Source organism: Bubalus kerabau, chromosome 1 (genome assembly GCF_029407905.1).
Source record: "Bubalus kerabau isolate K-KA32 ecotype Philippines breed swamp buffalo chromosome 1, PCC_UOA_SB_1v2, whole genome shotgun sequence".
Taxonomy (NCBI): domain Eukaryota; kingdom Metazoa; phylum Chordata; class Mammalia; order Artiodactyla; family Bovidae; genus Bubalus; species Bubalus kerabau.
The window spans coordinates 21,278,431-21,350,519 of NC_073624.1; the positions used below are offsets into that span (position 1 = coordinate 21,278,431).

General features: G+C 39.8%; 1 protein-coding gene and 1 pseudogene across 1 annotated transcript; both read right to left on the reverse strand.

Moving 5' to 3' along the window:
- Positions 1 to 37,005: 37,005 nt before the first annotated feature.
- On the reverse strand, positions 37,006 to 49,766 carry LOC129644670 (killer cell lectin-like receptor subfamily B member 1). The gene is made up of 5 exons (XM_055570185.1): positions 49,682 to 49,766; positions 44,669 to 44,743; positions 42,453 to 42,607; positions 41,529 to 41,644; positions 37,006 to 37,157 (listed from the first exon to the last, which is right to left on the reverse strand). Exons 1-5 carry the CDS (start codon positions 49,764 to 49,766, stop codon positions 37,007 to 37,009), a joined length of 582 nt encoding a protein of 193 aa, XP_055426160.1. The 3' UTR covers position 37,006.
- A 21,073-nt stretch (positions 49,767 to 70,839) lies between these two features.
- Positions 70,840 to 72,089, reverse strand: part of LOC129641372 (endogenous retrovirus group K member 25 Env polyprotein-like) — a 1,817-nt pseudogene continuing 567 nt past the window's right edge.

Consider the following 72,089-nt stretch of genomic DNA (forward strand, 5'->3'; position numbering starts at 1 on the left):
ATGATAATCTATATATGTCAATGCTATTTTCTCACTTTGTCCCACCCTCTCCTTCCCCTCTGTGTCCACCAGATCGTTGTCTACATCTGTTTCTCCTCTTCTCTGTAAGTAGGCTCATTGGTACTATTTTTTTTAGATTTCATATATATGTACTAATATACAAAATTTATTTTTCTCTTTCTGACTTCATTCTGTATAACAGGCTCTTGGTTCATTCACCCCACTACAACTGAACTAAATTTATTTCTTTAAAATGAAGTTTAATAGAGGCAAAAGAGCTGATCCCACAGGAGAAAGAGAACATGGGCAAATATCAGAAAGGTCCTAGACATCCAGGCATATATTTCAGGGTCCTCTTTCCATCATGAAGGACGTGCTTTGTCTTTAGAGCATGAACCACCAAGATGTGTGTGGAAATCTCAGTCTCTGGGAAATCAAGGCACAAGTTTGCTAAAAGACTTTTCTTTCCCCACTGGTCACACAGCCAAATCCTACCTGTGTAACCAGGGAAGCCTGGTATAGACCATCAGTCTATACATTTTTAGCAAAAAAAAATATAGTCAAACTGACATAGGCCACATACATGTGTTTCTGGCACATTAAACCTCACCTTATAAGTCACTAGCTCATCCATCTCTTTCCTGCCCATGTTTTCAGGGGCCCCTGGATAAAATCATTGTTGTTTAGTCACTAAGTTGTGTTCAACTTTTTTGCAACATGCATGGACCATAGACCACCAGGCTCTTCTGTCCATGGGATTTCCCAGAAAGGAATACTGGAGTGGGTTGCCTTGTCCTTCTCCAGGGGATTTTCCTGACCCAGGAATTGAACCTGTGTCTCCTATATTGGCAGGCAGTTTCTTACCACTGGACCACCAGGGAAGCCCAGAGGTAATAATAGAGTTACCATAAAATAGCTGTAAGTTAGCACTCTCCAATATTCAGTAACCTATACAATATTCATGGAGAAGGAAATGGCAAGCCACTCCAGTTCTTTCCTGGAGGATCCCAAGGACGGGGGAGCCTGGTGGGCTTCCGTCTATGGGGTCACACAGAGTCGGACATGACTGAAGCGACTTAGTAGTAGTAGTAGTATACAATATTCAATAACCCAGTGAACCAAATTTCCCAGGGAACCAAAATTCTGGTTTATGACTGCATTCAATCCAGAGTAAGACCCACTTTGTCAAACTCTCCCCCAAGTCTCCAAGCACAAGGCCAGATCCTGTGACTGCAACAGACCCTTCCTAATCCCTTTCTACTGATATTCTCTGCTGTGTGGGATAAAGCTGACTTATAGCTGAACAGGACTAGACAAGACCAGGTAAGATGCAGCCTTATCTTTGGCAATTCTTGGTTATCTGACTTTGAATCTTGGTTTAAAAAAGGCAATAGAATTTCTAGTGTGCTAAAAAGGAAGGGCAACAGAATTTATAACTTGCTATTCAAATATGAAACTCTTACGGTGACCCTTAGACCAGTTCATTGATGGACAGATTCCGACTGGCACAACCAGTTAGACAGCCTGACCTGACATGTGTGACTGTGGGAATAAGAACCCAGAGGGGAACTTCTGCCTTGACCTTTCCCAGAGCTATGATTTCTTGCATGGATCCTGGTACAGCAAGTCCCCTACATACGATCTTTCAGGTTGCAAGCTTTCAAAAATTCCAATGTCTGTTCACATGTCCAATCCCATAAGTTAGTTCATGAGTCTGGCTTATGCTGTCATGAGTGTACATCCTCTACAAGTGGTTGTGCTTTTATGTACTTTTTGTACTGGACTGTACAGACTACAGTAGTACAGCATCTTTATTCCTTGCCTGTTCACTTGATGCTGGCCCCTGTATGCCAGTCATTGTGCTGTACTACTGTACTTTCCAAGGTACTGTACTGTAAGACTTAAAATGTTTTCTTTCTTTGTTTTTGTTATATATTCTTTGAGTGAAAAGTATTATAAACCTATTATGGTATAGTGCTATATAGCTGATTGTGGTAGATGGATACCCAGGCTAATTTTGTTGGACTTACAAATGTGCTTTTAGAATGGAACTCATTTGTATGAAGTGAACTTACTGTAGTTCAGTTCAGAGGTAGGACACAGACCATGTGTGAAGAAGAACCCTGGGTGATTGCCCCTGGAAGTCTCCAGCAACCCAGATGCTTGCCTGCATTCTCTCCCTCGTGCTCCACTGTTATCTGTGATCTTTAGATAAAAGCCTTCCATGAGGATGCTCTTTGGAGTCTTGCGATTGCTTGCAAATATCCAAGCTGGCAAAAACTTTGCACATGTGGATTCCTATGGTGTGTAGCATCCCTTGTAAACCCAGATTTAGGGGCTTCCTCAGTGACTCACTGGTAAAGAACCTGGCTGCAATGCAGGAAACTTGCAAGAGAGATGAGTTCCATTCCTGGGTTAGGAAGATCCCCTGGAGAAGGAAATAGCAACCCACTCCAGGATTCTTGCCTGGGAAATTCCATGGACAGAGGAGCCAAAGTCCTTATAATGATCTACAAGTATTACCTAGTTACTTGTCACCTTGCTGTGTCATTTACTCAGCTCCAGTCATTTTCACCTTCTTGCTATTTCTGGAACATACCAGCCATACTTTTGTCTTTTCATTGACTCTTCCTTCTCGAGAGAACCCTTTTTCACTGGGGGTTATAAATTGCCTAACTCTCTTATCTTTTTGATATTCTGTTGGCTAAATCTTTAATCCACATCTAACCATTGCTTACTATGTCTGATTTTGACCATTTTATTATAATACAGCAGTTCACACCTCGATTCTTCACATCCTTTACCTTTTCTTACTTCTTTTTCTCTCCTTAGTACTTATTACTTTTTACACGTTTACTTATTTTTATTGTTTATTATTATTCTGAGTGTTTGAGAATGTAAACTCTATAAAACCCAGGATCTTCCTGTATTTGCTTTACTAATGTATCCTAAGAGATAAAAATATTAGTGGAAATTGTAGGTCAATAGCTATTCAATGAATAATTGCTTATGAATTTTAATGGAACAAAAGTATAGAGAAAGAACATGTAAAGAAATGTTGTTTTAAAATATATGTGAGACATATGGAAACAAAATTATGGTGGGAAGCTTTGCCCTGGCACACGTTATACCTGTGAGGTTCACTAGATTAAAGATTCATTAGGCTATAACAGACTATACAAATAGTAGGGAAGATTTATGAGCTTTGTAAATTATGCACCTCATAGAACACATAATTTCTTTTTCAAAATAAAGAGTTAAATATTTTGTCATTATTTTAGAAATTACTAGAACATTTTAAACCAAAAACTCAGTAGTTGGAAGAAAGAAAAATCACTACTTTAAATATTTCTTGAACTTAGAAGAATTTCAAACAATAACTACAGAGTTCAATTCAGTTCAGTTGCTCAATTGTGTCTGACTGTTTGCGACCCCATGGACTGCAGCACGCTAGGCCTCTCTGTCCATCATCAACTCCCACAGTTTACTCAAACTCATGTCCGTTGAGTTGGTGATGCCATCCAATTATCTCATTCTCTGTCGTCCCCTTCTCCTCCTGCCTTAAATCTTTCCCAGCATCAGGGTCTTTTCTAAAGAGTGAGTTCTTATCATCAAGTGGCAGAGTACTGGAGTTTCAGCTTCAGCATCAGTCCTTCCAATGAATCTTCAGGACTGATTTCTTTTAGGATGGACATGTTGGATCTCCTTGCTGTCCAAGGGACTCTCAAGAGTCATCTCCAACACCACAGTTCAAAAGCATCAATTCTTCAGCACTCAGCTTTCTTTATAGTCCAACTCTCACATCCACACATGACTACTGGAAAAACCATAACCTTGACTAGACGGACCTTTGTTGGCGAAGTAATATCTCTGCTTTTTAATATGCTATGTAGGTTGGTCATAACTTTTCTTCCAAATAGTAAGCGTCTTTTAATTTCAAGGTTGCAGTCACCATCTGCAGTGATTTTGGAGGCCCCCAAAATAAAGTCTGTCACTATTTCCATTGTTTCCCCATCTATTTGCCATGAAGTGATGAACCGGATGCCATGATCTTAGTTTTCTGCATGTTGAGCTTTAAGCCAACTTTTTCACTCTCCTCTTTCACTTTCATCAAGAGGCTCTTTAGTCTTGGCTTTCTGCTTAAGGGTGGTTTCATCTGCATATCTGAGGCTATTGATATTTCTCCCTGCAATCTTGGTTCCAGCTTGTGCTTCATTCAGCCCAGTGTTTCTCATGATGTACTCTGTATATGAGTTATATAAGCAGGGTGACAATATACAGCCTTGACATACTCCTTTTTCCTATTTGGAAACCAGTCTGTTGTTCCATGTCCAATTCTAACTGTTGCTTCCTGACCTGCATACAGATTTCTCAAGAGGCAGGTCAGTGGTCTGGTATTCCCATCTCTTGAAGAATTCTCCACAGTTTGTTGTGGTCCACACAGTCAAAGGCTTTGGCATAGTCAATAAAGCAGAAATAGATGTTTTTCTGGAACTCTCTTGCTTCTTCATTGATCCAGCGGATATTGGCAATTTGATCTCTGGTTCCTCTGTCTTTTCTAAAACTAGCTTGAACATCTTGTTCACAGTTCATGTACTGTTGAAGCCTGACTTGGAGAATTTGAGCATTACTTTACTAGCATATGCTGCTAAGCTGCTAAGTCACATCAGTCATGTCCAACTCTGTGCGACCCCATAGACGGCAGCCCACCAGGCTCCACCATCCTTGGGATTCTCCAGGCAAGAACACTGCAGTGGGTTGCCATTTCCTTCTCCAATGCATGAAAGTGAAAGTGAAGTCGCTCAGTCGTGTCCGACTCTTTGCGACCCCATGGACTGCAGCCTACCAGGCTCCTCTGTCCATGGGATTTTCCAGGCGAGTACTGGAGTAGGGTGCCATTGCCTTCTCCATACTAGCATATGAGATGAGTGCAATTGTGCAGTAGTTTGAGCATTATTTGGCATTTTGGCATTGCATTTCTTTGGGGTTGGAATGAAAACTGACCTTGGCCAGTCCCGTGGCCACTGCTGAGTTGGCCAAATTTGCTGGTATATTGAGTGCAGCACTTTCACAGTATCATCCTTTAGGATTTGAAATAGCTCAACTGGAATTCCATCACCTCCATTAGCTTTGTTTGTAGTGATGCTTTATAAGGCCCACTTGACTTCACATTCCAGGATGTCTGGCTCTACGTGAGTGTGAGTGATCACACCATCATGATTATCTGGGTTGTGAAGATCTTTTTTGTACAGTTCTTTGGTGTATTCTTGCCACCTCTTCTTAATATCTTCTGCTTCTGTTAGGTTCATACCATTTCTGTCCTTTATTGTGCCCATCTTTCCATGAAATGTTCCCTTGGTATCTCTAATTTTCTTAAAGAGATCTCTAGTCTTTCCCTTTCTATTTTTTTCCTCTATTTCTTTGCACTGATCACTGAGGAAGGCTTTCTTATCTCTCCTTGCTATTCTTTGGAACTCTGCATTAAAATGGGTATATCTTTCCTTTTCTCCTTTGCATTTTGCTTCTCTTCTTTTCACAGCTATTTGTAAGGCCTCCTCAGACAGCCATTTTGCTTTTTGACATTTATTTTCTGGGGGATGGTCTTTTTCCCTGTCTCCTGTACAATGGCCATAGTTCATCAGGCACTCTATCAGATCTAGGCCCTTATATCTATTTCTCACTTCCACTGTATAATCATAAGGGATTTGATTTAGGTTATGCCTGAGTGGTCTAGTGCTTTTCCCTACTTTCTTCAATTTATTGTCTGAATTTGACAATAAGGAATTCATGATCTGAGCCACAGTCAGCTCCTGGTCTTGTTTTGCTGAGAGTATAGAGCTTCTCCATCTTTGGCTGCAATGAATATAATCAATCTGATTTCAGTGTTGACCATCTGGTGATGTCCATATGTAGAGTCTTCTCTTGTATTGTTGGAAGAGGGTGTCTACTATGACCAGTGTGTTCTCTTGACAAAAATCTATTATCCTTTTCCTTGCTTCACTCTGTACTCCAAGGCCAAATTTGCCTGTTACTCCAGGTGTTTCTTGACTTCCTACTTTTGCATTCCAGTCCCCTATAATGAAAAGGACATCTTTTTTGGTGTTAATTCTAGAAAGTCTCGTATGTCTTCATAGAACCGTTCAACTTCAGCTTCTTCAGCATTACTGGTTGGGGCAGAGGCTTGAATTACCATTATGTTGAATGGTTTGCCTTGGAAAAGAACAGAGATTATTCTGTCTTTTTTGAGATTGTATCCAAGTACTGCATTTTGGACTCTTTTGTTGACTATGATGGCTACTCCATTTCTTCTAAGGACTTCTTGCCCACAGTAGTAGATATAATCGTCATCTGAGTTAAATTCACCCATTCCATTCCATTTTAGTTAGCTGATTCCTAAAATGTCAGTGTTCACTCTCGCCATCTCCTGTTTGACCACTTCAAATCTGCCTTGATTCATGGACCTAACATTCCAGGTTCCAATCAATATTGCTCTTCACAGCATCAGACTTTACTTCCATCACCAGTCACATCCTCAACTGGGTGTTGTTTTTGCTTTGGCTCCGTCTCTTCATACTGTCTGGATGTATTTCCCCACTGATCTCCAGTAGCATATTGGGCACCTAACGACCAGGGAAGTTCATCTTTCAGCGTCTTATCTTTTTGCCTTTTCATACTATTCATGGGATTCTCAAGGCAAGAATTCTGAAGTGGTTTGCCATTCCCTTCTCCAGTGGACAACATTTTGTCAGGGCTCTCCACCATGACCCGTCCATCTTGGGTGGCTTTACATGGCATGACTCATAGTTTCATTGAGTTAGACAAGGTTGCAGTTCATGTGATCAGATTGTTTAGTTTTCTGTGACTGTGGTTTTTCAGTCTGTCTGCCCTCTATTGGAGAAAGATAAGAGGCTTATGGATGCTTCGTGATGGGATAGACTGACTGAGGGAGAAACTGGCTCTTGTTCTGTTGGGCAGGGCCATGCTCAGTAAATCTTTAATCCAATTTTCAGTTAATGGGTGGAGCTGTGTTTCCTCCCTGCTATTTACCTGGGGCCAAGAGTTGGACACGACTGAGAGACTTCACTTCCACTTTTAACTTTTATGCACTGGAGAAGGAAATGGCAGCCTACTCCAGTGTTCTTGCCTGGAGAATCCCAGGGACGGGGGAGCCTGGTGGGCTGCCAGCTATGGGGTCGAACAGAGTCGGACACGACTGAAGTGACTTAGCAGCAGCAACAAAGACAGCTCAGATGGTAAGGCAATGATCTGCCTACAATGCAGGAGACCCAGGTTCGATCCCTGGGTTGGGAAGATCCCCTGGAGAAGGAAATGGCAACCTACTCCAATATTCTTGCCTGGAAAATCCCATGGACCAAGGAGCCTGGTAGGCTACAGTCCATGGGGTCCCAAAGAGTCAGACATGACTGAGCGATTTCACTTTCACTTACAAACTGTAGTGGAGGTAATGAAGATAATGGTGACCTCCCTCAAAATATCCCATACATATACTGCTACACTCAGTGGTCCCAACCCTGCAGCAGCCCCCTGCCAACCCATGCCTCTGCAGGGACTCCTGGACACACACAGGCAATTCTGGGACAGTCTTCTGTGGGGTCACTGATCCTTTCTCCTGGGTCCTGGTGCACAAAGTTCTGTTGTGCCCTTGAAAAGTCCTTTTCCCAGTCCTATGTAAGTTCTGGTAGCTCTATGGTGGGATTAATGGCAGCCTCCTCCAAGAGGGCTTATACCATACTCATGTCTGCTACACCCAGAGCCCTTGTCCCTGCAGCAGACCACTGCCGACCTATACCTCCACAGGAGATGCTCAAACACAGTTCTGTCTCAGTCTCTGTGGGGTCCCTGGGTCCTGGTGTGCACAAGGTTTGTTTGAGCCCTCTGAGCGTCACTGGTGGGAATGGGATCTGATTCTAAACGTGAATTCACCCCTCCTACCATCTCTCTGGGGCTTCTCCTTTGCCCTTGGACATGGGGTATCTCCTCACAGCCACTCCAGCGCCTACCATCTTATTGGGGTTTCTCTGATCTATATGAGATCACCATGGCTTATTTACTATTCATTACAAATTTGTACCTTTGAATACCGTCAGTCTTATCCCTCAGCCCCATTCCCTGGTAACCACCATTTTAGTCTCTTTTTGAAAGTTTAGTTTTTTAGATTCCTCATGTAAGATCATACGGTACTCGTCATTCTCTTCTGATATCTCACTCAGCAAAACGTGGTCAAGTTCCATCCATATTGTTGCAAATGTTAGGACCTCAACTTGTCTTGTGGCAGAACCACATTGATCATGTTACTTCTTACAGTTCTCACAAGGCTCAACCAAGGGGTTCACCATTAGGGTTACTAGGACATTTGCAACCTGATGATGACTGGGTCTGGAATCGTTGCAAAGCCTTCCCCACCTACATGTTTAGCTGATGAGGATGGCTTTCACCTGAATCTTCAGCTTGGACTGTTGTCCAGGATGCCTCTATATGTTCTTGGAACCAAAAGTGGGATTCAGGGGTTTGATCCTCAAAATCAGTAAAGAGGCAAGTTTTGTTGAAAGGGAAGTTTGTTTTATTTTGGAGGCTAGCTTCCGTGGGTGGGGTGAGGTGGGGAAGAAGGGCAGACTCCTGTTCAAAAGCTGACTCTCTGCTACGGACCGTCATAGGACAAGGGCTATTATAGATGGAGGGAAGGTGCTACATGTAAGAACAACACATTCAGCTTTGACGGTCATCTTGAAATTGGTCATAGATTGTCTGATCAGCATCATCTTGACTGTTTTAAGGACAGTTAATCTCCAGTTCTAGGGCTGGTTTTTTCCCATTTCCTTGAGGCCAATTTCCAGAATAGTGGCAGCTTATGTCATGACTACTGTCTGGTCCTCATGTAGTTAACTTCTCCACTTGCGGTTTCAGGATATGTAACACAGTTCACAGCATATGGCTCAGAATAAAATCTATAGCCTTGGAGGAGAAACTAAGGGTCCTTGACTTTGCTTAATGGCTAAATTGTTATTTGATCCCTGTTGACTATTTAACTTCGTGTCTGCATTTTCTTACTTCTATGATTAAACTTATTCTTTGGCTAAAGTTTTTCCATAGACAAAAGGAAGGCTGAGGATCTGATAGGGTGGTGGGGAGGATCATTGGGTTCTGCTCCATTTCAGTCTCACTTATTCTAAGCTTAGAGGTTGACTTCCAACAGCAAGCTTCCCTAGAACTTCTCAGTGTAGGTGGAAGTGACACTGATTTTCATGATCTAGCAAGAGATGCTACTTTGGTTGAAAACAAATTCAAGGGCAGTGGGCACACCTCTATTCTCAAAGGCAAGGTCAAAGAAACTGGAGGTTACATTTTTAAATTGATGCTAAAATTTGAGGGAACAATCAAATCACTGTCGGTAATGGACTCATCTCACATGCTAGTAAAGTAAAGCTCAAAATTCTCCAAGTCAGGCTTCAACAGTAAGTAAACCGAGAACTTCCAGATGTTCAAGCTGGATTTAGAAAAGGTAGAGGAACCATAGATCAAATTGCCAACATCTGTTGCATCATAGAAAAAGCAAAAGAATTCCAGAAAAACATCTACTTCTGCTTCATTGACTATGCTAAAACTTTTCATTGTGTGGATCACAGCAAACTGGGGAAAATTTCCATCTTTACAAGAGATGGGAATACCAGACCACCTTACATGCCTCCTGAGAAGTCTGTATGCAGGTCAAGAAGCAACAGTTAGAACTGAATGTGAAACAACAGACTGGTTTCGAATCGGGAAAGGAGTACATCAAGGCCGTATATTGTCATCTTGCTTATTTAACTTATATGCAGAGTACATCATGCCAAATGCTAGACTGGATGAAGCACAAGTTGAAATCAAGATTGCAACAAGAAATATCAATAACCTCAGATATGCAGATGACACCACCCTTATGGCAGAAAGTGAAGAAGAATTAAAGAGCCTCTTGATAAAAGTTAAAGAGGAGAGTGAAAAAGCTGGCTTAAAACTCAACATTCAAAAAACGAAGATCATGGCAAATAGATGGGGAAACAATGGAAATACTGAGAGACTTTATTCTGGGGGGCTCCAAAATAACTGCAGATGGTGACTGCAGCCATGAAATTAGAAGATGCATGCTCCTTGGAAAAAAGGGAGCACGACAAACCTAGACAGCGTATTAAAAGGCAGAGACATACTTTATCAACAAGGTCCATGTATTCAAAGCTATGGATTTTCCAATAGTCATGTATGGGTGTGAAAGTTGAACTATAAAGAAAGCTGAGAACCAAAGAAGTGATGCTTTTGCACTGTGGTGAAGTTTGGAGAAGACTCCTGAGAGTCCCTTGGACTGCAAGGAGATCCAACCAGTCAATCGTAAAGGAAATCAGTCCTGAATGTTCATTGGAAGGATTGATGCTGAAGATAAAGTTCCAATACTTTGGCCACCTGATGCAAAGAATCGACTCATTGGAAAAGACCCTGATGCTGGGAAAGCTTGAAGGCAGGAGGAGAAGTGGATGACAGAGGATGAGATGTCTGGACAGCATCACTGACTCAATGGACATGAGTTTGAGCAAGCCCTGGGAGTTTATGATGGACAAGGAAGCCTGGCATGCTGCAGTCCATGGGGTCGCAAAGAGTCTGAAAGGAATTAGTGACTGAACTGAACTGATCCATAATGCACGACATTCTAGAATAAAATGGACCTAGACTCTTTATAAATGAATGCAGTGATAAAACAAGAAAGAGTAGATGGACAATTCTTTAGTAAAAGACACCAAAGTTATGTTGAAAACAAGTAATGGATTCACTTGCACTAAGCCCCATGTCACTAAACCAAGATTTAATTACACTTTAGTCTCTCTTGAAATTGGAATCTTAAACAAGTTAATCAGAAATTGTCTGATCAGCACTAGTTAGGTCATCTGCCTGAGAGCTGCCTGTCATCCATTAAAGGTAAGTAGCTTTGCAATAACCAATCTGCTTTTATGCCTACAACAATTTCCTTATTTCCGCTCCCTTCTGCCTAATAAAAATTGTTCATTTGTAAAGCACATAGGAATTCCTTTCTATTTGCTAGATTGGAAACTGCCTGATTTGAATCAATTTTGGCTCAAATGAACTCTTAAAGTTTTAAAAATATTCCTCATTTTCTCTTTAAACAATGACAGTAACCCAATGAAAAGTGTAAACTTTCATTAGCTCCTGCATTGAGAAGGCAAGGGATTCTAAACATTTTGGGAAGACTTGGATGTCAAATATATCTTCAGTTCAGTCCTCAGTCATGTCCAACTCTTTGCGACCCCATGTATTGCAGCACGCCAGGCCTCCCTGTCTATCACCAACTCCCGGAGTTCACTCAAACTCATGTCCATCAAGTCAGTGATGCCATCCAGCCATCTCATCCTCTGTCATCCCCTTCTCCTCCTGCTCCCACTCTCTCCCAGGATCAGAGTCTTTTCCAATGAGTCAACTCTTTGCATGAGGTGGCCAAAGTATTGGAGTTTCAGCTTTACCCTCATTCCTTCCAAAGAAATCCCAGGGCTGATCTCCTTCAGAATGGACTGGTTGGATCTCCTTGCAGGCCAAGGGACTCTCAAGAGTCTTCTCCAACACCACAGTTCAAAAGCATCAATTCTTCGGCGCTCAGCTTTCTTCATAGTCCAACTCTCACATCCATACATGACTACTGGAAAAACCATGGCCTTGACTAGATGGACCTTTGTTGGCAAAGTAATGTCTCTGCTTTTCAATATGCTATCTAGGTTCGTCATAACTTTCCTTCCAAGGAGTAAGTGTCTTTTAATTTCATGGCTGCAGTCACCATCTCCAAGCCAGGCTTCAGCAATATGTGAACTGTGAACTTCCAGTTGTTCAAGCTGGTTTTAGGAAAGGCAGAGGAATCGCAGTGATTTTGGAGCCCAGAAAAATGAAGTCTGACACTGTTTCCACTGTTTCCCCATCTATTTCCCATGAAGTGATGGGACCAGATGCCATGATCTTCGTTTTCTGAATGTTGAGTTTTAAGCCAACTTTTTCACTCTCCTCTTTCACCTTCCTCAAGAGGCTTTTTAGTTCCTCTTCACTTTCTGCCATAAGGGTGGTGTCTTCTGCATATCTGAGGTTATTGATATTTCTCCCAGCAATCTTGATTCCAGCTTGTGCTTCTTCAAGCCCAGCATTTCTCATGATGTACTCTGCATATAAGTTAAATAAGCAGGGTGACAATATACAGCCTTGATGTACTCCTTTTCCTATTTGGAACAAGTCTGTTGTTCCAGACTGTTGTTCTATGTCCAGTTCTAACTGTTGCTTCCTGACCTGCATATAGGTTTCTCAAGAGGCAGGTCAGGTGGTCTGGTATTCCCATCTTTTTCAGAATTTTCCACAGTTTATTGTGATCCACACAGTCAAAGGCTTTGGCATAGTCAATAAAGAAGAAATAGATGTTTTTCTGGAACTCTCTTGGTTTTTCGATGATCCAGTGGATGTTGGCAATTTGATCTCTGGTTCCTCTGCCTTTTCTTTCTTTCTTTTTTAAATTTAAATTTATTTATTTTAATTGGTGGATAATTACTTTACAATATTGTATTGGTTTTGCCGTACATCAACATGAATCTGCCACGGGTGCACACGTGTTCCCCATCCTGAACTCCCCTCCCACCTCCCTCTCCCTAACATCCCTCTGGGTCATCCCAGTGCACCAGCCCCAAGCATCCTGTGTCCTGCATAGAACCAGGACTGGCAATTAGTTTCTTATATGATATTACACATGTTTCAATGCCATTTTGCCAAATCATCCCACCCTCTTCCTCTCCCACAGAGTCCAAAAGTCTGTTCTATACATCTGTATCTCTTTTGCTGTCTTGCATACAGAGTTATTGTTACCATCTTTCTAAATTCCATATATATGCGTTAGTAAACCACTAGACCCGGAGCAGGCAATGGCACCCCACTCCAGTACTCTTGCCTGGAAAATCCCATGGATGGAGGAGCCTGGAAGCCTGCAGTCCATGGGGTCGCTGAGGGTAGGACATGACTGAGCAACTTCACTTTCACTTTTCACTTTCATGCATTGGAGAAGGAAATGGCAATCCACTCCAGTGTTCTTGCCTGGAGAATCCCAGGGACGGGGCATCCTGGTGGGCTGCTGTCTATGGGGTCGCACAGAGTCGGACATGACTGAAGTGACTCAGTAGCAGCAGAAAACCACTAGACCATTCAGGTATGACCTAAATCAAATCCCTTATGATTATACAGTGGAAGTGAGAAATAGATTTAAGGGACTAGATCTGATAGCTAGAGTGCCTGATGAACTATGGACTGAGGTTAGTGACATTGTACAGGAGACAGGGATCGAGATCATCCCCATGGAAAAGAAATGCAAAAAAGCAAAATGGCTGTCTGAGGAGGCCTTACAAATAGCTGTGAAAAGAGGAGACGTGAAAAGCAAAGGAGAAAAGGAAAGATGTAAGCATCTGAATGCAGAGTTCCAAAGAATACCAAGGAGAGATAACAAAGCCTTCCTCAGTGATCAATGCAAAGAAATAAAGGAAAACAACAGAATGGGAAAGACTAGAGATCTCTTCAAGAAAATTAGGGATACCAAGGGAACATTTCATGCAAAGATGGGCTCGATAAAGGACAGAAATTGTATGGACCTAACAGAAGCAGAAGATATTAAGAAGAGGTGACAAGAATACACAGAAGAACTGTACAAAAAAGATCTTCATGACCCAGATAATCACGATGGTGTGATCACTGACATAGAGCCAGACATCCTGGAATGTTAAGTCCAGTGGGCCTTAGAAAGCATCACTAAAAACAAAGCTAGTGGAGGTGATGGAATTCCAGTTGAGCTATTTCAAATCGTGAAAGAAGATGCTGTGCAAGTGCTGCACTCAATATGCCAGGAAATTTGGAAAACTCAGCAGTGGCCACAGGACTGGAAAAGGTCAGTTTTCATTCCAGTCCCAAAGAAAGGCAATGCCACAGAATGCTCAAACTACCACACAATTGTACTCATCTCACACGCTAGTAAAGTAATACTCAAAATTCTCCAAGCCAGGCTTCAGCAATATGTGAACTGTGAACTTCCAGTTGTTCAAGCTGGTTTTAGGAAAGGCAGAGGAATCACAGACCAAATTGCCAACATCAGCTGGATCATCGAAAAAGCAAGAGAGTTCCAGAAAAACATTTATTTCTGCTTTGTTGACTATGCCAAAGCCTTTGACTGTGTGGATCACAAGAAACTGTGGAAAATTCTGAAAGAGATGGGAATACCAGACCACCTGACCTGCCTCTTGAGAAACCTATATGCAGGTCAGGAAGCAACAGTTAGAACTGGACGTGGAACAACAGACTTGTTCCAAATAGGAAAAGGAGTACATCAAGGCTGTATATTGTCACCCTGCTTATTTAACTTATATGCAGAGTACATCATGAGAAATGCTGGGCTGGAAGAAGCACAAGCTGGAATCAAGATTGCTGGGAGAAATATCAATAACCTCAGATATGCAGATGACACCACCCTTATGGCAGAAAGTGAAGAACTAAAAAGCCTCTTGAGGAAGGTGAAAGAGGAGAGTGAAAAAGTTGGCTTAAAACTCAACATTCAGAAAACGAAGATCATGGCATCTGGTCCCATCACTTCATGGGAAATAGATGGAGAAACAGTGGAAACAGTGTCAGACTTTATTTTTTTGGGCTCCAAAATCACTGCGGATGGTGACAGCAGCCATGAAATTTAAAGGCGCTTACTCCTTGGAAGTGGGAGAAGGCAATGGCACGCCACTCCAGTACTCTTGCCTGGAAAATCCCACGGACGGAGGAGCCTGGTAGGCTCTAGTTCATGGGGTCACTTAGAGTCGGACACGACTGAGCGACTTCACTTTCACTTTCACTCCTTAGAAGGAAAGTTATGACGAACCTAGATAGCATATTGAAAAGCAGAGACATTACTTTGCCAACAAAGGTCCATCTAGTCAAGGCTATGGTTTTTCCAGTGGTCATGTATGGATGTGAGAGTTGGACTGTGAAGAAAGCTGAGCACTGAAGAATTGATGCTTTAGAACTGTGGTGTTGGAGAAGACTCTTGAGAGTCCCTTGGACTGCAAGGAGATCCAACCAATCCATTCTGAAGGAATTCTGATCAGCCCTGGGATTTCTTTGGAAGGAATGATGCTAAAGCTGAAACTCCAGTACTTTGCCCACCTCATGCGAAGAATTGACTTATTGGAAAAGACTCTGATGTGGGAGGGATTGGGGGCAGGAGGAGAGGGGGACAACAGAGGATGAGATGGCTGGATGGCATCACTAACTCGATGGACTTGAGTCTGAGTGATCTCCGGGAGTTGGTGATAGACAGGGAGGCCTGGCGTGCTGCGATTCATGGGGTCGCAAAGAGTCAGACACAACTGAGTGACTGAACTGAACTGAACTGAACTGATACTGTATTGGTGTTTTTCTTTCTGGCTTACTTCACTCTGTATAATAGGCTCCAGTTTCTTCCACCTCATTAGAACTGATTCAAATGTACTCTTTTTAATGGTTGAGTGCCGGGAGCTGGCATATTGCATATTGAGTGCATATTGCATATTGAGTGCAGCACTTTCCACAGCATCATCTTTCAGGATCTGGAATAGCTCAACTGGAATTCTATCACTGCCGGGAGCCAGCGTGAGGAGCTCCACCCATGACAAAGGTCATGAGGAAGGAGGCTGGAATACTCCATTGTATATTACCACTGCTTTCTTATCCATTCGTCTACTGATGGGCATCTAGGTTGCTTCCATGTCCTGGCTATTATAAACAGTGCTGCAATGTATATTGGGGTGCACGTGTTTCTTTCAATTCTGGTTTCCTCATTGTGTATGCCCAGCAGTGGGATTGCTGCATCATAAGGCAGTTCTATTTCCAGTTTTTTAAACGAATCTCTACACTATTCTCCATAGTGGCTATACTAGTTTGCATTCCCACCAATAGTGTAAGAGGGCTCCCTTTTCTACACACCCTCTCCAGCATTTATTGCTTGTAGACTTTTGATTAGCAGCCATCCTGACTGGCGTGAAATGGTACCTCATAGTGGTTTTGATTTGCATTTCTCTGATAATGAGTGATGTTGAGCATCTTTTCATGTGTTTGTTAACCATCTGTATGTCTTCTTTGGAAAAATGTCTATTTAGTTCTATGGCCCATTTTTTGATTGGGTCGTTTATTTTTCTAGAATTAAGCTGCAAGAGTTGCTTATATATTTTTGAGATTAGTTGTTTGTCAGTTGTTTCATTTGCTATTATTTTCTCCCGTTCTGAAGGCTGTCTTTTCACCTTGCTTATAGTTTCCTTTGTTGTGCAGAAGTTTTTAGTTTAATTAGGTCCCATTTGTTTATTTTTGCTTTTATTTCCAGTATTCTTGGAGTTGGGTCATAGAGGATCCTGCTGCGATTTATGTTGGGAGTGTTTTGCCTATGTTCTCCTCTAGGAGTTTTATAGTTTCTGGTCTTACATTTAGATCTTTAATCCACTTTGAGTTTATTTTTGTGTATGGTGTTAGAAAGTGTCCTAGTTTCATTCTTTTACAGGTGGTTGACCAGTTTTCTCAGCACCACTTGTTAAAGAGATTGTCTTTAATCCATTGTATATTCTTGCCTCTTTTGTCACAGATAAGGTGTCCATAGGTGCATGGATTTGTCTCTGGGCTTTCTTTTTTGTTCCATTGATCTGTATTTCTGTCTTTGTTTCAGTACCATACTGTCTTGATGACTGTGGCTTTGTAGTAGAGCCTGAAGTCAGGCAGGTTGATTCCTCCAGTTCCATTCTTCTTTCTCAAGATTGCTTTGGCTATCGAGGTTTTTTGTATTTCCATACAAATCGTGAAATTATTTGTTCTAGCTCTGTGAAATATACCATTGGTAGCTTGATAGGGATTGTTTTGAATCTATAGATTGCTTTGGGTAGTATACTCATTTTCACTATATTGGTTCTTCCGATCCATGAACATGGTATATTTCTCCATCTATTAGTGTCCTCTTTGATTTCTTTCACCAGTGTTTTATAGTTTTCTATATGTAGGTCTTTAGTTTCTTTAGGTAGATATATTCCTAAGTATTTTATTCTTTTCGTTGCAATGGTGAATGAAATTGTTTCCTTAATTTCTCTTTCTATTTTCTCATTATTAGTGTATAGGAATGCAAGGGATTTCTGTGTGTTGATTTTATATCCTGCAACTTTACTATATTCATTGATTAGCTCTAGTAATTTTCTGGTGGAGTCTTTAGGGTTTTCTATGTAGAGGATCATGTCATCTGCAAACAGTGAGAGTTTTACTTCTTCTTTTCCAATTTGGATTCCTTTTATTTCTTTTTCTGCTCTGATTGCTGTGGCCCAAACTTCCAAAACTATGTTGAATAGTAGTGGTGAAAGTGGGCACCCTTGTCTTGTTCCTGACTTTAGGGGAAATGCTTTCAGTTTTTCACCATTGAGGATAATGTTTGCTGTGGGTTTGTCATATATAGCTTTTATTATGTTGAGGTATGTTCCTTCTATTACTGCTTTCTGGAGAGTTTTTATCATAAATAGATGTCAAAGGCTTTCTCTGCATCTATTGAGATACTCATATGGCTTTTATTTTTCAATTTGTTAATGTGGTGTATTACATTGATCGATTTGTGGATATTGAAGAATCCTTGCATCCCTGGGACAAAGCCTACTTGGTCTTGGTGTATCATCTTTTTAATGTGTTGTTGGATTCCGATTGCTAGAATTTTGTTAAGGATTTTTGCGTCTATATTAATCAGTGATATTGGCCTGTAGTTTTCTTTTTTTGTGGCATCTTTGTCAGGTTTTGGTATTAGGGTGATGGTGGCCTCATAGAATGAGTTTGGAAGTTTACCTTCCTCTGCAATTTTCTGGAAGAGTTTGAGTAGGATAGGTGTTAGCTCTTCTCTAAATTTTTGATAGAATTCAGCTGTGAAGCCGTCTGGACCTGGGCTTTTGTTTGCTGGAAGATTTCTGATTACAGTTTCAATTTCCGTGCTTGTGATGGGTCTGTTAAGATTTTCTATTTCTTCCTGGTTCAGTTTTGGAAAGTTGTACTTTTCTAAGAATTTGTCCATTTCTTCCACGTTGTCCATTTTATTGGCATATAGTTGTTGATAGTAGTCTCTTATGATCCTTTGTATTTCTGTGTTGTCTGTTGTGATCTCTCCATTTTCATTTCTAATTTTATTGATTTGATTTTTCTCTCTTTGTTTCTTGATGAGTCTGGCTAATGGTTTGTCAATTTTATTTATCCTTTCAAAGAACCAGTTTTTGGCTTTGTTGATTTTTGCTATGGTCCATTTTCTTTCTTTTGCATTTATTTCTGCCCTAATTTTTAAGATTTCTTTCCTTCTACTAATCCTGGGGTTCTTCATTCCTTCCTTTTCTAGTTACTTTAGGTGTAGAGTTAGGTTATTTATTTGATCTTTTTCTTGTTTCTTGAGGTATGCCTGTATTGCTATGAACTTTCCCCTTAGCACTGCTTTTACAGTGTCCCACAGGTTTTGGGTTGTTGTGTTTTCATTTTCATTCGTTTCGATGCATATTTTGATTTCTTTTTTGATTTCTGTGATTTGTTGGTTATTCAGCAGCGTGTTGTTCAGCCTCCACATGTTGGAATTTTTAATAGTTTTTCTCCTGTAATTGAGATCTAATCTTACTGCATTGTGGTCAGAAAAGACGCTTGGAATGATTTTGAGAGAGTCATTTCCTAGGCAGGTTGATAAGGAGTCTAGGGGTCCCCAAGGAGAGAGGGGTCTGGAATTCTCAAGGAGGAAGAAAGGACAAACTTTTTTTCCTTCTCTACATACCTTAGGATTATATAACAATAATGTATCCTGCCTGAGGACAGTCTTTGGATTAAACTTTCTGGCTAATTCTGTTATCTTAAAATGTAAATTATGGGAGGTCTTTACAACCTCCAGACATTCTTTGGAGTATGTAACTTCATTGTTAACACTAGCAAGCGGTACTCTTTCTGCCCCCTTCTGATGCCTATGTCAGAAGCTTTCTCTATCTCCTTTATACTTTAATAAAACTTTATTACACAAAAGCTCTGAGCGATCAAGCCTCGTCTCTGGCCCCGGATTGAATTCTTCTTCTCCGGGGGCCAAGAATCCCGGTGTCTTCGCGTGATTCAACAACAACCTTTCGTCTTGGGGGTTCATCCGGGATCCTTCAGGACAAGGTAAGGATGCTTGGAGCTTTAGTTCTTTGTTCTCTTAGTGAACACGTTTTCTGCTGTGCTTTACTAACTCTACCGTGTGTTTGTGTGAATGAATGACAGGCCCTGCGTGAAGCAAGTAAGGAGCCCTGCTCTGCGGTTCCACGGTGATCTCATACGGCTTATGGCAGAAACCTGTCGGGGGGTTATACCAACCTGCCAATGCCAAGAGGCACCCAATGTCTCCTTCGGGAACTGACCAGAAATGGGCAAAGCGTGTGGACCGAACTCTCCTTTCTCGGTCAAACTTTTCAGTCTCTTTGACCATTTCATAACTCCTTGGGAATTAGAAGTACTAACCTAATCTATTGGATCATAGACTTTCAAGGAACTTGTGATCTTAGGTCCCAAACTTGAATTGGTAGTCAAGAAAGTGCCTAGCCTCGCTAGGAATTGGAAGTTAGGAAGCTAGATAGGGCTGTAGCTCCAAGAACATCTCTGAGGTTAAAGGTTACTCAGATTGGGACTGCAATGGGTTTTTTCTTTGGTAACGCTGCCTCTTAGTGGATCAGTGGAGGCTGTTATACTGGTGTGGTGATGCTTGGAAAGAACATCTCAGGTTTATGTTCATGTTGGTCTTATTGTAGTCAGGAAATACTCAGGGTTGTGCACAGGCACTCAGGTGACGAATGTTTCCCCTAGTAGTCTTAGCTTGGGAGGCATTTTGGAAGGTTACTCTGATTCACCCCGGGTGACATCAGAGGCAAGCAAGGTTAAAAGTGAAGAGCTGGACGTCAAGTAGGGATGCTCTCAAGTCTACCCCTGGTACATCTCCACCCCATCTTGGTGGTAGAACTGGGAGGGACGAGTACGGCGCCTGCGTCAGTAAGGGACAGACTAAGTCCGACCAGGAAGGCAAAGCTTTTGGTGTAACGTCTGTCTAAACCCCAATCTAGAGCAGGGAGGGACGCCTCTGGTAGAAAAATGGCCTCGGTCGCTTTTCTTCTCTCTTACAGATGGGAGCTAACAATTCCAGCCTCACTCCTTTGAAATGTATCCTGAAAAACTGGCATATATTTGATCCCCAGGGCTTAAAGAAGACACACCTGGTCTTCCTATGTGATACTGCATGGCTACAGTATCCATTGGAGGACAGTGAACGGTGGCCAGTTGGAGGGATTCTTAAGTATAATACTGTTCTACAATTAGACCGGTTCTGTAAGAAACAAGGGAAATGGGTAGAAGTAGCATATGTGTTGCCCTTTTTCTCTCAGCGAAATACACCAGACTTATGTCCTTAGGGTATAGATTTGGGCGTGAAACCTTCAGCTCCCTCCTGTCCTCCTACTTTGCCCCCGTACTGAGGCTCCAAGCTGAGAAAACTGAAGGCCAGAGAACCCTCCCTCAAAAGAGTTGTCTTGGTCTCAGTGGAAATCCAAACTGAGATTCAAACTGCCCACGTGGAGGTCTAAACAACTCCTGTCTCAGTACAACCTCAGACTACTCTGGTTTCAGTAGAAACTCAGACCATTGAAGTAAGAGATGAGATGGAGGACAGGAGACAAAGAGAAGAGGAAAAACAGTTTTCTCCAATCTATCCCTGGGATCATATGCGCAGAGCAGCCAGAGAGACTGAGGAACAGCCACACAAGCTGTTGCCTCTTTATGAAACACCCACCGGGAGAAATAATCAGTCTGTGAGAGTTAATAAGCCTTGTTCTTATCAAGAAATACAAAGAATCAAGGAGATCTGGGAGACTATTTAGAGGACCCAGAAAAATATAGTAGAGCTTTTAAAGGTGTTACTCTGCTTTATGACCTCACTTGGAAGGATGTGATGTATATCTTGGGACAAACGCTGACTCCCGAGTCAAAGACTCGAGTTTTGGGAAAAGCAGTTGCTTATGGAGATGAATGGCTTGGTAATGAATCAGTATGGAAGAGGGAGAACGAGATAGCGGCCCTCCCCACTGGGAATCAGGCAGTCCCAACTATAGAACCAGACTGGAACTACAACACAGCTAAAGGAAGATGGGATCAGAGTCATTTTGTTAGATGTATTCTTGAAGGACTTAGGCAGACGCGTTCTAAGCCTTTAAACTATGGCAAATTGGATAGACTGAGAGAAGGCCTTCGCAGATTCACTGAGATTGATCCCGAAAGTGAAGAGGGAAAAGTGATCTTAAAGGATAGATTTCTCACTCAGTCGGGTCCAGATATCTGCCGTAAGCTATTAAAACGGGCGTATGGACCATATCAGTCTTTAGATACTCTGTTACAACTGGCTCAGACAGTCTATTATGGTAGGGAATATGAGGAAAAGAAAGAAAGGCAAAAAAAGACAAAGGAAAAGGCAGAAGCCTTCACCATGGCTATGAAAAACATTCTTAAACAGCCTGAGAAAAATGCCCAGAGGGGCCCAGGTGAAAAGGGATGGGCTTGCTATTACTGTGGAAAGGAGGGGCACCTCAAGCGGGATTGCCCTCAGGCATCTAAGCCGCCCCCGGCTCCATGTCCGGTCTGCAAAGGACCACAGCGGAAGAGAGACTGCCCCCAGAGGCGTAGGTCTCCGGGGTCAGACTCTCAAGACAATCAGGACTGAAGGTGCCCGGGGGTCCCCACACAAGCTCCCGTCCTAATTACACCTGAAGAACCCCGGGTATTAATAATTGTGGGGGGCCAATCCGTCGATTTCCTTTTAGATACTGGGGCAACTTATTCTGTGCTTACTGAAGCCCCTGGCCCACTTTCTTCCCCATCCGCTTCCGTAATGGGACTGTCTGGACGAGCCAAAAGGTATTATTTCAGTTATTCTTTATCTTGCAACTGAGATTCTGTGCTGTCGTGCCAGAATCTCCCTCACCCCTTTTGGGAAGGGATATACTGAGCAAGGTCCATGCCTCTGTTTTCATGAATATGGAGCCCTTCCTTTCTCTCCCTTTAGTTGAACAAAATGTAAATCCTCGAGTATGGGCTGATGGAAAATCTGTGGGTCAAGCACAAAATGCTATTCCTGTAGTTGTTAAGCTCAAAGACCTGCACGTATTCCCACATAAGAAGCAGTATCCATTGAAACCTGAAGTTAAGGAAGGGTTAAAACCCATCATCGAAAATTTAAAGGAGCAGGGACTATTAATTCCCTGTAACAGTCCTTGCAACACTCCTATTTTGGGTATAAAGAAATCAAATGGTAAATGGAGACTAGTTCAAGATTTACGAATAATAAATGAGGCTGTAGTTCCTTTACACCCCGTGGTGCCTAATCCTTATACTCTATTGTCTAAAATTCCTGAACAGGCCAAATATTTCTCAGTAATTGATTTAAAGGATGCCTTCTATTCAGTGCCTTTAGCAGAAGAAAGTCAATTTCTATTTGCCTTTGAAGACCCTACGCAGCCAGCTTCTCAGTTAACCTGGACAGTTTTGCCCCAGGGATTTTGTGACAGTCCTCACTTATTTGGACAAAGTTTGCCACTGGATCTACAAAACTTTAATAGCTCTGAAGCAGTGGTGTTACAATATGTAGATGATGTTTTGCTCTGTGCTGAGACAGAGGAAGCTTGTTCGTGAGCCTCAGAAGATTTCTTAAACTTTCTGGTAGGCTGTGGTTACAAGGCATCAAGAGAAAAGGCTCAGCTTTGTCAATAATATCTGGATATTGTTGGATATCTGGGCCTAATCATATCAGAAGGGACTAGGGCCATAGACCCTGAGAGAATTAAACCTATACTAAATCATCCCCTACCTATGACTTTAAGACAGTTGAGAGGATTTGGGGGAATTACAGGTTACTGTCGCATTTGGATTCCGGGTTACAGGGAACTTGCCCGGCCTTTATATAAACTTATAGCTGAAACTCAGTAGGCCCAAACTGACAAACTGGTTTGGTCTCCAGAAACTCAAAAGGCTTTTAAGGTTCTTCAGACTGCTCTCCTGCAAGCTCCAGCTCTGAGCTTGCCCACAGGGTCAGAATTTAATTTGTTTGTCACTGAAAGAAAAGGTGTGGCATTGGGAGTTTTGACACAACCCCGAGGGCCTCACCAGCAACCTATTGCTTATCTAAGCACAGAGTTAGATGTAGTTTCACGTGGGTGGCCCCACTGCCTAAGAGTAATTGGGGCAGAGGCTTTATTAGCACCTGAAGCTTTAAAAATAATTAATGGATGAAACCTTACTGTACTGACTTCTCATGATGTGAGTGGAATCTTAAATTCTAAGGTTAATATTTGGATGACAGACAGTAGGATTCTTAAGTATCAGTCATTGTTGTTAGAAGGACCAGTAACTAAGCTTAAAGTTTGTGGAAATTTAAATCCTGCCACTTTCCTTCCTGAGAAGGAAAATGAAACACCTGATCGCGATTGTTCTCAATTCCTAACTTTAAACTATGCAGCTCGGGAGGATCTAAAGGATACCCCATTAGACAATCCTGACATGGAAATATTTACAGATGGCAGTTCTTTTGTTCGGGATGGAAAGCGTAAAGCAGGTTACACCGTGGTGACTGCTGAACAGGTTTTGGAAGCAAAATCTCTCCCCCAGGGAACCAGTGCTCAGTTAGCGGAGCTTGTGGCCCTGACCCGAGCTCTAGAGTTAAGCAAAGGGCAGCTGGATGGGCCTGATAACCTATGTGGTTCTACTTCTGCTGACTCCAAAAATCCTGAGTCTGCCGTTGGATCCTCAAGACAATGTCTTCCTGTCCTGGGCTCACTCCTATGCTGCATTCCACAATCGGTCTAACTGCTGGGTCTGCGGAGCGCTCCCCTCTTCATCAGTGGAAGGCTTCCAGTGGTGGACATCCCCACTTCAAGGAAAAGACTTTCTCCAAGTCTGTGAATACCTTCAACAACAATCACATGCGATGCCTCTTCTTCATCTGATGACATTTACCAACCCTAAAATGGACTGGTGCAACACTTTGCACTTTAACTATGGACATAATGTGACTTTTAATTTTGATTCTGATTGTTTTGTTTTTGCTGTTTGCTCCCTGCATCTGTAACTATATAACTGGATTTGTTTCTAGTCACATGAAAGCTTTTAAATTACAAATGGTTGCTCAAACTCCTGCTACTGCTGTAGCTTTCTCCAACTACTATTTGGGGCCCCTAGATCTGATATCCTCAATATGAGGATTAGGAGACTATGTTGCCTCACCAATTTAGGGACAACGCCCCTTGTCAGCTCGGAAGCAGTTATGGAACGAGAACAATGCCCCTTTTCCCTAGGCAACATAATTCTCCTAAAAGAAAAGGGGGGAATGAGAGAGTCATTTCCTAGGCAGGTTGATAAGGAGTCTAGGGGTCCCCAAGGAGAGAGGGGTCTGGAATTCTCAAGGAGGAAGAAAGGACAAACTTTTTTTCCTTCTCTACATTCCTTAGGATTATATAACAATAATGTATCCTGCCTGAGGACAGTCTTTGGATTAAACCTTCTGGTTAATTCTGTTATCTTAAAATGTAAATTATGGGAGGTCTTTACAACCTCCACACATTCTTTGCAGTCTATAACTTCATAGTTAACACTAGCAAGCGGGTACTCTTTCTGCCCCCTTCTGATGCCTATGTCAGAAGCTTTCTCTATCTCCTTTATACTTTAATAAAACTTTATTACACAAAAGCTCTGAGCGATCAAGCCTCGTCTCTGGCCCCGGATTGAATTCTTCTCCTCTGGGGGCCAAGAATCCCGGTGTCTTTGCGTGATTCAATAACAACGTTTCAATTTCAATTTTTTTGAATTTACCAAGGCTAGATTTATGGCCCAGGATGTGATCTATCTTGGAGAAAGTTCTGTGTGTGCCTGAGAAAAAGGTGAAATTCATTGTTTTGGGGTGAAATGTCCTATAGATATCAATTAGGTCTAACTGGTGTATTGTATCATTGCAAGTTTGTGTTTCCTTGTTAATTTTCAGTTTAGTTGATCTATCCATAGGTGTTTGTGGGGTATTAAAGTCTCCCACTGTTGTATTATTATTAATCTCCCCTTTCATACTTGTTAGTATTTGTCTTACATATTGCGGTGCTCCTATGTTGGGTGCATATATATTTATAATTGTTATATCTTCTTAGATTGATCCTTTGATCATTATGTAGTGTCCTTCTTTGTCTCTTTTCTACTCCTGCTTTCTTTTGTTCTCTATTTGCATGAAATATCTTTTTCCAGCCCTTCACTTTCAGTTCTGTATGTGTCCCCTGTTTTGAGGTGTGTCTCTTGTAGACAACATATATAGGGGTCTTGTTTTTGTATCCATTCAGCCAGTCTTTGCCTTTTGGTTGGGGCATTCAATCCATTTACGTTTAAGGTAATTATTGATAAGTATGATCCTGTTGCCATTTACTTTATTATTTTGGGTTCGAGTTTGTACATCCTTTTTGTGTTTCCTGTCTAGAGAATATCCTTTAACATTTGTTGGAGAGCTGGTGTGGTGGTGCTGAATTCTCTCAGCTGTTGCTTGTTAGTAAAGCTTTTGATTTCTCCTTCATTTTTTTTTGAATGAGATCCTTGCTGGGTACAGTAATCTGGGCTGTAGGTTATTTTCTTTCATCACTTTAAGTATGTCTTGCCATTCCCACCTGGCCTGAAGAGTTTCTATTGAAAAATCAGCTGTTATTCTTATGGGAATCCCCTTGTGTGTTATTTGTTGTTTTTCCCTTGCTGCTTTTAATATTTGTTCTTTGTATTTGATCTTTGTTCATTTGATTAATATGTGTCTTGGGGTGTTTTGCCTTGGGTTTATCCTGTTCGGGACTCTCTGGGTTTCTTGGACTTGGGTGACTATTTCCTTTCCCATTTTAGGGAAGTTTGCAACTATTATCTCCTCAAGTATTTTCTCATGGTTTTTCTTTTTGTCTTCTTCTTCTGGGACTCCTATGATTCGAATGTTGGAGCATTTAATATTGTCCTGGAGGTCTCTGAGATTGTCCTCATTTCTTTTAATTAATTTTTCTTTTTTCCTGTCTGATTCATTTATTTCTACCATTCTATCTTCTACTTCTACTAATCCTATCTTCTGCCGCCGTTATTCTACTATTTACTGTCTCCAGAGTGTTTTTTAATCTCATTTATTGCATTATTCATTATATATTGACTCTTTTTTATTTCTTCTAGGTCCTTATTAAACCTTTCTTGCATCTTCTCAATCCTTGTCTCCAGGTTATTTATCTGTGATTCCATTTTGATTTCAAGATTTGGGATCATTTTCACTATCATTATTTGGAATTCTTTATCAGGTAGATTCCCTGTCTCTTCCTCTTTTGTTTGGTTTGGTGGGCATTTATCCTGTTCCTTTACCTGCTGGGTATTCCTCTATCTCCTCATCTTGTTTATATTGCTGAGTTTGGGGTGGCCTTTCTGTATCCTGGCAGTTCGTGAAGTTCTCTTTATTGTGGAGTTTCCTTGCTGTGGGTGGGGTTGTATGGGTGGCTTGTCAAGGTTTCTTGGTTAGCGAAGCTTGTGTTCGTGTTCTGGTGGGTGGAGCTGGATTTTTTCTTTCTGGAGTGCAATGAAGTGTCCAGTAATGAGTTATGAGATGTCAATGGTTTTGGAGTAACTTTAGGCAGCCTGCATATTGAAGCTCAGGGCTGTGTTCCTGTGTTGCTGGAGAATTTGTGTGGTATGTCTTGCCCTGGAACTTGTTGGCCCTTGGGTGGTGCTTGGTTTCAGTGTAGGTATGGAGGTGTTTGATAAGCTCCTGTCCGATTAATGTTCCCTGGAGTCAGGAGTTCTCTGGTGTTCTTAGGATTTGGACTTAAGCCTCCTGCTTCTGGTTTTCAATCTTATTTTTACAGTAGTCTCAAGACTTCTCTTTCTATACAGCACCATTGATAAAACATCTAGGTTAAAGATGAAAAGTTTCTCCACAGTGAGGGACACCCAGAGAGGTTCACAGAGTTACATGGAGAAGAGAAGAAGGAGGAGGGAGTTAGAGATGACCCAAAGGAGATGAGGTGGAATCAAAAGAGGAGAGAGAAAGCTAACCAGTAATCACTTCCTTATGTGCGCTCCACAGTCTGGACCACTCAGAGATGTTCATGGAGTTATACAGAAAAGAGAAGAGGGAGGAAGGAGACAGAGGTGGCCAGGAGCATAAAAAGGGCACAATCAAAAGGAGAGAGACAGATCCAGCCAGTAATCAGTTCCCTAAGTGTTCTCCACCGTCCAGAACACACTGGTGATTCACAGAGTTGGGTAGAGAAGAGAAGGGGGAGGGAGGAGACAGAGGCGACCTGATGGAGAAAAAGGAGAGTCCAAAGGCGGAGAGAGCAGTCAAGCCAGTAATCTCACTCCCAAGTAAAAAAGGGTATTGAAGATTGGGTTCTTAAAGGTACAAAATTGATAACAAATACCCAAAAGCAAAGATTTAAAATCTAGAGTGAGGTTGGATTTTCAAGAATACAATATTAAAGAAAAGAAAAGAAAAAACAAAAACAAAACAAAACAAAATAAGACAAAGTCACAAAAATTATAAAATATATATATATTCATATACATATATGAAGTTTGCTTTAAAAAATAGGGTCTTTTTTTTTTTTGCAAAGTAATAGTAGGTTATAAAAATGAAAATTAAAGGAGTAATAGAGGATTTAAAATTTAAAAAAATTAAAAAAAAAGAATGATTGTAAAAATAGTAAAAATACATCTAGGACTTTCTCTGTTGTTGTTGTGGGCAGTGTGGGGTCAGTTCCTTTTCGGATAGTTCCTTGGTCCAGCTTATATTTCTCAAGATCTATAGGCCCTTCCTATGTAGTCGGTACTAACTACAGGGTTTTAAACTATTGCACCTGTCACTTCCAAGGTGGTTCCCTCTTTTAGCTTCTTCTGTTTTCTGGTCTCTTCAGCGTCTGATTTCCACCCTGACACAAGGGGGGGCAGTGGTGGACACTTTTTTTAGGCTCACTTGTTCAGTCGTGCTGTGGGGAGGGAGGGATGCTGCAAACAAACAACACTAGCGTGTGCTCGCAGTGTCTCAGCCACAGTGGACCTGGCCCCACTCACGGCGCGTGTGCCCTTCCTGCCCACACTGCTCAGACTGTAGGTTGCTCCACCAGGAACCATCTGAGGCCGGCCCTGGGCTGCATGCACCTCCCAGGTTTAAGCCGCTCAGGTTCAGGCACTCGGGTAGTCCTCAGAGGCACAGACTCGGTTGGGCCTGCGTTTTGTGCCCTTCCCAGGTCCGAGCAGCTCAGGTGATGAGGTGTTTGGTGAGTGCAGTCACTGCAACTTATCACCTCCCCCGTCCCTGCCGCTCGGTTTTCTGGTTGTACAACCGGCGCACCTTCTCAGGTGGATGTTGACCGTCCAGAACCCCAAGAAGTCTTAGTTAGCAAAGAAGCCTGCTTGCAGTTTGGTAGATAATGTCTCTCTGGTGTTGGCATTGCCCCCTTCTGGCTCTGGCTGCCTGTCACTGGAGGGGGATGGTCTGCAGCTGGTTAGTTCTGTTCAGTCCTTTGTTCTGGGCATGGGCCTGGCAGTGTCTTAGGTTAGGACTTTTCACGTGGTAGCTATCCCACAGTCTGGTTTGCTAGTCCAAGTTAGTTCCCTCAGATTGCCCTCAGGGCATTCAGGACCGGTTCTTAATCTAAGCAATGCAGCCTCCCTGCGCAGCCCCTGCTTGCAAGTGGTGAGTGCAGGCGACTGTGCTGCTTCTCCACTGGGGGAGTTACCGTTGGGCTCGTAATCTGTGGGTGTTAATTATTTATTTATTTTTCCTCCCTGTTATTTTGCCCTCTGTGCTTTCAAGGCTCACCACAGATTCGGCAGTAAGAGTGTTCCCTGATGTTTGGAAACTTCTGTCTTTTTAAGACTCCCTTCCCAGGACGGAGCTCTGTCCCTACCTCTTTTGTCTCTTTTTTTGTCTTTTATATTCTTTTCTGGGTGCCTGATGTCCTCTGCCAGCATTCAGAAGTTGTTTTGTGGAATTTACTCAGCGTTTAAATGCTCTTTTGATGAATTTGTGCAGGAGAAAGTGGTCTCCCTGTCGTATTCCTCTGCCATCTTAGGACCGCCTCCCTCTGCCTTTTCTAAAACCAGCTTGAACATCAGGAATTTCACAGATCACGTACTGATGAAGCCTGGCTTGGAGGATTTTGAGCATTACTTTACTAGCATGTGAGATAAGTGCAAATGTGCGTTAGTTTGAGCATTCTTTGGCATTGCCTTTCTTTGGGATTGGAATGAAAACTGACCATTTCTCCAGTCCTGTGGCCACTGCTGAGTTTTCCAAATTTGCTGGAATATTGAGTGGCGCACTTTTACAGCATCATCTTTCAGGATTTGAAATAGCTCAACTGGAATTCCATCACCTCCACTAGCTTTGTTTATAGTGATGCTTTCCAAGGCCCACTTGACTTCACTTTCCAGGATGTCTGGCTCTAGGTCAGTGATCACACCACCATGATTATCTGGGTCATGAAGATCTTTTTTGTACAGTTCTGTGTATTCTTGCCACCTCTTCTTAATATCTTCTGCTTCTGTTAGGTCCATACCATTTCTGTCCTTTATCAAGCCCATCTTTGCATGAAATGTTCTCTTTGTAGCTCTAATTTTCTTGAAGAGATCTCTAGTCTTTCCCATTCTGTTGTTTTCCTCTATTTCTTTGCATTGATTGCTGAGGAAGGCTTTGTTATCTCTCCTTGCTATTCTTTGGAACTCTGCATACAGATGCTTATATCTTTCATTTTCTCATTTGCTTTTCACTTCTCTTCTTTTCACAGCTATTTGTAAGGCCTCCCCACACAGCCATTTTGCTTTTTTGCATTTCTTTTCCATGGGGATGGTCTTGATCCCTGTCTCCTGTACAATGTCACAAACCTCAGTCCATAGTTTATCAGGTACTCTATCTATCAGATCTAGTCCCTTAAATCTATTTCTCACTTCCACTGTATAATCATAAGGGATTTGATTTAGGTCATACCTGAATGGTCTAGTGGTTTTCCCTACTTTCTTCAATTTAAGTCTGAACTTGGCAATAAGGAGTTCATGATCTAAGCCACAGTCAGCTCCTGGTCTTGTTTTTGCTGACTGTATAGAGCTTCTCCATCTTTGGCTACAAAGACTATAATCAATCTGATTTCGGTGTTGACCATCTGGTGATGTCTATGTGTTGAGTCTTCTCTTGTGTTGTTGGAAGAGGGTGTTTGCTATGACTAGTGTGTTCTCTTGGCAAAACTCTATTATCCTTTGCCTTGTTTCATTCTGTATTCCAAGGCCAAATTTGCCTGTTACTCCAGGTGTTTCTTGACTTCCTACTTTTGCATTCCAGTCCCCTATAATGAAAAGGACAACTTTTTTGGGTGTTAGTTCTAAAAGGTCTTGTAGGTCTTCATAGAACCATTCAACTTCAGCTTCTTCAGCATTACTGGTTGGGGCATAGGCTTAGATTATTGTGATATTGAATGGTTTGCCTTGGAAATGAACAGAGATCATTCTGTCGTTTTTGAGATTGCATCCAAGTACTGCATTTCAGACTCTTTTGTTGACCATGATGGCTACTCCATTTCTTCTGAGGGATTCTTTCCCACAGTAGTAGATATAATGGTCATCTGAGTTAAATTCACCCATTCCAGTCCATTTTAGTTCGCTGATTCCTAGAATGTTGACGTTCACTCTTGCCATCTCCTGTTTGACCACTTCCAATTTGCCTTGATTCATGGACCTGACATTCCAGGTTCCTATGCAATATTGCTCTTTACAGCATCGGACCTTGCTTCTATCACCAGTCACATCCAGAACTGGTATTGTTTTTGCTTTGTCTCCATCTCTTCATTCTTTCTGGAGTTATTTCTCCACTGATCTCCAGTAGCATATTGGGTACCTTCTGACCTGGGGAGTTCTGCTTTCAGTATCATATAATTTGCCTTTTCATACTGTTTATGGGGTTCTCAAGGCAAGAATACTGAAGTGGTTTGCCATTCCCTTCTCCAGTGGACCACATTCTGTCAGACCTCTCCACCGTGACCCACCCATCTTGGATGGCCCCACATGGCATGGTTTAGTTTCACTGGATTAGATAAGGCTGTGGTCCGTGTGATTAGATTGACTAGTTTTCTGTGATTATGGTTTCATTGTGTCTGCCCTCTAATGCCCTCCCACAACATCTACCGTCTTACTTGTATTTCTCTTACCTTGGATGTGGGGTATCTCTTCATGGCTGCTCCAGCAAAGCGCAGCTGCTGCTCCTTACCTTGAACAAGGGGTATCTCCTCACAGCCGCCCCTCCTGACGATGAACGTGGAGTAGTTCCTCTCGTCCCTCCTGCACAAGCGCAGCCACCGCTCCTTGGACGTGGGGTTGCTCCTCTCTGCTGCCGCCCCTGACCTCGGGCGTGGGGTAGCTCTTTCTGGCTGCCGCCCCTGGCCTCGGGCAGTGGGTAGCTCCTCTTGGTTGCCGCCCCTATATATTAAATTATTTTTATTTCCTTAAATTTATTTATATATGCAACTTACTAATCATCACATTCAGAAAAAAAAGGTAATAGAAAGCAAGTGAAGGGAAGTAAAGGATATATGGGAAAATTGTAATAATTGTTAGATTTAGGTAAGAAAACATTGGTATTGAACAAATTGTTCTTGAACGTTTTTGCACATGTGAAACTGCTTTTACGGTTGCAACTACACGCTATAGTCACAAGGTGGCGATATGCTCACTTATTAATTCATACAAGAACACTCCTGCGAATGGAGAGTCCATTCAGAAAGAAATATTTCTCAACATAACATCCTCAAATGCTGGCTCTAAGAGGAGAAATGTGAAAATCCCAGAAGGCAAAAATCATTGAGAAAATTCACACCACATTTGAATAGTTAACATTCAAATAAGCATGCTGAAAAGTGGAAGAAACCCTGAAGTAGGAAGAAGCAAGGACTGATACTTGTTTCAGGGAAAACCTAGTCTCTAGTCCTGGCTTCATCAACGTCTCATTCTGTGACCTTACTCAAGCCGGGAATGAGTAGCCACACGTGTAAAATGAGGAATAGCTGAAGAGAAAGCTGGAGAGCAGTTTCAGTCAGAATTGGAATTGCCTTTAAAAATTATGCCTATTAGAGTTCTTTGCTAGAAATTTTTAGCCACATAGCAGTTTAACTAATTCTTGTCATAGAACATTGGCAATTTCCCATGAAGCATAGAGGGTGAATCCAAAGCACATTCTGATTATGCAGCCTTCAAAGTTTATTTTGAAAGGACCCTTATAGATTGTTTTGACAGACAGTGCGGTTGGGTCCACATACTTGGGTGGTTGTATTTAGGTCCTAGCCCTGTTAGTGCATCGCCTCCCGTTCTCATGTGCTCAGTTGTGTCTGACTCTTTTCAGCTCCATGGACTGCAGCCCACCAGGCATCTCTGTCCATGGAAATTTTGCAGGCAAGAATACTGGGGTGGGCTGCCATTTCCTCCCCTAGGGGATCTTCCAGACCCAGGGATCAAACCCTCATCTCTTGCATCTTCTGCATTGGCAGGTGGATTCTTTAGCACTACCACCACCTGGAGACTCTCAGATCACCTCCTAAATGCTGACGCATCATTCTGTGCTGCTTATTATTTGAAAAATGGTCCTTTCAGAAAACTGCTCTTGTAACTCAGTCATCCTCCTGAAGTTTCAAGTAATCAGTAATCATGTATACGAGTGACAAAGACTTTGAGCTAACCCCAGTTCAGTCACCATCTCACTCCAGTTGCAAGAGACTCCAAACAAGAATCACCTAGGAGAGCTCATTCAGTAAACAAATTCCATTTGATAATTATTTGTTTTTTGTTCAGGAAATACTTATTGAACATTTACTATGTGTCAAAACCATGCATGGACTAAAATGCTATGAAGGTCTTGATCTCATGGAGCTCAAATGGCAATAGTGGTAATAAAATGATAACAACACAATGATATATAAATAAATATCAAATTTCATATATCATGAAGGAAATAAGCTGTGCAAAAGGACAAAACAGATAAACTGCTTCTGATTGATATACAACTTTTTTTTTCTTTTTTTTACTTTGTTTGGTTTTGCTTTGTTGGAAGAGAACAAGTATAGTTACAAACACACAAACACACACAAATCACACACACACACACACACACAAAACAAAACCCAGTAGGCCCACAAGAGGATAGAATGGAGTTCATCAAACACCAGCAGATTCAAACTAGTTGCTGTCAAGGGGTGAACTAAAAACTATGCCCATCATACCTGGTTACCTTAGTTGCTTCATGAGTTTATAGATGTTTAGAACTTTAAAAACTTTTTTTGTAATTATCTTGTACTTCCTGGATTTTCCTTTCTCACAGTGCTTGGTATGAAAGTCAAACTTATTCTTTTTTATCCATACCTGCATTTTGTTTTTTATTTTTTTAAAATTTATTTATTTTAATTAGAGGCTAATTACTTTACAGTATTGTATTGGTTTTGCCATACATCAACATGAGTCTGCCATGGGTGTACACATGTTCCCAATCCTGAATCCCCCTCCTACCTCCCTCCCCATACCATCCCTCTGGGTCATCCCAGTGCACCAGCCCCCAGCATCCTGTATCCTGCATCAAACCTGGACTGGCGATTCGTTTCTTATATGATATTATACATGCTTCAATGCCATTCTCCCAAATCATCTCCCCCCTCCATCTCCCACAGAGTCCAAAAGACTGTTCTATACATCTGTGTCTCTTTCGCTGTCTCACATACAGGGTTATCGTTAACATCTTTCTAAATTTCATATATATGCGTTAGTATACTGTATTGGTGTTTTTCTTTCTGGCTTACTTCACTCTGTATAATCGGCTCCAGTTTCATCCACCTCATTAGAACTGATTCAAATGTATTCTTTTGAATGGCTGAGTAATACTCCATTGTGTATATGTACCACAGCTTTCTTATCCATTCATCTGCCAATGGCCATCTAGGTTGCTTCCATGTCCTGGCTATTATAAACAGTATTGTGATGAACATTGGGGTACATGTGTCTCTTTCAATTCTGGTTTCCTTGGTGTGTATGCCCAGCAGTGGGATTGCTGGGTCGTATGGCAGTTCTATTTCCAGTTTTTTGCCCTTACTCTTTTAACTGAATCAGAGACTTCTCTTCATTGTTTTATCGTGATACTTGTCCAGCTCTAGCCAGGAGAGAAGCAGAACAGTCTTACAATCATAAAAAAGGACTAATTATAATATTGCAAAGAAGAAACAATCCTGTTTTAAAAAAGTGGAAAGAAAAAGAGAGTCAGAGAGATTTGAGGAAAAGTTCAGAAAGAAATGAACATTTGATTCAAGCTTTCTACAGTTCCTAGGCTTTTTCTAGGCAAAGAATAAAAGGATTATATGAAAGGAGCCTGTCACATGTATGGTGCAACCATGAAATCTTGAAACATCAGGATGTGTTCAAGGAGTGGTCAGGAGCCTGCATCTGAAGCATGGGCTGCACAGAGGAAGTGTAGGTGGCCAATCCTGAATGACATAATAGGTTGACATGACTTGGCTTTGCAGTGAGTTTATTGTCAGTAAAAAGTGAAAGGCACTCAGTTGTGTCCAACTCTTTGTGACCCCATGGACTATAGAGTCCATGGAATTCTCCAGGCAAGAATACTGGGGTGGGTAACATTTCCTTTCTCCAGGGGATCTTCCCAACCGAGGGATCGAACCCAGGTCCCCCACATTGTAGGTGGATTCTTTACCAGCTACATAAACATTGACTCAAATAGTGCAACCAAAAAATGTTCTCTTAGATCTGATATTTTTTAATCTGTCTAGAATATGGTTAGACTTGTCTTCCTCCTGGAATTGCATCTTTACAGTTTGAGTTTCAGAGAGGACCTCAGCCTTATCATATCCAAGAATGAATTCACGTGATTATCTAATAGTGCAATAGCAAATGACAGTTCAAGAACCTAACTTCTTGGGCTTAGTTTCATTGTAAAAGGTTCTTACGGATGTGTGCTTTAGGGGTGCTTGATTTCAGATCACACAATTATAGGAGAAAGAAAGTGCTATATTTGGAATGAATTCTGAACTAACTGAATGAACTTAGCTTTATCCTGATCTGCTTTAGAAGGTTGCTTTGAACATCATTCCAAGGAAGTAGGAATGTACATTGTCCATTATGGGAACATTTTTTCTAAAGTATCTGTTCTTTATAGGTCTTTTCCCTCGAAAGAACAAACACTTCAAAAATCTCACTTTTATCATATATTACTTTGTAAATATAATATTGTCGAGAATATTTTTCTAAAAATTTATTGATGTTTCCTAAGTAACTGGCACAAAATGAATTATCCTTTGAATATTTATGTGTTCAAAATTTTATATTAATAAGTATTATAAATCAACAGGCATGGAAAACAGAAACTAAAATTTTATTTTGATCATTATAGCATTATTTGAATTTATATGATTCAGGCTGGCACTGACTTGTCAGACATAAAAGGGAATGAAATTGGGTCATTTGTAGAGATGTGGATGGATCTAGAGTTTGTCATGCAGAGTGAAGTAAGGAAGAAATAGAAAAATAAATGTCATATTAATGCATATATGTAGAATCTAGAAAAATGGTATAGGTGATCCTATTTGCAAAATAGAAATAGAGAACAAATGTATGGGTATCAAAGGAGAAAGGGGGTGGTGGGAGGAATTGGGGGAGTTGATTGACATATATACACTACTGGTACTATGTATATATATAAAATAGATACCAAATGAGAACATACTGTATAGCATGGGTCCCCAATTTCCCATATCTAATGTCTGATGATCTGAGATGGAGCTGATATAATGATAATAGAAATAAATAAACAAATGTACAGTGAATGTAATGCACTTGAATCATCCTGAAACCATAACTCCCTCCCTGGTTGGTGGAAAAATTGTCCTCCTGAAATTGGTATCTACTGCCAAAAAGAAATTGGTACCTGGTGCACAGTGCATAGCATATGGAACTCTAATTAATGCACTGTGGGAAGGAAGTCCTAAAGGGAAGGGATAAATGTATACGTAAGACTGGTTCAATTTGCTGTACAGTAGAAACTAACACAACATTATAAAGCAATTACACTCCAATAAAATTTAATTTTAAAAAAAGCAGGGATAAAATGAAAATGAAAAGAACTTTGCAATGATGGGGAAGAGTTAAGTTCCTTTCCCCAAATTCCTTTAGTAATGGATCTCCGATTTAAGAGTCCAGAGAATGGATTATTTTACAATGTTGTGTTAGCTTCTGCTGTACAATGAAGTGAATCAGCTATAAGTATATATATATATATATCCCCTCCGTCCTGAGCCTTCTGCCTGCACCCCTCCCCATCAGACTGTTCTAGGTCATCACAGAGCACTGAGCTCAGTTCTCTGTGCTATATAGCAGCTTCCCACTAGCTATCCATTTTACATATGGTTGTGTATTTATGTCAACACTAACACACCCGTCAGAATGACCATCATGAACAAAATCTACAAACAGGAAATGCTGGAGAGCGTGTGGAGGAGAGGGAACCCTCCTGCACTACTGGTGGGAATGTAAATTGATACAGCCACTACGGAGAACGGTATGGCAGTTCCTTAAAAAACTGAAAAATAGAACTACCATATGATCCACCTATCTGACTCCCGAGCACATGCCCTGAGACATCTTTTCTTTAGGTATATGTTTTCTCAGTTATTTAATGAGGAGGTTAGACATGAACTTTTGTAAAATTCACAAAAATTAGAATTCTCAGTGTGTGTTCACTTTGTACCACAAAATGCGCATGGAGCCACTATGACAATATATACAGTTAAAATGACAGAGATATGAAATAGAAATTAAAGAGATGGAAGGGGATGTCTAGTCAATTGGAAGAATATATTCCTTTGTTTCTGACAGGTTTTAGTTCTTTTTGGCAGATCCATCTATTTTTTGCAGCACAGTAATCAGAAATACATTGTGTCTTTGATAGGTAAACACAGCAGCCTTCTTTAACATCACCAAAAATGGGTAATCTGTGGAGAAAAAGAAAAGACTCTCTTTAGTGTTCATGATTTTCTCACATAATTCTCCTCATCCAGCCAGTATTTTCTGTAACTTTCAGGAAACAACAAGATGCTCAGTTATTAAGCATTGGGTAAATAAACAGTCTAATGGCAGAAAGTGAAAAGGAACTAAAAAGCCTCTGAAAGAGGGGGGAAGAGGAGAGTGAAAAGTTGGCTTGAAACTCAACATTCCAAAGCTAAGATTTTAGCATCTAATTCTATCACTTCATGGCAAATAGCAGGGGGAAAAATGAAAGCAGTGACAGACTTTGTTTGCTTGGACTCCAAAATCTTTGTAGACAATGACTGAAGACATGAAATTAAAAGACACTTGCTCCTGGGAATGGCTACCCACTCCAGTATTATTGTCTGGAGACTTCCATTTCCATGGGTAGAGGAACCTGGAGACATACATCCATAGGGTGGGAAAGAGTCAGACAGGATTGAGGGACTAACACTTTCCTTTTCACTTTTTTTCACTTGCTCCTTGGAAGGAAAGCTATGACAAACCTAGACAGCATATTCAAAAGCAAAGACATCACTTTGCCAGCAAACGTCAGTATAGTCAAAGCTATGGCTTTTCCATTACCCATGTACTGGTGTGAAATTTATACCATAAAGAGAGTAAGTGCCGAAGAATTGATGCTTTCAAATCGTGGTGCTGGAGAAGATTCTTGAGAGTCCCTTGGACTGCATGCAAATCAAACCAGTCAATCCTAAAAGAAATCAACCCTGAATATTCCTTGGAAGGACTGATGCTGAAGCTTTGGAAGGACTGATGCTCCAATACTTTGACCACCTGATGGGAAAAGCCAACTCATTGGAAAAGACCCTGATGCTGGAAAAGACTGAGGCTAAAGGAGAAGGGGGAGGCAGAGGATGAGATGGTTAGACAGCATCACTGACTCAAATGGACATGAATTTGAGCAAACTGGGAGACACTGGAGGACAGAGGACCCTGGGGAGCTGTAGTCCATGGGGGTCAGAAAGGGTTGGACATGACTTAGCAACTGAAGAGTGATTACTACACAGTCAGTCACAAATATAAACTTTTAAAAGAAAGCTAACATAAACATCTGGAACTTGCAAGTTCATCTTCACTAGAAGTGAAGCATTCTAAACAGAAATGTCATCATGATATATACAAAATGAAGCTTTGAAAATTGGAAACTGAATCTCCTATTAATATATCACATGAAAAACTTATTGCTTTCTCTGAACTTTGATTTTCTTAAATATTTAGGATATAACAGCCTAGTATTTGGGGAGGCATTGAGATGATACCTATAGAAGTGTGATCAGGCTTAAACAGAGTATGTGCTCAGGAAATGTAGTAAGTACATAGATAGATACACAGGGTCTGCAGAATTTGAATGTGGTCAGAAAAGGAGGCTCAGTTCATGTTGTATGTAGTAGAAAGTTCATTTTTTCCCATTCCAAACAGTACATGAGTGTCTGCTGTGATCAATGTTCTATTAGTTCCAAAGATGCAGGAGTGTTGTGGCTGATTGCAGATGTGGTGTTAGTAGCAGTCAAAGAATGGGATGGCAATGCAGAAGTTGCATGCTAGGATGGGATATGCGCAAGATGTGTACCTGCTTGTCCTAAATCGAAAGTGAAGTGGTACAGTGGGCAGGGCTCCATCACAGATTTTCTTTGTTCCTTTTTTCTATTTCTTCATAAAGCCCTTTGGCCCTGAGAAATCCACCTGATTCCCTCCTAGGGCCTGACAGTCTAGTCACATCAGCATTTCTTTCAAGAGAGTAATAGCAAAAGTGTCTTTTGCTACTTTCTCTCTTCCACCTTTCTGGTCCCTTCAACTTTCAAGATAACGTTTTTTATGCTCAACTGACCAAGCCCGTTTCCAAAAGGCCCTTGGTAACTTCGCAGGCTCGCTTTGATCAGATCTCTGCCTAGTTCTTCAGTGTTATCTTCTTTAACCCCCAAAGCAGTCCTGTTAAAAAAATTATTATCACTCTATGTTTTACTTTACTTGAAAACCAGGGTTCAGTTCAGTTCAGTCACTCAGTCCTGTCTGACTCTTTGTGACCCCATGGACTGCAGCATGCCAGGCCTCCTTGTTCATCATCAACTCCCAGAGTTTACTCAAACTCATGTCCGCTGAGTTGGTGATGCCATCCAACCATCTCATCCTCTGTCTTCCCCTTCTCCTCCTTCCTTCTATCTTTCCCAGCATCAGGGTCTTTTCAAATGAGTCAGTTCTTCACATCAGGTGGCCAAAATATTGGAGTTTCAGCTTTAGCATCAGTCCTTCCAATGAATATTCAGGACTTATTTCCTTTAGGATGGACTGGTTGTATCTCCTTGCAGTCCAAGGGACTCTCAAGAGTCTTATCCAACACTGCAGTTCAAAAGCATCAATTCTTCTGCACTCAGCTTTCTTTATAGTCCAACTCTCACATCCATACATGACTACTGGCAAGACCACAGCTTTGACTAGACGGACCTTTGTTGGTAAAGTAATGTCTCTACTTTATAATATGCTGTCTAGATTAGTGCACTAAATAAAAGCAGTGTCTAAATGCTGCTGTTTTATTATCATATTATACCTTCCAGATTTACCTGATCACAGTATTCATAAAACCATTATTTTAATCTTCAGAATAAAATAGAATGTTCAGTCACATTTAATCTATCAACTATGCCTGTATTTCTTCTCATAAACACCTCAGAGTTTTCCAATTTAATAAAATAAACATAATGCCCCAGTAAGAAACATATACACATGTAACCAAAATTAACCTTTTCTAATGACAAAGAAATAAAAGTAAGCTAATATCAGAGTTGCATTTATATGTCAATGAAGTATAGATAATAATCCCTGTAAAACAAATAAAAATTCAGAATAGATTTTATTTAACAAAATACATTTGCCTTTTAATATGTTTATTCTAGTCCAGAACACTTTATTTTAAAATAATATTCATTTTAATGTACTGCACTTAAAAAAATACTGTAGTTTAGAATGAGTCAAACAAATCAAAACTTGGTAATTAAACCAACATATCTCAATGTTTGGTAACTTTCCACACAATAAAATATTCCTATATTATTACTATATTACTATATTTACTATATTACTAAATTATTACTAGACTATATTTATACTATATATAAACTTGCATATGCTCCTGGGTATTAATCTTCCATGTCTTGGTTTTTTGAATGAGAAAAATAATCGATTTTAACTGTAATTTATACAAATGTCAATAAATCTTTTGCAGACTCAAAAAGCATAACACAATGCCATCTGTTCTGAAAAACTCAACAGAAATTCTTTTCAGAAACTTCGTTGGATGCCTGCACACTTTCACTTTCTAGGGAAAAATAGTGTCCTGCCCTTTGATGTACAAAAAAGATGAAGTCCGTTAAAGGTTTGTAATTTAATTTGTAACATCAATCCTAAAACACTCATGGTTATCCTGACCATCTTGCAATAAGAGACTATAGTGAGACAACCAGAAAAAAATGGCAAGGGCTTCCCTAACGACTCAGTGAAGAAGCTACCTGCCAAAGCAGGAGACACAGATTCGATCCCTAATCTGGGAAGATCCTACATGCTGTGGAGCAACTAATCCTGTGCAACACAACTATCGTGTCTGTGCTCTAGCGCCCATACACTGCAACTACTGAAGCCCGAGTGCCCTAGAAGAGGTGCTCGGCAACAAGAGAAACTACCACAGTGAGAAGCCTGCACACCACAGCTAGAGAGTAGCCTCCACTCTGAGCAACTAAAGAAAACTCTGAGCAGCAGTGAAGATCCAGCACAGACAAAAATAAATAAATAAAATGTAAGAAAAAGAAATGGCAAACAGCTCAAATAGTGGCTTATGCAGGTTTATAACATCTCCTCAAACAACTGTTTTTCCACACTACTGGTTGAAATAGGCTGCAATATTTATCACAATTTGGCTAGTTCCCAAATATCTGGATTCCACATACTCTGATATGCGCTATATTTTTCTTCTCGTATTTATCGTTCCAGCGTGGCCCACTAAGGTATGTGGTCCCACAGGTTGAAAAACTATTTAACAATTCTTTGGAACAATAGCTTCTAGCTAGAAATTTCTTTATTTTTAAATTTTATTCTTTTAAAAACTTCTTTGTGTGTGTCCCTCCCAAAGGAATTGATCTATTCCTTGTCTCTTAAAACTGCGCTGCAGATAAAATATATGTTGTGACAAAGGGTTGGTGTGTTTTCATATATAGAAATTTTTAACCAACTTCAGAATCATTCTTCTTCTCAGGCTATTAACTATAAATCTCAGTCTTCAATAACAATGTAAATTGAATATTCAAATTAGCTTATCTAATACTCACATTTTAGAGTTTAAAAAGGATCCATTTACCCACTTCCAGCTCTTCTCTGATAATGTAAAATTTAATCCAATCCAAAACAAAATTCCTTCTTCGTTTATCAGGTTTTGTATGAGTCTCTGTAAATGAAACAGAAGAAATGACTGAATATTGAATCTGTTTATTTGTTGCTGGTTTGCATTCTTATGCTCATCCTCTGAAACCCAGTTGAAGTATCACCTCTTCTTTTTTTTTTTTTAATTTTATTTTTAAACTTTACAATATTGTATTGGTTTTGCCAAATATCAACATGAATCCACCACAGGTATACATGTGTTCCCCATCCTGAACCCTCCTCCCTCCTCCCTCCCCATACCATCCCTCTGGGTCGTCCCAGTGCACCAGCCCCAAGCATCCAGGATCGTGCATCGAACCTGGACTGGCGACTTGTTTCATACATGATATTCTACATGTTTCAAAGCCATTTCCCCAAATCTTCCCACCCTCTCCCTCTCCCACAGAGTCCATAAGACTGTTCTATACATCAATGTCTCTTTTGCTGTCTTGTATACAGGGTTATTGTTACCATCTTTCTAAATTCCATATATATGCATTAGTATACTGTATTGGTGTTTTTCTTTCTGGCTTACTTCACTCTGTATGAGGCCTTTCCTGACTCCCTGTTGGAGTTAATTAATCCTTATTTGTGGTATTTCTATTTGTTCATTTATATATTGATATATACAAATGTTTATATTTATATTGTTGTATTCATTAAATTATATTTATTTTGTTTACATGTCTATTTAGTCTCTCAGACTGTGAGCTTCTTGAAGTCAAGGTTGATATTTTCATCTGCATAGAACCCTTAAGGCTAAAGCACAAAGATCTTGATGTGGCTAGAAGTCAGTGCTAAGTTGTATTAAAGTATTTTACTTAATTATTTACCAATTCTTCCCGATCTTGAATAAGCAGTAGACTGGATTCTCTTGTGGAACAGTCAGCTAGACTGTCATTCCAAGATTTGGAAGTTTCATGAAGATATAAGCATTTATGTCGGATTTGTTGCCAATGCATTGGGCACGTTAACAGAACTGGTCTCTCTAAAGTAAGAAAGAAGGGGAACAATAAAGTAAGAAAGAGGAAGAAGAAATAAATGTTATGTTTCTAACCTGTCCCCACCCCACTAACACTAACTACGCATGCACTAGTTGTCATAAATTCAGGAAAGACTTTGATCATCGCTGTGAGGACAATTATGTATTTAGAATTTAATATAACTGTGATGCTTTTGAGACCATTGTTCATTCTGCTACTAAGATTTGAAAAATAGTGACCAGTTAAAACACTAACAGACAGAATAACTTGTTCAAGTCCACATACGCAGATGGTGATAGAGACAAAACTCTTTCTAGGATTCCTTAAATTCCTCACCAGTGCTCTTTCTACTCCATAGAAAACAATATCAAAATCATCTAAAAAATACACTTGAAACAATATACTTGAAAGCAAATAATAATTCATAAGTTAATGGCAAATACCATGGAGAAAAATTATAAAAAAATTCTAATGCTAAATTATATATTTGCCTATTCAGTTCAACTCAGTTACTCAGTCTTATCTGACTCTGTGAATTCATGGATTGTAGCATGGGGCTTCCTTGTCCATCACCAACTCCCAGAGCTAGTTCAAACTCATGTCCATTGAGTCGGTGATGCCATCCGACCATCTTAACCTCTGTCATCCCCTTCTCCTTCTGCCTTCAATCTTTCCCAGCATCAGGGTCTTTTCCAATGAGTCAGCTCTTTGCATCAGGTGGCCAAAGTATTGGAGCTTCAGCTTCAGCATCAGTCATTCCAATGAATATTCAGGACTGATTTCCTTTAGGATTGACTGGTTTGATCTCCTTGCAGTCCAAGAGATTCTCAGGAGTCTTCTCCAACACCACAGTTCAAAAACATCAATTCTTCAGCACTGAGCTATCTTTATGGTCCGAGTCTCACATCCATACAAGACTATTGGAAAAACCATAGCTTTGACTAGACGGACCTCTGTTGGCAAAGTAATGTCTCTGATTTTTAATATGCTGTGTATATTGGTCAGTTTTTCTTCCAAGCAGCACATGTTTTTTAATTTCATGGCTATAGTCACAATCTGCAGTGATCTGGGAGCCCTAGAAAATAAAGTCGGTCACTGTTCCCATTTTTTTCCCCATCTATTTGCCATGAAGTGATGGGACCAGATGCCATCATCTTCATTTTTTGAATGTTGAATTTTAAGCCCACTTTTTCACTCTCCTCTTTCACTTTCATCAAGAGGCTCTTTAGTTCTTCTTCACTTTTTGCCGTAAGGGTGGTGTCATCTGCATATTTAAGATCATTGATATCTCTCCCGGTAATCTTGATTCCAGCTTGTGCTTCGTCTAGCCTGGGATTTCACACAATGTACTCTGCACATAAGTTAAATAAGCAGAGTGACAATATATAGCCTTGATGTACTCCTTTCCCAAATTGGAATCAGCCCATTGTTTTTTGCATTTCTTCTTCTTGGGGATGGGTTATTAACAGGATCTATTGGATAGCATTTTCTAGAAGAATTTCCCAAGTTTCTTAAAATTTCTGTTCTGTACAATGTATATAATAAATGATCACTTTCTGCTGCAGTCACTCATCAATAGTGTATTAAAACACACCACTTAGAAAGTATAAGAACATGATCAATGTCTTAATGATTAATACAATAAATTTAAAGAATTCATTTCACATTTGTGTTTCATTAATTAACTTCAGACCAAAGTTAACTGCTTGATATATTCATTCAAATCACCTAATAGCCCATGTAAATGACTATTTGACTATAGCTTGGTTTTTAACTATTAATTAATTATTGACTATCCTGGCAGGAATATTCATTAAGACAGTATTATCTGGTTAAGATCATGGGCTCTGAATATAGATGACCAAAGTCTCAGTGTCACCTCTAAGGACTTGTATGACTCTGAATGAGTGGCTTAATCTTTCCATGTCTCAGTTTTGTCAAAGGTAAAATCAGAGTGATAATACTATCTTAATGTATTGGTTGTTATTAGCCTTAATTAAGATAAGGCAATGATATCTATCAAATTTTAGCCATTATTCTTAAGAAATTCAAGGCACAAAATATACCTGTTGTTTCCGTCCTCTTTTCTTGGGAATCCACACTGCTTTTTCCTTTTGATGAGTTTTGTATTAAGAGTATCACTGGTAAATAAAGAGAAACTATTTAAAAAGGTTAATGCTAAAAGCTGCAGTGAAATGGATATGCTATATTTATCACTTCCGGAAATGATTTCAACAAGCTTGAAATGAACAGAAGATAAAAGGAATAGCAATGTAGTAACAGAGAGTCCATTTAGAAGACAATGTAAACAAATACATAACAAGTCAACCCACAGGAACATTGAGTTACTTGCTTCTACTATTAATAAGACTTTACTTATTTACTTAAACTTTCTTTCTTTGCTTATCAGCCTGCAATGCAGGGGGCTCCGGTTGGATTCCTGGGTCCTGAGGATCCGCTGGAGAAGGGATAGGCTACCTACTCCAGTATTCTTGGGCTTCCCTTGTGGCTCAGCTGGCAAAGAATCCAAGAGCCCCTGCAGAAGGGAAAGGCTACCCATTCCAATATTCTGAACTGGAGAATTCCATGGACTGTATGGTCCATGGGGTTGCAAAGAGTCAGACACGACTGAGCGACTTTCACTTTCACATTTTTTACTTGCTTTCAGTAACCTGGTGTTACTTAAACTTTTAAATTACTTACACTCCTGTTTGCATGCTCCATCTTCAGAATGAGTATAATTGTGCCTATCCTATGTGAGACATTGCCCAGGACAATCTGAAATTTAGTAGGCACTTAAGAAACTATAGGGACTTCCTAAGCCATCCAGTGTTAAGACTTTGCCTTCCAGTGCATGGGGAGTAGGTGTGATCCCTGGTTGGAAAGCTGAGATCCCACATGCGTCTTAGCCAAAAACAAAAAACAAAAACAAACAAAAACCCAGAACATGGGAAGAACAGAAGCAATATTGTAACAAGTTCAATAAAGACTTTAAAACTGTAAGCTTTACAAAATCTAAATACAAATCAAGTGTTTCTGATGAATCAGTTCAGTTCAGTTCAATTGCTCAGTTGTGTCTGACTCTTTGCGACCCCATGAATCGCAGCACTCCAGGCCTCCCTGTCCATCACCAACTCCCGGAGTTCACTCAAACTTATGTCCATCTAGTGGGTGATACCATCCAGCCATCTCATCCTCTGTTGTCCCCTTCTCCTCCTGGCCCCAACCCCTCCCAGCATTAGGGTCTTTTCCCATGAGTCAACTCTTTGCATGAGGTGGCCAAAGTATTGGAGTTTCAGCTGTAGCATCCATCCTTCCAATGAACACCCAGGACTGATCTCCTTTAGGATGGACTGGTTGGACCTCCTTGCTGCCCAAGGGACTCTCAAGAGTCTTCTCCAACACCACAGTTCAAAAGCATCAATTCTTCTGTGCTCAGCTTTCTTTATAGTCCAACTCTCACATCCATACATGACTACTGGAAAAACCATAGCCTTGACTAGATGGACCTTTATTGGCAAAGTAATATCTCTGCTTTTGAATATGCTACCTAGGTTGGTCATATCTTTCCTTCCAGGGAGTAAGTGTCTTTTAATTTCATGGCTGCAGTCACCATCTGCAGTGATTCTGGAGCCCAAAAAAGTAGTCGGACACTGTTTCCACTGTTTCCCCATCTATTTGCCATGAAGTGATGGGACCAGATGCCATGATCTTAGTTTTCTGAATTATGAGCTTTAAGCCAACTTTTTCACTCTCCTCTTTCACTTTCATCAAGAGGCTTTTTAGTTCCTCTTCACTTTCTGCCATAAGGGTGGTGTCATCTGCATATCTGAGGTTATTGATATTAGTGGCTAAGTTGAAATGTACTGTAGATATAAAACACACACACTAGATTTCAAAGATCTAAAACAATCTGTAAAAAGAATGTCAAATAGCTCATCAATAATTTTTGTATTACTATGTGTTGAAATATTTTGGTGCATTACATAAAATATATTTTAAAATAAAAACTGTAAAGTATTGGAAATTTTCTTTGTTATTGTCACCCTTTTATCATAATTAAAATTAAAAAAAAAAATTCTTGGAGCACATGTGAAATCCCTTGCAATGACTCTGAGAACAACTAGGAAGAGAAATACCAGAGGCCAAAGGTTGCAGAATGAATATGGGCTGAGCACTATTACAGCACTGTTTTGTGACTCTTTATATTTCATTGGTCTTCCACTAAGTTTGGGGTAGCCATATTGATGGTACAAGTAGAATAAGTAGAAAAATAAAAATAAATGATCTTGTACCACTTACCTGAAATTTTCAACCCAATCACAGTCAAGGCAAGAAGAATAATCCCAGCACAGCCAAGTTTCAGAGCAAATCTATGCTGACATGGACCCCGACAAACATCTGAGAGGTTAAGAAAATATACCAGGTTAACTCAGTTGAGTTCATTTGGTACAAAACGCAAAGGTTGTTTGGATCACATAAGAAAGAGCTAGATTTAGGATGAGGGATAGGGGCAGGAAAGAAAGAATTTGCCTGCCAATGCAGGGCACAGAGGTTGGATCTCCGGTCCAGGAAGATTTCACATGCCACAGCACAACTAAGTCCATGCTCCACAACAAGAGAAGCCACCACAATGAGAAGCCCACGCATTGCAAGTGAAGAGTAGCCCCCCTCACCACAACCAGAGAAAGGTTGCATGCAGCAACAAAGCCCCAGTGCAGCTAAAATAAATAAACAAGAGACCAAGGGGGTGGAAATGACAAATACATATAAAGTGTTCTCTTTTGCACTTAATATCATCCAATACATAATATACTTATTTATTTATATGTATGTCTTCCTAGTAGTATAATATAAACACAAGAATAGAAAATATTTTTTCACTATTTTGTTCACTTACAGTCGCCGCAGCACCAGGGCATATCTGCCTCAGGCGCTTATTTTTGGATGAAAAGATAAACACTAGAGGCATTTTGCCAACACTTATCTACTTTTATAAGAAATTATAAACTAAGTAAGTCACAACTCACATCTCTGTCTGGTTTTTCCGAATGTGTTTAATATAATCACTATTTCACAGTTCCCATAGCCTGAACAGTTCAGCCAAAGAGCTCAGGGGTAGTTTCACAATAATTGTAATACCAGGTCAATGTGTGGAGAAAGAATGTCACCTGCCATTTCAATAAACAAGAGATGTTGCGACCATAAAGCCATCAACCAGGGCAGCTGCCCCGATGGTGAAGCCTGAGGGAAATTCAGGATAGAGGAAAAACAGGATAAAAGCCTGGGTATTTAAAATACATGTGAGTGATTGATTTCAATAAGAATGATTGATTTTTGTGTGTCTTCCCACATGTTGAAAAGCACTAAAATCATTAACTTGAGACATCTGTTTTTGTGATCAGCAGTCGTCTTTTGACATTCAACTACACGTTTTTCCTTTTGTTTTAAGCAAAAACTCCTATAAATCCTGGATCCTCTGTCACCTTTTGGGAAAGTTCCTTAGAGTTATCTAAGAGGCTACCTTCTTGGCTATGGTCCTCAGTAAAGTCACCAAATACATAATTCTCAACTTTTACGTTATGCATTTTTTTCAGTCAAGTGTTTTATAAGCACACATTTTGTTCTGACTTTATTCTATTTTGTTTTTCAAATTTACTTTTAGAATAATATTTTGTGGAATAATGATTGCAATAAAAATAGACAGATTTTCTGGCCCCATTGACTTGGGATCATGGATAGTAGCTTTTGAGGAAAATCTTGCCATCTTTCCGTATACTCATTCTCCAAAATGTCCTTTCAACATCATCCTCCTTTCTTCTACTTTTGCTTGATTTGAATAGGGAAGAGAAAGCCTTGCTCTTTCACATCAAAAAATACCTGTAGCTTAACCAAACTCTCACTGTAGTTATCAAAATTCCCCAAATTTCCATTACCCCATATGAAAGTATCATCAAACTCTTTTGTAACCCTAAGACTTTTCAATCTCCAATTTAGAATGTTGATAATTTAATAGTTTCAAATTATACCAAACGATCTTAAAAAGATACAACCCATGTGCTGAGTACACTATGAAATGAATATCACATGGGCTAAAAATTACAATATTAGTAAATTTGGTTTGACATCAGAAGGCAGTACTATATTATGATAATTTTATACATTTTCTACTTAGTTTCTAGTTTCTTTTCATCCATCCCCAGCCCATGGAACACATTACCTCATGTTAGAATCCCTATCTCCTTCACTCAGAATACTAGATCACACACACAAAAAATTGCCAACTTTAACAAATGTCAAATAGTTTCATCAATGATTTTCTCCCATGTCCTGTGGCTTACCTCCTTCTAAGCTGATATACATTTTAATTTAAAAATCATCAGATTGTGATTATATTCAAGTCTTTGATCTTGAATATCATTTTTTTCAGAACATTTTTTCCCTTCCTTTTGTAGAGTGAAAGATGTCAATCATTAAGACTACACTCCAGTGTTTTGAAGGGAACATCATGGATGCAAATGCATTGGAACTTACAGTATTTTATAAAGGAATTTGGAACATAGTAGGTAACTATTACAGCAAGGCAGTAAAGTATCTCTAAACATACTCCTTTGTTAAAAAATAAACAAACTGAAAAACAAAAAGGGGACTTTCTGGTGGTTCAGTGGTTAAGCCTCCAAGCTTCCACTGCAGGGAGCATGGATTTGAACCCTGGTCTGGGAACAAAGATCATGCATGGTGCATGGTGAAGCAGAAAAACCAAAAAGATGAAGAAAAATACTTCTTTTTTCATATGTTCATAGATGTAAAATATTTCTTAAAGAATCTTTTTGCCAAGGTTCAGTGATAAGAGCGATGTTCACTTTTCACAAAATTATCTTGATAAAAAACAAACCTACAAGATGTGGGCTTTTTCCCATATCTGTGATTACCTATAGACAGGCCATGCTATATCTATTTAACATTAGCATATGACTGCTGCTCATCTTCAAAGTCATGATTTAAAACCACAAATTTAAGAGAAAAATCTAAGTACTGGAAGATATACCAATGCCAGAAGGAAAATTAAAGTCACTTACTCTGACAAAGAGAAGAGGGTGATGACCTTTCAATGGCAGAATCCCTAGCTAAGTTTGAATTTTTGTACACCGGCTGATTGTCCATTGCAAACGGCAGAATGTGGCACTAATGTTGTATAAAAGAAAAAACTCTAAGTTCTATGAGGCAAGATCAGCTAAACAAAGTGCCCATTTCTGAAAAGCTTTGTTGTCTTCTTATGTTCTCACTTACCCACACCTACTCACACAGCAGTGGGTTTTCTATGAATTAGTGAGAAAACCCACTTACTGGGTGTCAAGCATATTTAGACACGCAATATTGGGCTAGCCAAAAAGTTCAGTTGAGTTAAAATGCAAACAAATTTTTTGGCCAACCCAATATCTACTTTCTTTAATTAATTGGCCTGTTTGACAAATTCTAGGAAGGTTTGCTGTTGTCTTCATAGCCATCCTTTTTGAATACCTTTCTCTGTGCTGGGACCAGAGTGAAGGAAATGAAGCACTCTGATTTGGCTCCAAAAAAGTTAGGAATTAGGATAAACAATATTTAATACAAGGTTGTAAAACATAAACACTAATGCAAAAACCAAACCAAACCAAACCAAAACCCTGCAGGACACCTCTCAAAACCTCTAAAATCTTCTTTAAATATTTGTCCTCTCCCCTCAAGAATGTGAAATGTGGAAAATGAGGTTGTAAATGTGGAAAAGGCCACTGAGTAATAGAACAGAGAAAACAAAGAGCCAAATATCCAGACTATTCTAGCTTAAAAGAATGCTGTGCACTGAAGTTTAATTTCAAGTTATGACTATGACCACAAGGAATCCACAATGGCCACATTAAAAACAGTTGATGAGGAAAGAGTATACTTTTGAACCAGAATCTTGCAAAATTATGTGAGCTTCAAAAGTATAAACTGGCCAGAAATATAAACCAAAGGAGAGTCTTCATTTGTCCATATATAGTGTGAAGCGTATTGATGGATCTTTTTGTTCAACCATCTTCACAATTATATAATTGAAAAGACCCTTATTATTCAATTACCATTATATACATATAAAATAAATTCCTCAAGAGAACTTACATTTGGAGACTTTTTTAGTTGTGTTATTGGATTCATTGATCATCTAATCTCCTCTGTAACCCTTTCTAAACACAGCTTATTAGAAATTAGAAATTTACTGTCACTATGATAGGTAGAAAGATAAATACAGATGATACACACACATATACAACAGAGAACCATAACAAAGATGACAAAACATAACAAATAAAGCAATAAAAGAAAAACTCCAGGAGCTGATTCTAAAAGAATCAGATCAATGAGCTACCTGGCAAAGAATTTAAAATAATTGATGAGGATATAGGGATATATAATAAAGAAGAGAATATTATGAATAATTGAATACCAACAAGTTGGATAACCTAGAAGAAATGGATATAGCTCTAGAAATGTACTAAGAATGAACCAGGAAGAAACTGAAAATCTGACCAATTCAACAATGGGTAAGATTTAAATAAGAAGTAAGTAGTATTTTTAAATCTCATAGCAAAGAAAAGATCAATTGGTTGGAAATGTCTACTTAACATTTAAATAAAAATTAACACTAATTCTCCTGAAATCTGAAGAAGATGGAACATGTCCAGCTCTATGAGAACAGCATTGCCCTGATACCAAAGCCATATAAAGACACTAAAGGAAGACTATACTAATATTCCTGATGAACACTGATAAAAATTGCAGCAACCTACAAATGCATTGAGTTCAACAGCACAATAAAAAGATTATACATCATGACTAAGTGGATTTATTTCTGGGATAGTTGAATGGTTTAACATAGGAAAATCAGCCAATGTAATACACCATATTAATAAAATGAGGGACAAAAACCACATGATTTTTTTAATTGATGGAGAAAAAACCATTTGAAAAATTCCATACATGTTCATGACAGAAACACTCAACAAACTAGGAACAGAAGGAAATTACCCCAATAACATAAAGATCAGTTATGAAAAGGCCACAGCTAAGGCGATCGCACCCCACTCCAATACTCTTGCCTGGAAAATCCCATGGACGGAGGAGACTGGTAGGCTGCAGTCCATGGGGTCGCTAGGAGTCGGACACGACTGAGCGACTTCACTTTCACTTTTCACTTTCATGCACTGGAGAAGGAAATGGCAACCCACTCCAGTGTTCTTGCCTGGAGAATCCCAGGGATGGGGAGCCTGGTGGGCTGCCGTCTCTGGGGTCGCACAGAGTCAGACACGACTGAAGCGACTTAGCAGCAGCAGCAGCAACAGCACAATCTACTAACAGCACAGCTAGCAGCACAAGAATACACAGAAGAACTGTACAAAAAAGGATCTCATAACCCAGATAACCATGATGGTGTGATCTCTCACCTAGAGCCAGACATCCTGAAGTGTGAAGTAAAGTAGGCCTTAGGAAGTATTACTTCTAACAAAGCTAGTAGAGGCGATGGGATTCCAGCTGAGCTATTTTAAATCCTAAAAGATGATGCTGTGAAAATGCTGCACTCAATATGCCAGTAAATTTGGAAAACTCAGCAGTGGCCACAGGACTGGAAAATATCTGTTTTCATTCCAATCCCAAAGAAAGGCAATGCCAAAGAATGTTCAAACCACAGAATTGCACTCATTTCACATGTTAGCAAGGTTATTCTCAAAATCCTCCAAGTTAGGCTTTGACAGTATGTAAACTGAGAATTTTCAGGTATACAAGCTGGATTTAGAAAAGGCAGAGGAACTAGAGATCAAATTGCCAACATCCATTAGATGATAGAAAAAGCAAGAGAGTTCCAGGAAAACATCTACTTCTGCTTCATTGACTAAGCTAATGCCTTTGACTGTGTGGATCACAACAAACTGGAAAATTCTTCAAGAGATGGGAATACCTGGTGGCTCAATGGTAAAGCGTCTTGCTTACAATGCGGGAGACCTGGGTTCAATCCCTGGGTTGGGAAGATCCTCTGGAGAAGGAAATGGCAACCCACTCCAGTACTCTTACCTGGAAAATCCCATGGACAGAGGAGCATGGTGGGCTACAGTCCACTGGATCGCAAAGAGTCAGACACGACTGAGCGACTTCACTTTCTTTACCTGCCTCCTATGAAATCTGTATGCAGGTCAAGAAGCAGCAGTTAAAACCAGACATGGAACAATGGACTGGTTGTAAATTGGGAAAGGAGTATGTCAAGGCTATATATTGTCACTCTACTTATTTAACGTATATGCAAAGTGTATCATGTGAAATGCCACGCTGGATGAATCTTAAGCTGGAATCAAGATCTCCAGGAAAAATATCAATAACCTCAGATATGCAGATGATATCACCCTGCAGATGATATCATCTGCAGATGACAGAAAGTGAAGAAGAACTAAAGAGCCTCTTGATGAAGGTGAAAGAGGAAAGTGAAAAAACTGGCTTAAAACTCGACATTCAAAAGACTAAGTTCATGGCACTTGGTCTCATCACTTCATGGCAAATGGATGAGGAAACAATGGAAACAGTGATGGATTTTATTTTCTTGGGCTCCCAAATCACTGCAGATAGTGACTGAAGCCATGAAATTAAAAGACGTTTGCTCCTTGGAAGAAAAGCTATGATCAGCCTAGACAGTGTATTAAAAAACAGAGACATCACTTTGCCAACAGAGGTCCGTAAGCTATGGTTTTTCTTGTAGTCATGTACAGATGTGCGAGTTGGACCATAAAGAAGGCTGAGCACTGAATTGATTCTTTTGAACTGTGGTGCTGGAGAAGATTTTTGAGAGCCCCTTGATTTGCAAGGAGGTCAAACCAGTCAAACCTAAAAGAAATCAACCCTGAATATTCATTGCAAGGACTGATGCTGAAGCTCCAATGCTTTGGCCACCTGATGCAAAGAGCTGACTCATTGGAAAAGACCCTGAGGCTGGGAAAGATTGAACAGAGGAGAAGGGGCCAACAGAGGGTCAGATGGTTTGGTGGCATCATCGACTCAATGAACATCAGTTTGAGCAAGCTCCGGTAGTTACTGAAGTATAAGGAAGTTCTGTGTGCTGTACTCCATTGGTTGGCAAAAAGTCAGACACGACTAAGCAACTGAGCAACAAACAACAGCACAATCAATGGTATAAACCTGAGAGCTTTTCCTCTGGGGTCTAGAACAAGGTAAGGATGCCTGCTCTCACTGCTTCTCTTCAACCTAGTATTGGAAGTACTAGACAAGAAAAGCAAATAAAGGCATTTAAGTTAAAAAAAGAATAAAGAAGTTAATGTATCTGTTTGGAGAGAACATAATTTCATATTTAGAAAAACATCAGGATTCCACACACACAAAAAATTATTGAACTAATAAATGAATTTGGCTAAGTTTCAGAATAAAGTCAATACACAGAAAGCAGTTGCATTTTTATACACTAATGATCTGGAAAGGAAATTAAATTTGATCATTAGCAATAGCATCAAAAAGAATAAAATACTTGGGAAAAACTTAATTAAGGAGGTTACAGACTTGTACACTGAAAACTACAAAATATTGCTGAAAGAAATTAAGGAAGAAACAAATAAATGAAGAGGCATCCCATGTTCATGGATTGAAAGACTTAAGATTAATATTCTTAGTTTGTGCGTACTAGATCTGCCATATGACCCAGAAATCCTACTCCTGGGTATGTATTCATAAAAATGAAAACACTAATATGAAAAGATACGTACCCTCAATTTTTTATAGCAACATTAACGACAATTGCCAAGATATGGAAGCAACCTGTGTCCATCAACAGATGAATGGATTAAGAAGATGTGGTGTATATACATAATGGACTACTTGTTGTTGTTCAGTCACCCAGGCATGTCCAACTCTTTGCAACTCCGTGGACTGTAGCACACCTGGCCTCCCTGTCCCTCACCATCTCCCAGGTTTGCCCAAGTTCATGTTCACTGCATCAGTGATGCTGTTCAGACATCTCATCCTCTGACTCCCTCTTCTCCTTCTGCCCTCAATCTTTCCCAGCATCAGGGACTTTTCCAAAGAGTCATCTGTTTGCATCAGATGACCAAAATACTGGAGTTCAGCTTCAGCTTCAGCATCAGTCCTTCCAGTGAATATTCAGGGTTGATCACTCTTAAGATTGACTGGTTTGATCTCCTTGCTGTTCAGGGGGCTTTCAGGAGTCTTCTCCAGCACCACAGTTTGAAGGCATTGATTCTTTGGTGCTCTGTCTTATTTACAGTCTAGCTTTCACAACTGTATGTGACCACTGGGAAGATCATAGCCTTGACTATTGAGAATTTGTTATCAGAGTAATGTCTCTGCTTTTCAACACACTGTTTAGGTTTGTCATTGCTTTCCTGCCAAGAAACAATTGTCTTCTGATTTGATGGCAGCAGTCACCATCTGCAGTGATTTTGGAGCCCAAGAAGAGGAAATCTGTCACTCCTTCCATCTTTTTCGCTCCCAGGGAAGCCCACAATGGAATACTACTCAGACATAAAAAGACAAAATCTTGCCTTTTGCAACAACATGGATGGCCTTGGAAGGTATTGTGCTAAGTGAAATAAGTCAGAGAAAGAAAGATAAATACTCTATGAGATCACTTATAAGTGTAATCTAAAAGATAGAGTAGCCATTCTGACTGGCGTGAAATGGTACCTCATAGTGGTTTTGATTTGCATTTCTCTGATAATGAGTGATGTTGAGCATCTTTTCATGTGTTTGTTAGCCATCTGTGTGTCTTCTTTCAAGAAATGTATATTTATATCCAAAAGTCTACAAGCAATAAATGCTGGAGAGGGTGTGGAGAAAAGGGAACCCTCTTACACTGTTGGTGGGAATGCAAACTAGTACAGCCACTATGGAGAACAGTGTGGAGATTCCTTAAAAAACTGGAAATAGAACTGCCTTATGACCCAGCAATCCCACTGCTGGGTATACACACTGAGGAAACCAGAAGGGAAAGAGACACATGTAGCACAATGTTCATCACAGCACTGTTTATAATAGCCAGGACATGGAAGCAACCTAGATGCCCATCAGCAGATGAATGGATAAGAAAGCTGTGGTACGTATACACAATGGAGTATTACTCAGCCATTAAAAAGAATACATTTGAATCAGTTCTAATGAGGTGGATGAAACTGGAGCCTATTATACAGAGTGAAGTAAGCCAGAAAGAAAAACACCAATACAGTATACTAATGCATATATATGGAATTTAGAAAGATGGTAACAATAACCCTGTATACGAGACAGCAAAAGAGACACTGATGTATAGAACAGTCTTTTGGACTCTGTGGGAGAGGGAGAGGGTGGGATGATTTGGGAGAATGGCACTGAAACATGTATAATATCATATATGAAACGAGTCGCCAGTCCAGGTTTGATACATGATACTGGATGCTTGGGGCTGGTGCACTGGGATGACCCAGAGGGATGGTATGGGGAGGGAGGAGGGAGGAGGGTTCAGGATGGGGAACACATGTATACCTGTGGTGGATTCATGTTGATGTATGGCAAAACCAATACAATACTGTAAAGTTTAAAAATAGAATAAAATAAAAAAAAGAAAGTAAAAAAAAAAAAGAGTAAACTAATGGAAATAACAAAGAAGAAACAGACTCATAGATATAGAGGACAAATTAGTGGTTACCAGTAAGAAGAGGGAAGGCAAGAGTGGCAAGATAGGGGTAGTGGATTAAGAGGTACAAATTGCTATGAATAAAATAGAAATAAGCAACAAAGATATATTTTACAATACGAAGAATATAGCCAAAATTTTAAAACTAGAAATATAGAATAACCTTTAAAAATGTGAATCATTATGTTGTATACATGAAACATATTTTATACCAGCTATACCTCAATTAAAAAAAGAAGATGTACATACCATCCAAACTGATCTATAGATTCAATACAATCCTTATCAATATCCCAGTGGCATTTTTTTTTTAGAAATATAAAAGAATAATTCTTTAAAAAAGTAAAAGTCACACAGAATCTTTAGGGAACTTCAAATAAACAAATCAATTCTGTAAATGAAGGACAAAATTGGAGGACCGAACTTCCTGATTTTAAAACATTTTGCAAATTAACAGTAAACAAAACAGCATAGTACTAGCATAGAAATAGACAAGTAGGTCAATGAAATAGAATAAAGAATCCAGAAATACACCTGCATATTATGGCCATAAGATCTTTAACAGCAGTGCCAGGGATATTCAACAGGCAAAAAACCATCTTTTCAAAAAAAGATATTGGAAAAACTGCCTGTCTTCATGCCAAATGATAAAGTCGACCCTTATCTTATACTATACACAAAAATTAACTCAAAATGGATCAAAAGTCTATAAGAACATTCCCTGGTGGCTCAGATGGTAAAGCGTCTGTCTACAATCTGGGAGACCTGCGTTCGATCCCTGGGTCAGGAAGATTCCCTGGAGAAGGAAATGGCAACCCACTCCATTACTTTTGCCTAGAAAATCCAATGGATGGAGGAGCCTGGTGCAGGCTACTGCCCATGGGGTCGCAAAGAGTTGGACACGACTGAGCGACTCCACCTTTATCACCTATAACTATAAAACTTCTACAAGAAAAGATATAGGAAAAGCTTCATGACTTGACAATAATTTCTTTTACATGATATCAGAAACACAGACAACAAAAGCAAAAATAGACAAATGGGGCAGCATTAAACTTAAAAACTTTTGTGCATTAAAGAACACAATCAACAGAGTGAAAAGACAGCCTACTCAATAGGACAAAATATTTGGAAAATACATGATAAGGGGTTAATATGTAACCCCATATGTTAAGAACGTCTATGACTCATCAACAAAAAAAGTCAAAGAGCCTGACTAAAAAATGAGCAAAGGATTTGAATAAATATTTCTCCAAAGATGATATCCACATGACCAACAAGCATATGAAAAGATGATTCTCATCACTAACAGTCTGAAAAATGCAAATCAAAACCACAATGTAATATCACTTCACATGTTAGGATAATTAATAAAAAAAAATAAAGACAATAAAAAGTGTTGGCAATATGTGGAGAAACTGGAACCCTTGGGCCTGTTGACTTAATTGCAAAATGGTGCATTCACTATGGTAAAGAACATAGTTTCTTAAAATTTAAAAATAGAACTATTATATTTTCCAATAATCCAACTTTTAGGAATATATTCAAAAAATTGAAAGCAGAATCTCAAAGAAATATTTGCATACCCATGTTTATCACAACACTTTTCGCAATAACCAAGAGCTGAAGCAATCTAAATGTCTATCAAAGATAAAAGGTTATAGAAAATGTGGTATATACATATAACGGAATACTATTTATCCTTAAAGGGGAAGGAGATTCTGCCACACTCAGCAATAGCAATGAATTTAGAGGATATTATGTTATGTGAAATAAGCCAGTTATAAAAAGACAGTATATTATTCCACTTATAAGAGGTATCTAACGCATAAAATTCACAGAAATAGAAAATAGACTACTGGCTGGGAAGTGGGGAGGGAGTTGCTTAATAGTTATAGAGTTTCAGATTTGCAAGATGAAAAAATTCTGGAGCTCAGTCTCACAATATGAATATAGATAATATTACTTAAATGTATGCTTAAAAAGTATTAAGAAAGTAAATTTTATATGATGTGTTTTTACAACAGAAAAAAATACAAGAAAAGTTACATAGCTGATGGAAAGCTAGTGTTCAGTAATGATAAATAAAAGAAGGAAGGATATGTTATTTGAAAATAGTAAAAATGTAAGAGCATTGTTTTCAATGGGATCTCTTTCCTCTCCCCAACCAGAGAATAGGAAATGGTCAATTGTTGGAGGAATACAGTGGGACAATGGATATGGGACATGTAGGGAAAATCTCTAAGATTAGAGAGTATAGCAGAGTCACCCCATTATGCTCTAGATTGACATGTGAAACTGTGTGCACATTTGACTAGCTTATCCAGGTATGGAATCATAAACAAAATGATGCCTGCTAAATTTAAGCAGTTCAGTTCAGTTCAGTCACTCAGTCGCGTCTGACTCTTTGCCACGCCATGAATTGCAGCATGCCAGGCCTCCCTGTCCATCACCAACTCCTGGAGACCATCCAAACCCATGTCCATTGAGTCGGTGAAGCCATCCAACCATCTCATCCTCTGTCATCCCCTTCTTCTCCTGCCCTCAATCTTTCCCAGCATCAGGGTCTTTTCAAATGAGTCAGCTCTTTGCATCAGGTGGTCAAAGTATTGGAGTTTCAGCTTCAACATCAGTCCTTCCAATGAACACCCAGGACTGATCTCCTTTAGGATGGACTGGTTGGATCTCCTTGCAGTCCAAGGGACTCTCAAGAGTCTTCTCCAACACCACAGTTCAAAAGCATCAATTCTTCAGTGCTCAGCTTTCTTTATAGTTCAACTCTCACATCCATACATGATCACTGGAAAAACCATAGCCTTGACTAGATGGACCTTTGTTGACAAAGTAACCTCTGCTTTTTATTATGCTGTCTAGGTTGGTCATAACGTTCCTTCCAAGGAGTAAGCAACTCTTAATTTCATGGCTGCAATCACCATCTGCAGTGATTTTGGAGCCCACCAAAATAAAGTCAGCCACTATTTCCACTGTTTCCCCATCTATTTGCCATGAAGTGATGGGACCGGATGCCATGATCTTCGTTTTCTGAATGTTGAGCTTTAAGTCAACTTTTTCACTCTCCTCCTTCACTTTCATCAAGAGGTTCTTTAGTTCGTTTTCACTTTCTGCCATTAAAGGTGGTGTCATCTGCATATCTGAGGTTATTGATATTTCTCCTGGCAATCTTGATTCCAGCTTGTGCTTCCTCCAGCCCAGTGTTTCTTGTGATGTACTCTGCATATAAGTTATATAAGCAGGGTGACAATATACAGCCTTGAGGTATTCGTTTTCCTATTTGGGACCAGTGTTTTGTTCCATGTCCAGTTATAACTGTTGCTTCCTGACCTGCCTACAGGTTTCTCAGAGGCAGGTCAGGTAGGCTGGTATTCCCATCTCTTTCACTTATGAGCATATAGCTGTACTGCTTAAGTATCAACTTTTTGTTTAAGTCTCAGTAATTCATTGTAAAATCAAATATATTTTATCCCTTCTTCCTCTGCATTCCTACAGTATTATCAAACTATATCTGTTTCTCTACTGAAAGGAAATTTTCTCTGGAATCATGACTGTTTTCTAATGCCAGAGAATAAGTTTAACAAGAGAACAAGCTTGACTTCACATTGGATCTATTCTTTATGCTCTAACCTTTATGTCCAGTTGCTTGTGCCTATTAATGTGAGCTCTGTACCTTTGTAAAAGAATGTTGCCTGAAGAACAGCCCTTTCTCAAGGGTCTCTAAAGCCACAGCAGCTTTCATAGGTGTAGAGATTAGAAGTTACAAAACAGAAAGTAACACTAGTCTTATTGGAGGTTTAGAGGAACATTATGATCAGATCCATGTGGACAGCGAGTGCAAAAACCAAGAATTGTCATGTGGTCCCTGGGTTCTGACCAGCACCAAGAAGTCTGCAGTAAAGAGCCACACCACTCCACTTTTTGTATAAAAGATGTCTCATATCCAACTAGGGCAAGATCTTTCTCTCAGACATTAGTTCTCCGTCTTCTCAAACAGCTCATTTTCCAAAGTCACTATTCCTTGCTTCAATACTTCATCTCTTGATTTACTGGCCTGTTGTATAGGGAACAGTACAAGCTTACACTCAGTAGCATGATTACAAGGATATATACTAAAGGAATAAATGAATATTTGATGTAGTCTAGTCTTCATATTCTAGGCTTCCCAGGTGGCACTAATGATAAAGAACCTGCTTGTCAGTGCAGGTTAGACATAAGAGATGTGGGTTCAAACTCTGGGTCAGCAAGAACCCCTGAAGGAAGTCATAGCAAGCCACTCCAGTATTATTGCCTGGAGAATTCCATGGACAGAGGAGCCTGGCAAGCTATAGTCCATAGGATTACAAAGAGTGGGACACAACTGAAGCAACTTATCACATATGCATGCTTCTTATTTGCACTGAGGAGGAGATCACATTGCAAAAATTAAAGTCTTCTGAACACCAGCTGAACCTCCTGATTAACACAAGACCAAATACAAACTTTTCCAAACAGTCAATGCACTCTAGCTTGTTTCAGAATGAATTATACCAATATTCAAAACATTTTCAACATGACAATGAGGAAAAAATACTGCAGATTTGTGTGTGTGTTTAAGGTTCAAAAATTTTCACTGCAAGAGAATTAGGCCAGTTACCTTTATGTACAGGAAATACTTGCTATAAATATCTTGGAGAAGGCAAGGGCACCCCACGCCAGTACTCTTGCCTGGAAAATCCCATGGACGGAGGAGCCTGGTGGGCTGCAGTCCATGGGGTCGCTAAGAGTCGGACACGACTGAGCGACTTCACTTTCACTTTTCACTTTCACTTCACTGGAGAAGGAAATGGCAGCCCACTCCAGTGTTCTTGCCTGGAGAATCCCAGAGACAGGGGAGCCTGGTTGGCTGCTGTCTACGGGGGTCGCACAGAGTCGGACACGACTGAAGCAACTTGGCAGCAGCAGATACTTTTAAGTATTTATAGTTATGGTCAATAAGTGTGTCAGGTAACAGAGTCCTAATTTAACATTTATCTAAAGTTCAATCACTAAAATGTGTATCAATATTCCTAAAAATAACTTTTATTATCTAAAATTGCATTTATTTTGGTGATAACACTCTAATGGCAGAAAGTTAAGAGGAACGAAAGAGCCTCTTAATGAGGGTGAAAGAGGAGAGTGGAAAAAGTTGGTTTAAAACTCAACATTCAAAAAGCTAACATCATGGCATCCAGTGCCATCACTTCATGGCAAGGAGAAGGGGAAGAAGTGGAAACAGTGACAGATTTTCTTCTCTTGGATTCCAAAATCACTGCAGAGAGTGACTTCAGCCATGAAATTAAAAGACACTTACTCCTTGGAAGGGAAGTATAACAAACTGAGACAGCATATTAAAAATCTGAGATATCACTTTGCTAGCAAAGGTCCAGGTCATCAAAGCTATGGTTTTTCTGGTAGTCATGTTAGATGTGAAAGATGGATCATAGAGAAGGTTGAGCACAGAAGCACTGATGCTTTCGAGCTGTGGTGCTGGAGAAGAATCTTGAGAGTCCCTTGGACTGCAGAGAGATCAAACCAGGCAATCCTAAAGGAGGTCAACCCTGAATATTCATTGCAAGGACTGATGCTGAAGCTGAAGCCCCAATATTTTGGCCACCGTATGCAAAGAGCTGCATCTTTGAAAAAGACCCTGATGCTGGGAAAGATTGAGAGTGGGGAGAGAAGTGGGCAACAGAGGGTGAGATGGTTAGATAGCATTGCTCAGTCTGAGAAAGCTCTGGGAGATGGTGAAAGACAAGGAAACTGGGCATGGTTGCAATGAGTTGGACACAACAACAACAAGGGAAAATATAGTTTCTGTTTGTTTTTGAAAATTTTGACCTTGAACACTAGACTCAACCAAGTTATCAAGCTGTCAATAGGCTTAATAAAGTATGTTACATAGCATCTTTCCTGGAAAAAAATCATCATTTGATACACATCCTTCTTCTTGGTAACACTTCTTCACTTGCCCAGCAGGACACTGGCCTCTGTGGTTTTCCTTCTCCTCAGTGGTGTCTTATCCACAGTCTTTTTTGTTGATCCCTTCAATTCTCCCCAATTTTGCAGTATTGGGGGTACAACCAGGGCTAAGTCCAATGCCCCTTGTCCATCAACATTCTCTCTCTTTATAGTCTCATTTAGTTCCTTAATTTTATATGCTATTGAAGTGAAGTGAAGTGAAAGTCACTCAGTTGTTTCTGACTTTGCAACCCCAGGGACTGTAGCCAGCCAGGCTCCTCTGTCCATGAAATTCTCCAGGCTAGAATACTGGAGTGGGTAGGCATTCCCTTTTCCAGGGAATCTTCTCAACCCAGGACTGAACCCAGGTCTCCTGCATTGCAGGCAGATTCTTTACCATCTGAGCCACCACGGAAGCCCAGAATACTGAATTGGGTAGTTTATCCCTTCTCCAGGGGATTTTCCCAACCCAATAATTGAATTGAGATTTCCTGTACGACAGGAGGATTCTTTACCAGTTGAGCTATGTTAACCCCCATAAACTCACCTGTAGCCCAGAGCTTTCTTCCTAAGTGCAAACTCATGCATTGAGGTACATCCTAGGAATCTGGAGTTGGGTATCTAATGGATATCTTGATTTAATTCATCCAAAATGGAAGTGTTAGTCTATCTCCAAAACTGCTTTATCCAAAGCCTTTCCACATTTCACTTGATAAGTCTCCCTTTCTCCTGCTCCATAAAATCTGGAGTCACTCTCAGCTGTCCATTATCTCTCATATCCCATACCAGTCTGTCAGCAAATGCTGTTAATTTTGTCTTCAAGATACATCCATAACCTAAGTACCTCTGATGATCCCCAAGGCTATCACATTGCTTGGAACCTCCTTCATCTCCTCCTTATTTTATTATTATTGCACCCTAAACTTCATCTTGATTCTTGTTTTTCTTTTTTTTGGTTTGGTCCATGCCACATACCATGTGGGATCTTAGTTCCCCGAAAGGGTTGGAACCCCTGTCCTTGCAGTGGGACCACAGAGTATTAACACTGGACCCCCAGGGAAGTTCTAGAAAAGGGAAACCCTACAAATAAAATTTTGCCCCTTAAACCCAACTTTGCCCTCCACAGTCTTTTGTCAACACAGAAACCAAACTGATCTTGTATTTTAGTTAAAACTAAAATCAAGTTCTTCCTTTGTTCTTAACCCCCACAGGGTTTTTCCATTCTCTTCAGAGGAAAAGCCAAAGTCCTTACAATGACCTACAGGTATTACATGGTCTCACCTTGTCATTTTGCTGTGTCATTTACTCAGCTCCAGTGGTTTTCACCTTCTCACTGTTTCTGGAACATACCAGCTATATTTTTATTTTCATCGGCTCATCCTTCTCCTTAAAACTCTCTTCATAGGGGGATATTGCCTAACTCTCTTATCTTTTTGATCTTCTGTTGGCTAAATCTTTCACCAACTCCTAGTCCTTGCTTACTATGTCTGATCTTCACCATTTTACTTAATACAGCATTCCACACCTCCATCTTTCACATCTTTTACCTTTTCTTAACTTTTTTTCTCTACTTCGTACTTATTTGGAGAACGAAATGGCAACCCACTCCAGTACTCCTGTCTGGAAAATTCCACGGATGGAGGAGCCTCATATGCTACAGTCCCTGGTGTCACAGAGTCAGACACGACTGAGTGGCTTCACTTTCACTTTGACCCTTATCACCTTTTACACATTTACTTATTTTTATTGTTTATTATTTTTAGCCATGTCAGATTAGATCAGTTGCTCAGTTGTGTCCGAATCTTTGCGACCCTATGAATCGCAACACGCCAGGCCTCCCTGTCCATCACAACTCCCAGAGTTCACTGAGACTCACATCTATTGAGTCAGTGATGCCATCCAGCCATCTCATCCTCTGTCGTCCCCTTCTCTTCTTGCCCCCAATCCGTCCCAGCATCAGAGTCTTTTCCAATGAGTCAATTCTTCGCATGAGGTGGCCAAAGTACTGGAGTTTCAGCTTTAGCATCATTCCTTCCAAAGAAATCCCAGGGCTGATCTCCTTCAGAATGGACTGGTTGGATCTGCTTGCAGTCCAAGGGGCTCTCAAGAGTCTTCTCCAACACCACAGTTCAAAAGCTCAATTCTTTGGCGCTCAGCCTTCTTCACAGTCCAACTCTCACATCCATACATGACCACTGGAAAAACTATAGCCTTGACTAGACGAACCTTTGTTGGCAAAGTAATGTCTCTGCTTTTGAATATGCTATCTAGGTTGGTCATAACTTTCCTTCCAAGGAGTAAGTGTCTTTTAATTTCATGGCTGCAGTCACCATCTGTAATGATTTTGGAGCCCCGAAAAATAAAGTCTGACACTGTTTCCACTGTTTCCCCATCTATTTCCCATGAAGTGATGGGACCTTAAAGTTGAGCTTTAAGCCAACTTTTTCACTCTCCTCTTTCACTTTCATCAAGAGGCTTTTGAGTTCCTCTTCACTTTCTGCCATAAGGGTGGTGTCATCTGCATATCTGAGGTTATTGATATTTCTCCCAGCAATCTTGATTCCAGCTTGTGTTTCTTCCACTCCAGCATTTCTCATGATGTATGCTGCATAGAAGTTAAATAAACAGGGTGACAATCTACAGCCTTGACGAACTCCTTTTCCTATTTGGAACCAGTCTGTTGTTCCATGTCCAGTTCTAACTGTTGCTTCCTGACCTGCATACAAATTTCTCAAGAGGCAGATCAGATGGTCTGGTATTTCCATCTCTTGCAGAATTTCCCACAGTTTATTGTGATCCACACAGTCAAAGGCTTTGGCATAGTCAATAAAGCAGAAATAGATGTTTTTCTGAAACTCTATTGCTTTTTCCATGATCCAGCGGATGTTGGCAATTTGATCTCTGGTTCCTCTGCCTTTTCTAAAACCAGCTTGAACATCTGGAAGTTCAAGGTTCACATATTGCTGAAGCCTGGCTTGGAGAATTTTGAGCATTACTTTACTAGCGTGTGAGATGAATGCAATTGTGCAGTAGTTTGAGCATTCTTTGGCATTGCCTTTCTTTGGGATTGGAATGAAAACTGACCTTTTCCAGTCTTGTGGCCACTGCTGAGCTTTCCAAATTTGCTTGCATATTGAGTGCAGCACTTTCACAGCATCATCTTTCAGGATTTGGAATAGCTCAACTGGAATTCCATCACCTCCACTAGCTTTGTTCGTAGTGATGCTTTCTAAGGCCCACTTGACTTCACATTCCAGGATGTCTGGCTCTAGGTCAGTGATCACACCATCGTGCTTATCTGGGTCATGAAGATGTTTTTTGTACAGTTCTTTGGTGTATTCTTGCCATCTCTTCTTAATATCTTCTGCTTCGGTTAGGTCCATACCATTTCTGTCCTTTATCGAGCTCATCTTTGCATGAAATATTCCTTTGGTATCTCTGATTTTCTTGAAGAGATCCCTAGCCTTTCCCATTCTGTTGTTTTCCTCTATTTCTTTGCGTTGATTGCTGAAGAAAGCTTTCTTATCTCTTCTTGCTATTCTTTGGAACTCTGCATTCAGATGTTTATATCTTTCCTTTTTCTCCTTTGCTTTTCACGTCTCTTATTTTCACAGCTATTTGTAAGGCCTCCCCAGACAGCCATTTTGCTTTTTTGCATTTCTTTAGCAGTTACCTAATTCTTAAAGTGTAACATTGACAATTTCTCATGAAGCACAGAGAGTAAATCCAAAGCACATTGTGATTATGCAGCCTTCACAGTTTATTTTGAAAGGACCCTTACAGATTGTTTTGATAGAGACTGCAATTGGATCTATATACCTGGGTGGTTGTATTTGGGTTCTAACCCTGTTAGTGGCTCACCTCCTGTGCTCACGTCCTCAGTTGTGTCAGACTCTTTCAGCTTCATGGAATTCAGTCTCCAGGCACCTCTTTCCACGGAAATTTTGCAGGCAAGAATATTCGGGTGGGTTGACGTTTCCTCCTCCAGGATGTCTTCCTGACCCAGGGATCAAACCCTCGTCTCTTGCATCTTCTACGTTGGCAGGTGGATTCTTTAGCAGCAGCACCACCTGGAAAGCCTCAGATCACCTCCTAAGTGCTGACACATCGTTCTCTGCCACTTCTATTATTACTTGAAAAATGGCCCTTTCAGATAACTGCTCTTAGTCATCCTCCTGAGGTTTGAAGTAATCGGTCACCACATATACAAGCAACACAGACTTTCAACTCACCCCAGTCCAGCAACCGTCTCACTCCCATTGCATGAGAAACTTCAAGCAAGAATCATCTAGAACAGCTCATTCAGTAAACAAATTCCCTCTGATATTTATTTATTTTTGTTGTTGTTGTTCAGGAAATACTTATTGAACATCTGCTGCTGCTGCTGCTAAGTCACTTCAGTCGTGTCCGACTCTGTGTGACCCCATAGATGGCAGCCCACCAGGCTCCCCCGTCCCTGGGATTCTCCAGGCAAAAACACTGGAGTGGATTGCTATTTCCTTCTCCAGATTGAACATCTACTATGTGCCAAAACCATGCATTGACTTACAATACTATAAAGGTACTTGATCTCATGGAGCTCAAACAGCAATAGTGGCAATAAAAAATAATAATAGGAAAATGAGATTTAAATAATTATAAAATTTCATGTATTATGAAGGAAATAAGCTGTGCAAAAGGACAAAACAGATAAATCGCTTGTGATTGATATACAATTTTTTTTAAAATTTGGTTTTGTTTTGTTGGAAGGGAACAAGTATTGTTACACACACACACACACACACACACACACACACAAAACAAAACCCAGAAAGCCCACAAGAAGACAGAATGGAGTTTATCAAACACCTGCAGAAGCAAACCAACTGCTGTCAAGGGGGAACTAAAAACTATGCCCATCACACCTGGTTACTTTAGTTGCTTCATGAGTTTATAGATGTTTAGAATTTAAAGCTTTTTAATAATTATCTTGTAATTCTTGGATTTTCCTTTCCCACACTGCTTGGTATTAAAGTCAAAACTTATTCTTGTTTATCCATACCTGCATTTGAAAGAAACAGAATTTATTGGTGGTTACTTACACATCGTGGATTGGAAATAATGGTTTAAAAAAGCTAGGCTAATAAATTTATGTTTTAATTTTTTCCAGTATAATTTTTTGCATGATAATTGATTTTTTTAAAAAAATTGAAATAGAGTTACTTTACAATGTTGTGTTAGTTTCAAGTGTACAGCAAAGGAATATACAGTAAGTCCTTGCTGTTTATTTTACTATTATAGTGTATATATGTTAACCATGATACCTGCTTTAACACACACTGTGTATATTGAGGAGCTCTGTCAATGGGTGGAAAAGGAAGGTAAAATGGTGGGAAATGAACTTCAAATTCAAGCACAAGGCATAGAAAATAAATGGAAGATATGTCACTGGTCCAGTCTCAAGGGCCATTCAATACAACATAAATAGATCATTGTTATGCCCTTGTAATTGAATCAGAGACTTCCCTTCATTGTTCTATCATGATATTTGTCCAATTTTAGCCAGGAGAGAAGTACAGCCACTCTTACAATCATAAAATGAACTAATTATAACATGGAAAAAAAGAAACTAAATCCTGTTTTAGAAAAGTGGGGAGAAAAAGATTAAAAATGGTGAGAACCAGGGAGATTTGAGGAGAAGTTCAGAAAGAAATGAACATTCAATTCACGCTTTCTACAGTTTCTAGGCTTTTTCTAGGCAAAGAATCAAAGGATTATATGAAAGGAGTCTGTCACACATAGGGGGCAAAATTGAAATCCTAAAACATCAGATTGTGTTTGGAGAGTGGTCAGGAGCCTGCATCTGAAGCATGGGCTGCACAGAGGAAGTGTAGATGGCCGATCCTGAATGACATAATAGGTTGACATGACTTGGCTTTGCAGCAAGTTTATTGTCAGGAAACGTTGCTTCAATACTGCAAATAAAAACATGTTCTCTTATCCGATATTTTTGAATCTGTCTAGCGACTTAGCAGCAGCAGCAGCAGAATATGGTTTAGACTCGCCTTCCTCCTGGAATTGCATCTTCATAGTTTGAGTTTCAGAGATGACCTCAGCCTTAATATATCCAAGAATGAATTCATGTGATTTTCTAATGATGCAATAGCAAATGGCAGTGCAAGAACCTAACCTCTTGGGCTTAGTTTCATTGTAAAGTGTTTGTACAGATGTGTGCTTTAGGGGTGCTTGATTTCAGATCTCAGAAGTATAGAAGAATGAACTTAGGTTTACCCTGATCTGCTTTAGAAGGAATATTGCTTTGAACGTCATTCCAAGGAGGTAGGAATGTGTATTGTCAATTGTGGGAACATTTTTTCTAAAGTATCTGTTCTTTACAGATCTTTTTCCCCAAAGTATCAAACACTTCAAAAATCTCACTTTTTAACATATATTACTTTGTAATGATACTCTTGTCTAGAATCTTTTCCTAAAAACTTATTGATATTCCCTAAGTAATTGGCACAAAATGAATTATACTTTGAATTTTTGATGTGTTCAAAATTTTATATTAATAATTATTATAAATCAACATGCATGGAAAGCAGAAACTAAAATTTTATTTTGGCCATTATACTATTATTTGAATTTATATGATTCAGGTTGGGACTGACTTACCAGAGTAAGTAGATATCTATTTTTCAGGAATTTTATTATGAGTCTCCTTAAAGGATAAATTCAATACTACCATTTATTTGTAATTCAATACTACCATCTATTTCCATAGAAAATTTGCCATGTGTTTTTTTAAAACAGAATACTCGAGAGATCTATCAGAATAAACATGTCTCTTCTGTAACATTAGCTTCCCCAACTGTGGAGTTGGAAAATAAAAACACATTTTCCACGATAGCAATGAAAAATTTGATTACATATTTCCTATAGCATGAACCATATAAAGAAGTAAACATAGAAGAAAAATAAACAAGCATTGAAGAGAAAATCATAATTCAAAAAGACACATGCAGTACAATGTGTATAGCAGCACTATTTACAGTAGCGAGGACACGGAAACAACCCAAATGTTCATCAGCAGAAGTGTGAATAAAGAAGATGTGGTGCATATCTACAATGGACTATTACTCAGTCATATAAAGGAATAAAGTTGGGTTGCTTGTAGAGACGTGGAAGGACCTAGAGACTGTCATACAAAGTGAAGTAAGTCAGAAAGAGAAAAATAAATTTTGTATTAATGCATACATGTGGAATCTAGAAAAATGGTACAGGTGATCATATTTGCAAAACAGAAGTAGAGACACAGACATAGAGAACAAATGTATGGACACCAAAGGAGAAAGGGGGTGGTGGGAGGAAATGAGGGATTAGATTGACATATATCCGCTATTGATACTATGTATAAAATAGATAACTAATGAGGATATACAATATGGCAGGGTCCCCAACATCCTGGATCTAATGCCTGATGATCTGATGTAAAATCAAATGGAGCTGATATAATAATATAGAAGTAAATAAACAAATGTACAATAAATACCATGCACTTGAATCATTCGGAAACATACCCCCTTCCCTGGTTGGTGGAAAAAATGTCCTCTCGAAATTGGTCCCTGATGCCAAAAAGGTATAGTACTGTGCATAGCACATGGAACAGTAATTAATGCACTGTTGGAAGGAAGTCCTGAAGGGAAGGGATATATGTATATGTATGGTTGGTTCATTTTGGTGTACAGTAAAAACTAACACTGTACAAAAAAAATCTTCATGACCCAGATAACCACGATGGTGTGATCACTCACCTAGAGCTAGACATCTTGGAATTCAAAGTCAAATGGGCCTTAGGAAGCATTGCTATGAACAAAGCTAGTGGAGGTATGGATTTCCAGCTGAGCTATTTCAAATCCTAAAAATGATGCTGTGAATGTGCTGCACCCAATATGCCTGCAAATTTGGAAGGTCCGTTTTTATTTCAATCCCAAAAAAAGGCATGGCAAAAATTACTCAAACTACCACACAATTGCACTCATCTCACAATGCTAGCAAAGTAATGCTCAAAACTCTCCGAGCCAGACTTCAATAGCACATGAACCAAGAACTTCCAGATATTCAAGCTGTATTTAGAAAAGGCAAAGAAACCAGAGATCAAATTGCCAACATCTGTTGCATAATCAAAAAGCAACTCGGACAGTCTCTTGCAAGGACTGACAAGTTTATTTCTTCAGTCAAGCCTTTTTATAGAAGCAGGAACAAAGAGCTTAAAGTATACGGCCAGCAGAGTGCATATGGGGTTAACACATAATCAGTAAAAACATTTCAAGGACAGCGTGCTCTAATTGACTCATGTGCTTATCCCACAACCCGTTTTCTCAAGTAACATCCCTATTTATTATTAAATCTTGGCGCCGAGCATAACCAAAGGCAAGAGATGTTTTTCTGTCCGCAGTACACAAAGCCGGATACTTCTGGCCCTTTGCCATTTTCCCAAGGACTTTCTCCTAATACGGCTATTTTATACTGTGCTTCCCAACATGTCCTCCTTTTGTTTTTAATTTAAGCACAGCAGCTGCTAGTTGGACTCCATTGTGGGAGGCACGGAGTCTTGAGTAGAGACTTCTGTATCCTATAAGCAATGACAAAAAGAGCAGGGTGATTAATACATTTATAAAAATATTGCTTCCTGAAAGCTAAGCTCTAGGGTCTAGAGACAATAGGGTTTTGGTTAAAGTATCATAGAATTGAGTGCTATAAAATTCCCTAGGTACCCTAACTTGAAAATTAGTAACTTGTTGTTTCAAAATTGATGTCTAAACTTGAGTTATCTGTGAGATCCTGCAGATGTGCCTTAACTTTATTCCAAGGATATTCAGTGCTATTATAGGGCATGTTAGTCAGACAAAAAGAAGTAAAATTTCAGTGACAGCATATACATGTTCGGAAAGTCAGTTGCTGCATTTGATCTCCTAAGTAGATAACCACAGTTTGTAACTCATTAATTCATGTTTGTAATTGCTGATCTATTTGAACTTGTCGAGTCCACAGATCATGAGAGTTTTTGTGCCAAGCAGTGATAAAATCATGATTTTGTATAGAATTATGTAAAGCCATATCAGACAAAGTTCCTACAGTCACAATGGAGATAGGCTTAAGATGCCTGCAATAATCCACCCAATGATGCACTTAGATCCCCTAAGCCCAGTTTTCAACAATACAGAAAGAAATACAGAAGCAGTCCAAGGCTCAGTTAAGTTTACGGGAAGCCATAACTCAGATCTTTGTTTAACTAGCGCAATGCTAGCATTGTGATATGAAATGGTGTGATTAAGGCAGGTATAAAATGCATATGCAGTACAATCGACAATCTTGGCTTATAAGTCAATATCAAAATGCCCTACAATAAACAAGTACGGAAGGTGAACACACGATTGAATATAGCCAGTACTGTTATATAGGAAGGTATAATTAGAAGGACAAAACACACCCACAGTCCCATAAACACTAGTGAAGTGCTCTAAAGCAGCTGGAATTTTCCAAATGTGCTATTGCTTTGGGCCCACAATGGGGGCGACAATCCTGGGTCATGGGGGTGATAAGCCCCCATTATACCAATTCAGCAATATGTCCTTATCAGTCCAGAAACTTGTCTTAGATTTATGAAAGCCTCCAATGCTTGATCTATTAAACCAGGAGCAATTATGATGTTCCTCCTGCTCTTCAGAACAGTTTACAAACAAACCGTGAGGTCCCCAGTCAACAAATATAAATGTATGATTAGTATGATTTTGCTGAATTATAGAAACTTT

Coding starts and splice junctions, on each gene's coding strand:
- LOC129644670 (XM_055570185.1), bottom strand. CDS start 49,766: ATGGACAATCAGCCGGTGTACAAAAATTCAAACTTAGCTAGGGATTCT. Junction 42,608..44,668: donor AAAGAGGACGGAAACAACAG/GTATATTTTGTG, acceptor TTCTTACTTTAG/AGAGACCAGTTCTGTTAACG. Junction 37,158..41,528: donor TCCTTTTTAAACTCTAAAAT/GTGAGTATTAGA, acceptor TTTTCTCCACAG/ATTACCCATTTTTGGTGATG.